The sequence below is a fragment of the Zea mays genome, chromosome 9, assembly GCF_902167145.1.
Source record: "Zea mays cultivar B73 chromosome 9, Zm-B73-REFERENCE-NAM-5.0, whole genome shotgun sequence".
NCBI classification, from domain to species: domain Eukaryota; kingdom Viridiplantae; phylum Streptophyta; class Magnoliopsida; order Poales; family Poaceae; genus Zea; species Zea mays.
This window is the reverse complement of record NC_050104.1, coordinates 105,303,784-105,375,872: the sequence shown is the minus strand read 5'-3', so window position 1 is coordinate 105,375,872 and position 72,089 is coordinate 105,303,784.

Genomic DNA, 72,089 nt, shown 5'->3' with positions numbered 1-72,089 from the left:
TGTTACCATCCAGAAGCAAAAGGAAATAGCCGAAGCTGCAGCACAACAGGCTCAGCCGAAGCAGGTCATGCACACTGCTTCGTATCATTCGCCTTACATCCCAGAATATGTAGGCAACCACCCTGCAGTTTCTGTTGCTTCGGCGAGTCAACCTCAAGCTTCTTGGCAGCAGCCTCCGCCTCCACCACCGCTGCAACAAGGCCAACAGCCAGAAGGGAGCCAATATGGCCCACACCAAAGGGACTTCAGAGAACAGTCCGAAGCTCGCACAGTCAACAGCACTGTGCCAGAGTCGAAGCACATCTATTGACAAATATCCTACCTTGATAGCAGTCTTTTTCATTCAGTTTTATTTTTCGTGTAATAAAGGACATTTTTCAAATTTCATGTAATAGTTTCGTTCTTTGCCACAAGGAAAATATATTTTCTTCACAAGCTTAAGTCGTTGAAGCTTAAAGATTTGCGATAACAAGGAGAACCTTCGAATTACCAAACAATCCTTCGAAGCAACAAAAAGTCGTTCTATGGAACGCAGAGTAAGTTTGCCGAAGTCACAAAAAGCCGTTCCAAAGGGAGCGCAGTGTAAGTTTTTTGCTCCAAAGTCGTTCCAAAGGGAATGCAGAGCTTACAGCGAAAAGTCAACGCTGATACCGCCTAAGTAAAAGGCGAAGCGCGAAAAGTCAACGCGAATACCGCTGAAAGTAAAAGGCGAAGAAGCTCCTAAGGGAGGCTTACAGCGAAAAATAAACGCTGATTCCGCTGAAGTAAAAGGCGAAGAAGCTCCTAAGGGAGGCTTATAAAAGATTATGTGTTTTATCGCAGGGATGTGTGTATCTTCGGAATAAACACCACCTTACATAACATAGCATCATCGCATCATTTCACATAGCATAAGCATCATACATCATGTTGCATATGGCACAAGAGGCGGACACAATATCGATCTTCAGAAGAATGTTTTGAAAAAACGGAAAAATCATGATGTCACAAGGAGATACACTATCGATCTTCGGAAGTGTAGCTTCGAAAAATATCTTCATGAAGCCTAGATATTATTCATCAGAACACTATGGATATTGTTGTGACAAATAAAAATTCTTCTTTACGAAGCATGAAAAGAAGGGAAGGTGTTTTTTCGTCAAAGACTAAAAAATGGTACGTGTGTAAAATTTCATGCATCGTAAAGAATTGAACAATAAAAACAGATATATTACATTCAGGGTTACAAAATGTTACAATATATTACATTTCAGAAGTTTTTACAATAATACTTAATCTTCTCTCAAAACAACTTCTGCAGCCTCGTTCAGGAGCCGATTAACAACTTCATCCATGATAGCTTCAGCCATCTTTTTAATTTCGTCGTCTCCTTTCGGGTGAGGGCCCGAAGACGCTTTAGTAGGATCTGAAGGAGGACAGGATACGGCTACATTGCTATTACAAATTGCGAACGAAGTTTAAAATCGAAAATTACAACACAATAAAAACCATTAGTTGATACCTATTTGCCCTTCGGGCTCTGCGCTTTTTCCAGCAGCCTCAGCTACTTCTCTAGCATCGTGAATGCCCTTTTCGCTTTTTTGAATAATCTCTCGGGCCATTTCTCGGCCACCATTATCCCAGACATCGGTGAAAAATTTTCCACCTACCATGCTAGCTTCGGCCGAAGGATCTCTTGCATCTTCGAAGGACAAGCCAGCTTCGGATTGCGCTAAAATCTTTACATGCTCGCAGCCTTTTTTCTCCAAAATGGTAGCAATTCCCCTGGCACCCGAGAAAGCACATATGTCTCCGCGGCTATTTAAAATTTCCTCGAAGGCCTCAGCTTCGTGATCGATCCATTCGATGGGACCTTCGGGGTTGCCTCTTGTAAAGTTTTCTTCGCTCGAGAATGCGCCGACGCTGGCGAAGCTAGCTTTCAACTTCTTGACACACTCCATAGATTTGTTGTAGCATCTTTTCTTGGACGAATGAAGCTCTTCAACAGTTCCCTCTAAATGATTTGCCCATTGGTCGCTAAGTTCTCGCTTTGTTTCTTCAAGAATGCGTTCCTCTTTGGCCCTGGTCAGTTGTCTTCGAAGATCTTCAATTTCACGCTTCTGAGCCTCAGCTTGACCTTTAAAAGTAGCCTCGTCTTCTTTTATTCTATTTATCAATGAATGTAATATTTTATCTTTTTCGAGACCTTCGTTCCTCAGTTCAATTACTTCAGAACGAAGGTTGCTCAGGGCAATAGCGCACCCTTCGTCTTCGGCATCTTTTTGGGCCCTGAGGGCATTGCTAAGTATAAGGCCCTGCAAGGAAGAATGTGTGTGCGTCAATAGGTTTAAACAAACGAAAAATTTTGGTCTCAAGAAAAGGTGCAAAGATCTTATTTTTTGTACCTTTAAGCTATTATATGCCAGGCTGTCGGCCAGATCATTTTTCGACAGCACCGAGAGCCCGTCTTCTAGTGTTGGGAATCCGAAGCTCTTGCTCATCTCCCGACAGACAGAAATCTCCTTGCTGTCAGGGAGACAATATAAAAAGTCCTCTTCTCCACTACCGTTGAATATTAACGCCCCCTTTGGATACTTCAGTTTTTGGGCGTAAAGCTGGGCCTCTTGCTTTTCTTTTTCTGATAATTTTTTCCCCGAAGCATGTCGAACGATATAATCAAGGACTTTGGGGGATGCTTCGGGGGCAACAACACTGATTTCTTCAGCAAAAATTGGCTATGTTATTCTTTCTTCCTCGGTTCCCAAGGATTTTACTTTCGTAGGCTCTGAGGGCCCAGCTTCAGTTTCTTGCTCTAGAGCCTTAGTATCAAAAATTTTAGATTTCGCTTCGGAAGTTGCAACAGTCTTCTTCGGAGTTGTGCTTGAAGACTTAATTGTTTCCAGGACATCTAACACATTGACCATTCTCTTCCTTTTTGGAGTCACCGCTGGCCCCTTTTGGATTTTTGTTGTCTCAACATTTGCTGAAGGACTTAAAATTTCTGATATTTTTGATCCTTCAGTTGATCCTTTTGCTTCTTTCATTTTTCTGACGATGGCGCTTCGGCCATCTCCTTGGTCTCTGATAACAAAATCTTTGGTTTTTCCAATTCTGTTTTTGTTGGCGCTTCGGCCATTTCTCCGACTTCTGGCAACAAGGTTGGCTTGATTGGTTTTTCAGCTTCGGTGGCCGAAGAGGTCTCTCCGGCGAACTCAGGCACCGAGGCTGTTTCAATGTAACGCGGCCGATGTGTGAGGACCTTTATCTTTTTCCTTTTCGGTGCTGGCTCACTAGGAGCAGTTGCAGCTTCTTCTTTCGCAGAGGTTGTGCTTTTTCTTTTCTGCCCTCGAATGGGATAACGATAATCAGGGTAGACAAACCCGACTGCGTCAAACACCCGGTTAAGTCTTTTCTTTTTCGGCCTCCGAAGGCTGCTGACAATGCAGTATCTTCGGCCTTCGAGTAAGCCCCAAGCAATTCATCACTTAAATTTTCAATGCTTTTTAGCCAGTCATCATCTGGCTCAACAAATTTATCTCCGAACTTGAAAGTATATTTCAGCCTGATAAGTCCACCTTCGTCAGCCTCCTTTATGGTTTCTTGCGGCATTTCCCATTTCTCCGCGAGCGGCCATACTCTGAAGGCAATATGCTCTTGTACCAAATCTCTCGTTCCAATAAAAGAACAAATAACACTGAAGGCTCTCTGGCACTCTTCGGCAGCTTCATTCATTTCAACCTTCGGCCTCCGCAGGCCGAAGCTTTGCCAAATAGGGCGCATAATTATACCTTTGATATCTTCCCGTACTGTCAGGTCATTCTTCACATAAAACCATTCTGACATCCAGTCACCGGGCCATCTCTTCCGAAAGGTTGGCACGAGACAGCTTGACCCAGACCGAGAAACGAAACTGTAGCAGCCAAAATTATTGTGATACTGTTCCTTACCCCAAGGTTTTGTCTCGTATGCCAATTCGTGTATATTGCAGAAACTTTTCGCATCAGGCTCCAGACCTTGGCTTCTCACGGCCCACACGAAGATATTCAACCTTATGATTGCTTCGGGGGTAAGTTGGTGAAGATATACTTCGAACATTTTTAGCACCTCTACGACAAAACTGCTCAGCGGAAATCGTAGCCCAGCTTTCAAAAAGCTTCGGAACACTACGACTTCGTTTTCCTCAGGGGTCGGGCAAGTTTTCTCTCCTTCGTCGACCCTCACAATGGATAAATCCCGGAAGTATCTTCCCCTCATGTTGACAAGATGATTTTCTTTGATACCTGATTTGCCAAAAACTGAATGGCTTGGTCGCCAGGGGCGATCTTCGGAGTCTTCACCACCACTATCCACATCATAACTATCGCTGTCATCAGTATCTTCAGACAAACCTTCTAAAATCTCTTTGGTGATTTTTTCTGTGTTGGTCTTCGACATTGCTATCAGAAACCCTAGGTTCTTTTCTTCATCAAGACTCAGCTTCATCTCGGCAGCAGCCTTCTTATCTTCAGACATCTTCGGAAGCACTAAAAAACTGTTTTCAATGCCGAAGCTTCAAAACTTAAAAGCTAAGCAAATCTTGGTGCGCAAGAGCTAAAAATTGAGTGAGCGGGAGCAGATGGCAAGAAAGCGTGCCAAATGAGCTTGCGGTATGATCTTATTTATACGCCCAGTGCGTTGAAAATTGAAAGACCCCGCCTGTCAGTGAATGTTGCTATTCTAGCAAAGGGAAGGTGTTTTTTCGGACCTTCGGCTTAAAGCCTTCGTCCACGTCGCAATCTAAATTTATTATTTTAAAACAAATTAATATTGCGAGGGGCTACTGTTGGGGGCCTTCGGCTTACGAAGGTCCTCAAAAACAGGATTTAACAGTATTTCTGGAGCATAATGTGTGAACAGGTACCTTCGGACCCGAGTCGGAATTACAGTAGGAGAAGCTTAATACGAAGGTTGATACAGCGCCGAAGATGTGAGCGGGAAAGCTTCGGCGTGCTAGCAGAAAATGAAACCGACTTAAAGATGAAAAGGCTATTCAGACCTCGATGGAATACTATAGAATTATTACCAAATGTAAAGGCATGAATGTAATTTTGTATGGGTTGTGTCCTGTGTCTATAAATAGGTGAACAGTACCCCCGTACTGTTCACGCGGATTTGACATTTGCTTTTGCGTCACACTTGTACTTTCATCTCCTTTCAAGCTGAAAGGTACATTTGCAATTCGATATTATTACTGTTTTTTCACAATAATAACTAGTTGATAATAATGTATAATTATCCATGTGATTTCATATTTCTTGTGTTTCGTTCTTCATCCTTGTATGCTGTGTCTATGAAGGTACGTCCTTCATAACCTTCGTCCGAAAATCATTATATCCTAAGGGAAATAATGCTTCGAAGGACGAAGGACTTTATTGATTAATATTTTCTGTGTTGCCTTGTTCTTAACTCGTAGCGTTTGAGAACAAGTCCCCAACATGATCCGGGGCACCTGCAGGGTTGTCTGAGGTCCTTGGGGCAAGGACAACTGTAGGTGGGCCTAATGACTTGGGAGGTTCTGTCACACCCCCCGCGTCCACCGCGCGTCGCGTGCATGGGTGGAACCGCCGCCGCCATCCCTGGTGGGGCCCGCCCGTCAGCCACGTCCCCCCCAAACTGCCTCCTTCTTTCTCTCTCCCCTCGTGCACGCCCCCCCCCCCAAACTGTCCCCTCTACCCCTCGCACACGTCTCCTTCTTCCCCATGCAGCTCGTTTCCCCCTCCCCCTCCACCTCGTCGTCGACCGGAACTGCCCCCTCGACGCCGGCCTCGCCCCCGCGGTAAGCCCCCTCCCTCCTCTTTCCCTCGCCCCTCCCTCCTTCCCTTCCCCGGCCGCGGTGCTGTTCGGCCCGGAGCAACCGTCCTGGCGCGGCCCGGCCTCGGCGGCCCCGGCGCGGCGCGCCCGCCTCGGCGACACCCTCCCCCGCGGCGGCCCGGCCTCGGCTCCCCAAGGCGCGCGACTCCCCCCGCCCCGGCGCGCGCCCCCGCCCCAGCCTCGTTCCCCGCCCCAGCGCGACCTCGTCGTGGCGCGGCCCCGCACTGCCCCCTGGCACACGGCCCCCTGCCCCTGCGCGCGTGGCTCGCGGCGGCCCCGCCCTAGCCCCCTGGCGCGACCATTGCGCCCCTGCACGGCGTGGCCCCTGCGCAGCGCGGCCCCGGCACGGTGTGGCTTTGGCTCGCGCGGCCGCGGTGCCCCTGCGTGGCATAGCCCCCTGCCCGCTGCTCGGCCCCGGCTTGTGCGCGGCGCTGACGCGTCAGCATGACCTTACGTGCGCGGCGTCTTGGCGCGGTTCGCCGTGCTCTCGGCGTGATGCGTAGCGCTCCGCCACGCTTGTGACGAGCCCGTCTACTCCCCGTGTATTCTATGCGTATGGAACGTGTCGTTTATTTTATGTAGTTGCCCTCTACTTAAAAACTGCTCACGTTAGTTATCTCATGTAGTTAATCATTGACTTTGTTTAATGTCGACCAATTGGAAATAGTTGTAACTCTATTAGTGCATGTGATTAATACCTGTTATTATGGCTAGGTAGAACTAGATGAAGTAATGATTAATTATACACCTACCCGTAATGCGCTTCGACTATAGCTTTAACCACTGCGAGACCTTCCTTCTTCTCTTTCTAGCAGTTGCGAATGCAAATCGTATGTCATATTTTATGCATATTTGACTTATCTGCTCTGTTGTATGGTGTACTGTTTATTTCCTAATTCAAAGAGATGGATGTATGTTTGCACTCGCATAGATAACGGTCTGGTTGAGGAGTCCGAAGAACTCACAGGAGAAGCCCTTGAGCAGCAGCTGGTTGGTGGAAGCAAGTGTCCCTTGACCCATCTATGTCCTATACAATTCTATAATTCACTTTCCGCATTTACATAGTTTATACTTAAGGATTGACTAGCTTTTGTTATCCATGTCCTTGCTTACCTATTTGGGTTGGATTATTTTGGTTTAGCTTTATGCTAGTGCTTCACCCTAATCAATGAACATGATGAGATTATTTATGATACACTGTTTTCCCTTTTGATTATGATGATGATACTGTGACATTTAAGGGGACTCGAGCGGTTTCTCGAGTGCCTCTCCGTAAGGACCTATTCGTTGGATGACCGCCTGGGAAAATAGTGCAACCATGAGGGTGGAATGGGACGCCCTTAGCTGAATAATTAGAGGAACCAGGGTGTAGTTCACTTCGCCGTTGTGCTGTTAATGGGGCTCGGTGTATGTGGCTTGCTCTGCCAAGGTTGGTTCACCCATTGGGGAGGAGTGCGGTGCATTTAGGAAACCTAACGGGCGGCTACAGCCCTGGAGAATCTTTGTAAAGGCTACATAGTGATACCCTGCTGGGTCACCTTGGTAGTGATTAATGGAGAGTCATGATCTCCGGGTAGAAAGGGAATCACGACTTGTGGGTAAAGTGCGCAACCTCTGCAGATTGTTTGAAAACTGATATATCAGCCGTACTCGCGGTTATGAGCGGCCAAGGGAGCTCCATTGATTAGTGATACTTGATCAGAGATGTTCGGATTACAGGTGGCGATGAGAATGGTGGTTTTGGTATTGACTATGGTAATGGTAAGTGGTATTCTTTCCATTTGGAAAGGGTACTTTTGGGTTAACAACTTGGGTTAATACTAAAATCTGGCTCTCTTTACTAGTAATAATAACTTGACCAACTAAAAGCAACTGCTTGACTTACCCCCACATAAAGCTACTCCACTACAGCCAAACAGGACATTTGCTGAGTATGTTGATGTGTACTCACCCTTGCTCTACACACCAACCCCCCCCCCCTTTACCCAGGTTGTCCGCGTTACAACCACTGCTCAGAAGAAGATGAAGCCGTGGAGGAAGACTTCCAGGAGTTCCAAGACTACGACGAGTTCTAGGCGTGGGTTAGCGGCAACCCCCAGTCGGCTGCCTGTGAAGGCCGCATGTATCTATGTTTCGTTTTCGTACTTTGATTATTGTTAAAGACTATGTGGATGTCTCAGACATATGATGTAATAAACTATTATTACCCTCTTTTATGTCATTATTTTAGCACTGTGTGATGATGTCCAGTTATGTAACTGCTGTGTACGTGAATTGCTGATCCTGGCACGTACATGGTTCGCATTCAGTTTGCCTTCTAAAACCGGGTGTGATAGCAGGCCTCCAGGACTCCGTCGAGGGCTGCTCATGGTGGGGCATTATCTGCAGCTAGGGAGTTGCTGCATAACCCACCAAGTTCCACGGCCTCGCTGGGGGCCATGAGGCAGTGGCGCGAAGATGTCGACCGTCTCCTCGGCATGGCCCACCCTGGCTCAGCTAGGTCCAGGCCTCGATCATTGCGGCGTCAACGCGAGGCGTCAGCATCTGTGCGCTCACCCTCAGTGAGGGGTGCATAGACTGACGACCTGCGGGCAGAACTCAACCGCAGGCATGCGGGCGAGGATGCTCGAGTCTCTCTAGAGAGGGCGCGTGAGCACCGGCAAAACTTCGAGGGTCGCTATCTCGACCAAGACTTCACTGCAAGGGATGCCCGAATCTAGGCGGGTGTCCCATTGGTCGGCGTGGGCTGCGCCGCACTAGCGGATCATCTCCGCGTAGCGACTTGGCCACCCAAGTTCCGGCCACACCTGTCAGAGAAGTACGACGGTACATCAAACCCATCGGAATTCTTGCAGGTCTACGTCACCGCCATTACGGCAGCTGGTGGAAACACTGCTGTAATGGCAAGCTACTTCCATGTAGCCTTGACCGGGCCAGCCCGGACCTGGCTCATGAACCTCACCCCGGGGTCGGTCTACTCCTGGGAAGAGCTCTGTGCGTGGTTTACAACAAACTTCGCCCGTGCTTATCAGCAACATGGCGTGGAGGCTCATCTCCATGCAGTGAGGCAGGAACACGGGGAGACTCTCTAGGCTTTCATCTCTCGTTTCACCAAGGTACGAGGGACTATACCTCGCATCTCCGATGCCTCCATTATCACTGCTTTTACGACAGGGGGTGCGTGATAAGAAGATGTTGGAGAAATTGGTGACGCATGACGTGGAAACCGTCATTACACTCATCACTCTGGCCGACAAATGTGCCAGAGCTGCTGAGGGCCGTGCATGGCACTCGGCGCCGCAGACCAGAGTTACCCAGACAGGCGGCTCAGGTGCCACCACCCAGGGCAGTGGCAAGAAGAAGAAGAATCACGGTCACGATAGGCCACAGTTTGGTGCTGCAGTCGCTGTAGCTGCGGCTGGGGGCCGGGACGAGTGCGGCAAGCGCCCACGACAATAGGGAAGTGAAAGTGGGTCATGCCCTATCCACCCCAACAGTCGCCATAGCGCCTCGGAATGCCAAGAGATCCTAAAGCTCGCGAAGCGCATCAGCGAGCGGCGCGAGCAGGCCTCCAAGGATGACTCGCCGCCTCGACGCCGGCCTGGCAAGGAGAAGGTCGACAAAGGTGACGTAGCCGCGGGAGAACGGGACCTCAGGTATCAGGCCCCCGAGCAAGTCCTCAAGGACATCCTCACTAGAGACTCCAACTCCAGTGACAACAACGACCACCGCAAGAAGTTGTACTTTATGTATGGTGGAAGCTGGGAGCTCAACTCCTGCAGGAACGTAAAGTCCCTGCGCCGCGAGGTCCTTTCGGCGACTTTAGGGGTCCCGAAGGTAGCCCCACATCAGCGGTGGCGGAGCACCACTATCTCCTTCGGGGCATCCGACTGCCCCGAAAACATGGCAGGGGCCGGCATACTACCGCTCATCACCGCCTCTGTCATCGCCAACATGAAGCTGCATCATGTCCTGATTGATGGTGGGCTGGGCTCAACGTCATCAGCCATGCTGCGTTCAAGCAGCTACAGATCCTAGGATCCCGACTGGGACCCTCTCGCCCATTCTCCGGAGTGGGCCCTCAACCGGTGTATCCCCTTGGGAGCATCGCACTCCCGGTTACATTCGGGACTGAGGAAAACTTCTGCACTGAGAACGTCTAGTTCGACGTTGCGGAGGTTAACCTCCCTTTCAATACCATCATTGGCAGGCCAGCCCTGTACCAGTTCATGGCCATTCCCCATTACGGGTACTTGGTCCTCAAGATGTCGTACCCTGTTGGGGTCCTCACCGTGCGGGGCGACCGCCCCGCTGCGCTTGCAGCTGTCGAGAAGTTGCACGCCCTGGCGGCAGAAGCTACTCGCCCAGATGATGGGGGGAGGGACCCCTCGACTTCCTGTACCAAGACGCCTGCCAAGGTGCCTAAGGTGCAACCATCTGGAGCAGACGACGTCCCCGTCAAGACCATCTGGCTCAGCGGGGATTCCTCCCAGACCACTCGCATCGTGGTCAATCTGGAGGAGAAATAGGAAATCGCGCTCATCGCCTTCCTCTAGGCAAATACCGACGTATTCGCATGGGAACTATCGCAGATGCCTAGGATCCCCAGGGAGGTGATCGAGTACCATCTGAAGATCCACCCTGGCGCCAAACCGGTGAGTCAGAAGCCTCAGAGATAGTCCATTGAGCGGTAGGATTTCATCCATGAGGAGGTCCGGAAGCTGCTACGCGCTGGCTTCGTCGAAGAGGTCCATCACCCAGTATGGCTGGCCAATCCAATCATCGTTCCCAAGGCTAACGGGAAGCTTCGGATGTGCATCGACTACACCAACCTCAATAAGGCCTATCCCAAGGACCCATATCCACTTCCACGAATAGATAAAATTGTGGATTCTACCTCTGGGTGCGACCTCCTGTCCTTCCTAGATGCTTACTCTGGTTTCCATCAGATCCAGATGTCTAGGCAAGATAGGAAGCATACCGCTTTTTAAACAGTGGATGGGCTTTACTGTTATGTTGTAATGCCTTACGGTCTGAAAAAACGCCTTGCCAACATTTGTACGGGCGATGAGTAAGACTTTTGGTGACCTGATAGGGACAGAGTAGATGTATACGTTGATGACATCATGGTCAAGACTAAGAGAGGGTCGACCCTAGTGGAAGACTTAACCCTGGTCTTTGACAAGCTACGGGAAACACGCACAAAGCTGAACCTGGAAAAGTGCGTCTTTGGTGTCTCCGCACGGAAGTTGCTGGGATTCCTGGTTTCGCACCGGGGCATTGAAGCAAACCCAGAGAAGATCAAAGCAATTGAGACAATGAGGCCTCCGGCCTGCATCAAGGACGTCTAGAAGCTTACGGGGTCACTAGCCGCCCTTAGCCGCTTCATCTCAAGACTGGCTGAGAGGGCACTACCCTTCTTCAAGCTATTGTGGAAGTCCGGCCCATTCTCTTGGACCGAAGAGGCAGAACGAGCCTTTCAAGAGTTGAAGCAGCACCTTCTGTCCCTACCAATACTGGTAGCTCCAGAGCCAGGGGAGCCGTTGTACTTATACATTGCAACAACTATAGAGGTGGTGAGCATGGTGCTAGTCGCCGAAAAGACGACACAACATCCCTAGGGGCTTGTTTGGGTAATCTTGGATTGGAGTGGATTGAGGTGGTATAAGGTGTATTGAAGTGTAATATAAACTAATTTCCCTTTCAATACCTAAAATACACTTCAATCCACTTCAATACCTCTTTATCCAAACAAGGCCTAGGGGGGTGAAAAAGTTCCCCTAGGAGAAGGTGGTGGTCCGACCACCACGATGTTGACAGAGGGCCATGAGTTTGAGGACTCGAGACTAACCGCAGGGGTCTGAACCATCCAGAAGCCAGTCTACTACGTCAGTGAAGTCCTCCATGAGGCAAAGGACATGTACCTTAAGACGCACACACTTATCTATGCTATACTTGTTGCGTCCAGGAAGTTGCGCCACTATTTTCAGGCACACATAGTTGTGGTGGTGACCTCCTTCCCGTTAAAGGCCATTCTCCACAACTCTAACGCCATGGGCAACATCGCCAAGTGGGCAACGGAGCTTGCCGAGTTCCAACTGGACTTCCAGCCTTGCCACGCTGTTAGGAGCCAGATCCTAGCTGACTTCATCGTGGAATGGACCCCTTCCCCAAGCGCTCCTAGGGGTCCAGATCTCGATTCGGACCCCACACCTGCGGCGCCTAGGGCTCCGGCCTTCACCGAGCCCCACTGGACGCTCTTCTTCGATGGATTTGCTCGCCAGCAGGGTGGCAGTGCTGGAGTGGTCCTCATCGACCCAAGCGGAGATCAAGTGAAGTACATGGTGCACCTTGAGTTCAAGGCCACCAACAACATGGCAGAGTATGAAGCACTGGTTTTCGGCTTGACCGCGGCCCTATCTCTAGGGATCCACCAGCTCCTTGTGAAGGGGGGACTCCCAGCTGATATCAAGCAGGTCCGCGGAGAATGTAGCTGTAATGAGCCCAGGCTCGCAGCTTACCTCCTCCACGTAAGGAAGCTGGAAAAGGATTTCATTGCCCTGGAACTGCAACATGTCCCTCGGGCTAACAACTCAGCATCAGATGAACTCTCCACGAGGGCATCAACTTAGGCACCCGTGCCCAAGGCATCTTCGAAAGACAGCTACTGAGACCTATCGCCCAGCCTGCTGAACCGGGCGAAGGGGGTGAGACTAGCACCTCGAAGCTAGCGGTCCCGGTGGTGTTCCACCTACAGAACCCACCAAGGATTGTGTGTGCTACAGAGGGCCCTGCCAACCTCTTAGCGCCACAACCAGTAGCTCAGAGTGGTCCCGATGCATGGATCTCTAAGATCTGGGACTACCTAAAAGAAAATATCCTTCCTGAAGATCATGTGTCCGCAGAGCGCATAGTGCGGTTGGCTAAACGATACACGGTGGTAGAAGGGGATCTATACCACCGTGGCACCAACGACATTCTCATGCGGTGCATCACCCAGGAGGAGGGCTGTGAGCTACTCACGAAGATCCATGGAGGAGAGTGTGGAAGTCATTCATCATCCCGCACACTGGTTGGTAAGGACTTCCGGCACGGCTTCTACTGACCAACTGCTCTCCAGGATGCAACTGAGTTGGTAAAGTCCTGCGAAGCATGTCAGTTCCATGCAAAGCAGATACACACGCCGGCTCAGGCTCTGCGAATGATTCCACCCTCCTGGCCATTCGCCGTATGGGGGGTGGATATCCTGGGGCCATTCACAAGGGCCGTCGGTGGGTACCGTTTCCTCTTCGTCGCTATCGACAAATTCACAAAGTGGCCAGAGGCTACCCCTGTGGTCAGTATCACCCAAGGTGCTGCTTTTGCCTTCCTCAAGTCGATTGTCTATAGATTTGGGGTCCCAAGCCGTATCATTATGGACAACGGGACCCAGTTCAAAAGTCGGCTCTTCCAAGAGTATTGCGAGGGCATTGGCACCTAGCTCTGCTTTGCGTCTGTGGCTCATCCCAAGAGCAACGATCAAGTTGAGAGGGCAAACGCAGAAATCCTCAGGGGACTCAAGACACGCACCTATGACTGCTTAAAAAAGCATGGTGCAAATTGGGTCAATGAGCTTTCATGTGTACTATGGGGGAACCGGACCACACCCAGCTGAGCTACCGGGGAGACCCCGTTCTTCCTGGTCTACGGGGCTGAAGCATGTCTTCCCCCAGAAATCATTGTGGGCTCGCCACGGGTCCAGTCTTTCGATAGATCTATGCAGGAACAACTACAGCGTGAGGACGTGGACTTCATCGACGAACATAGATGGTGAGCGGCGATCCAAAATACACGGTACAACCAAGCGCTCAGGCGCTACCACCAGCGGTTTGTGCATAGTAGGGAACTCAAGGTCGAGGACCTAGTCCTAAGGCGAGTACTGAACCGAGAAGGGCTCCACAAACTCTCCCCCAGTTGGGAAGGACCCTTCAAGGTGACGGAAATATGTCGACCCGGGTGTGTCCGCCTTGCCACAACAGAAGGAGTACCTCTTCCCAATCCCTGGAATATAGAGCATCTCCGTAAGTTCTATCCATAGAAGCAAAACTGGGTGGTTGAGTTTTCTTCCTTTGTAACTAGGTTGCGCATATGTGTATGTCAATCCGGTGAGGCCCACCCTCGTAAGCCCGGTCTGTTGGTCTACACCCATGTATATCAAGTTATAAGGAAAAAATTTACCCCCAGATGTGCTTTTGTGATGGTTTTATTCTACCTTAGTTTACAAGCATTATTTTTTATCTGACCCACCCATACAGTTTTCCACCCTCGCTGGTAGGATGACATCCGAATTGAGTAGCCAGGCTTGCAGTTCAGGACCCCTCTACTGCTGCAGGGGGTCCGGCAACCTGGGGCCAGTTCTAGAGAATGGGCGCTCGTCTCCTGGAGTGGTTCAGAGCTGTGTAGCTGCTTAGCATGGTTCCGTACCCTAAGCCTGCACGCTCCATCACTCTTCAACGGGTTCCCTAGTATTTGGAATTGTGATCCTCTAGGTCCGGGCACACGGCTTGGTTTCCCAGGCTAAATCCTGCATGTCCTGTTGCATAAATCAAAGGATGAAAGATACCAGATGGTGGGTCCTATGGGTGTGCCCCTAAAACTTCAAACCCAAAGCTGTGTGCAGGTCCATTCCAGAGGTAGGTAGTCTCAAACTGTAGAGACTACCTTCTAGGGGTCGGGCCGCCAATTTTTCTTTGGTATACTGGTATCCAGCCTCGACACGTCGAGCCTACCTCCCAGGGGGCCAAGTACCAGAGAGAAGATAAGAAGGGCAAATAACATACAGATAAGTTCCAGTTCTACTTGATTAAAGGTTCTTAAAGTATGTTACAAGACCAAAAGTTATTACATCCGCTGTAACGCCCCGAATTTTGCAGTTGAATTTTTTTCTTTCTTTACTCGCCAAAATTCGGGCGTTACCTTTTCTTTTTCTTTTTCCCCTCGCTAAACCTTGACCTTTTTCAAAGTTTAGCGGGATTCGGTTTGGAATTCCCGTATGTATAAAAACCCTAAATACTTTATGTTGTTTGATGCACCATGCCGCCCTTGCATTTTTGGTTGTTTGAAAGTGCAATCGCATTCATCTAAAAGATCGGATTTCGAGAACAAGCGGAAAATCTTTTATCTTTCTTTCTCTCTCTTTCTCTCTCCCCTTTCTCTCTCTCTCCCGCGCCCTGGGCCGACCCCGGCCGGCCCAGCCGCCCCCTGGCGCCCCCCCCTTGGGCCCAATTGGCCCAAGCCGCCCCCCCCACCTCCCCTTTTTCCCCAAACCCTCTCCCTCTCCCTCTCATTTTCTCTCATTCTCTCCCTAGCGCCGCCCCTACCCCTGCCCTAAGCCGCCGCCGCCCCTGCCCCCTACCCTAGGCCGCCGCGCCGCCCCCTGCCGCCGGCCGCCCCTCGCCGTCGATCCCCGCCGGTGAGCCCCCTCCCCCTCCTCCCTCTCCTCCCTCCCCTCTTCTTTCCCCACCCCCCGCGCGCCCCCTGGCCGCGCCGGCAGCCGCCCCAGCCCCGCCGTGGCCCCTGGCCGCCGCTGGCCGGCCCTCGGCCGCGCCCAGCCGGCCCCGGCCGCCGCTGGCCCGCCCCGGCCGCTCCCCTGGCCGCCCTGGCCCGGCCGCTGGCCGCCCCCAGCCGCGCCCCGCCCGGCCGTCAGCCGCCCCCGGCCCCAGCTCGGCCGCCCCCCGCGCTCGGCCGCCCCAGCTCGGCCGCCTGCCCCCGGGCCGGTTCAACCGCCCCTAGGGCCGGTTCAACCGCCCCCCCCTCTGTTTTTTTTTTATTTTTTTTATTTTATTTTATTTACTTTCTGTGATTATAATTACTGTATTTTAAGTAGGCTAATCACTGTTCATGCTATGGGAAAATAGGAAGTTTAATTTAAAATTCCGTTATGCTATTGATTCACGTAGTTAATTGTTTACCCTGTGCAATGTTGATCAACTAAAAGTGATTAGGTTTCCATTAGTATATATAAATATATATAACAGAATTATTTTGTTAAAAACCAATTGTGTCATTAGTGCATAAGATTTAACCCCCTGCGAGACCCTTTCCTGTTTCTTTCTAACCATAACAAATGCGATATCGAATGTCATACTTGATGCATATTCGCTTTATTTGTTATCTTGTATGGTGTACTGTTCTTTTGTATTAAATATGTGGATGGATGTATGTATGTTTGCGCTCGCATAGAGAACGATTCGGTCGAAGAGCCCGAGGAATTCGCAGGAGAAGCCCCTGAGCAGCAGTCGGTTGGTGGAGGCAAGTGTCCTTTGACCTATCTCTGTCCTATTCATTATTTAATTCACCTCCCGCTTACACATTTATGCCTAAGGATTGACTAGCTTTTGTTATCCATGTCCTTGTTTACCTATCTGGGTTGGATTATTACTGTTTAGCTTTATGCTATTGCTCAACTCTAATCAATGAACATGATGTGGTTATCTATGATACGCTGTTTTCCCGTTCTTCTTTATGATCATACTTGTGGTTTTCAAGGGGACTCGAGCGGTTTCTCGAGTGCCTCTCCGTAAGGACCTGTTCTATGGATGACCGCCCGGGAAAACAGTGCAACCATGAGGGTGGAATGGGGTGCCCTTAGCTGAATAATTAGAGGATCCGGGATGTAGTTCACTTAGCCGTCGTGCCGTCAATGGGGCTCGGTGTATGCGGCTTGCTCTGCCAAGTTTGGGTTCGCCCCTTGGGGAGGAGTGCGGTGCATTTAGGAAACCTAACGGGTGGCTACAGTCCCGGGGAATCTTTGTAAAGGCTACGTAGTGAAACCCTGCCTATTCACCTTGGTAGTGTTTAAGGGTTTGATCGGCCCGAGGCAAGAGGGAATCACGGCTTGTGGGTAAAGTGCACAACCTCTGCAGAGTGTTATGAAACTGATATATCAGCCGTGCTCACGGTTATGAGCGGCCAAGGGAGCTCCAGTGATTAGTGGTACTTGATCAGAGACATTGTGGTACAGGTGGTTATGAGATTGATGGTTCTGGTTATGATTATGGTATTGGTAAGTGGTATTCTTTCCGTTTGGAAAGGGTACATCGGGTTAATAACTTGGGTTAATGCTAAAACTTGGCTTTCTACTAGTAAATAATAATCTGACCAACTAAAAGCAACTGCTTGACTTATCCCCACATAAAGCTAGTCCACTACAGCCAAACAGGATACTTGCTGAGTATGTTGATGTGTACTCACCCTTGCTCTACACACCAAACCCCCCCCCAGGTTGTCAGCATTGCAACCACTGCTCAGGCGAAGATGAAGCTGTGGAAGGAGACTTCCAGGAGTTCCAAGACTACGACGAGTTCTAGGTGTGGGTTAGCGGCAACCCCCAGTCGGCTGCCTGTGAAGGCCGCGTTATCTACGTTTCTTTTCCGCACTTTGATTTATTGTAAGAACTATATGGACGTCTCAGACGTATGATGTAATCGACTATTTCCCTTATTAATACTATTTTGAGCACTGTGTGATGATGTCCATGTTATGTAACTGCTGTGTACGTGAATAACTGATCCTGGCACGTACATGGTTCGCATTCGGTTTGCCTTCTAAAACCGGGTGTGACATAAGTGGTATCAAAGCCGTGCTGACTGTAGGACCGCTAATCTAGAGTAGAATGGTCGTTCTAAGGACTATAGACCTCTGTCTCTTCCTTGACTTTGATATCCCTTCAAAAGTTGGTCCTACTGACCAAACCTATGTTCTACTACATATTATACCTTGCTGAAAATTATGTTTTATTCTGATCCTTCATTTATTTATGATTCATTACTTGCTGGTCATATTAATTCTATTCTCACCCCTTTTGCTTGCGATGTCTTTTGTAGATGGCTCGACTTAGACACACTGCACGAAAGTCAGTCATCCCCTTCTTACCCTCCCGCCTTGCTGAGCGTCCGCTTCGCCGTCCCGTGGCCGGACAGTCCAGCCACTTGGAGAGACTACACCACCGCCTGCGTGAGGAGCAGGAGCGTCGACGACAGGAGCAGCAGAGCTCTTCCTTCTCGCTCCACCAGGAGATAGAGTCTGTGAGGAGCTGCTCCCCTGTGCTTCCCCTGGAGGCGCCCCCTGCACCACCACTGGGCGCCCCAGCTTCTGGAGTAGCTGCTGGAGGAGACCCAGACGACGGAGATGGCGACGACAGCTCGAGCCACGACACCGACTTCTCTGCTAACCTTGAGCCGGAAGGATGGGTTGCTCGACCCATCACTCGCGACGCTGCTCGCGGGTGTCACTTCCACGATGCGCTCGACACCCTGCTACGTCGGGCATTTGACCGGCATACTTGGTCCGTCGAGTATCGCTGTGTGGTCTACCAGCATAGTCGCGGGGTCTACCCGGATCGCTGGGAGGCAACTTGCTTGGTGCGCTGCCCGGAGAACAGTCTCCAGGGAGCGGAGGCTTGCTCAGAGCACTATTCTATCTCTGAGCGGGACTCAGCTGAGGCAGCCATGCAAGATGCTGCACGGCGTGCGCTTTCGCACTACTGCTCGGTTTTCGGTGGGGCAGCTGACGGTCTTGACCTGAAGTATTACCCCCGCCGTTCATCTGGCAGCACAGGAGGCGTGATTGTCTCACCTGTCGGTGAGGGCAATCCTAGGTTGAGCAGCACAGTCAACCTAGCCGCCGTGCTAAACACGGAGCTGGACCATGCATTAGATGAGCTGAGTAGGGCTCGTGCTGAGATCGCCCAGCTGCGGGCTGAGCGCGCGGAACGTCGTTATCTGGATGGTGGTTCCCCCGCTCCCGTCGGGACTCAGCACCCGTACCGCTCACCTCAGCGTGGACACCAGTCTTATGGCAATCCCGCCTGCAAGACCAAGATAACTCTAGAGCCATAGATCGTTAGAGTTGGATCTTGTAATTAATACGAAATATATACGTAGAAGCTTCAGTCTTAGCGTTAGTCTCGGTCTTAGTTAGTCTTAGTTAGACAGGGTAGTTTGCTATATCCTGTGCATTTATGTTTGTCATGATGAACTATGATTGGTTTGGATCTTTGTAATGATTGTCACCAGAGTGTGGGTATCCCCTGCATTTTGGTTTACCTATTATGTTAATAAAGTTAGTTATATAGTTGGGAAAACCTTTATTCTACTTTCCTCTTTTTCTGAGAAGCTGTGTGGCCTGTGTTGGAGATCAGTGAAGATGCTCATCTGTTCAGTGCTGTTGAGGAATTCTATTCTCTTTTCTTATGCTGCAAGATTTGCCAGATCAGTTCTGATGTGTGGTTGCGTTCTGCAGATGTCAGAGAACAGGCGCAGAGGAGGAAGGCGTGCTCAGCAGGAGCAAGCCGGTCAGCAAGATGAGGCGCCCCAGCAGCAGCAGCTGCCGCCCCCGCCCCCGATGTCGATTGAGCAGATGTTTCTGATGCAGACTCAGGCAGTTCAAGCCATCGGTCAGACTCTGGCCGCCATTCAGCAGCAGCAGCAGCAGCAGGCTCCACCTCAGCCTCAGATGCCTCAGATGCCCAGAGACAAGCGTGCTGAATTCATGAGAGGTCATCCCCCAACGTTTGCTCATTCTTCTGACCCTATGGATGCTGAAGATTGGCTGCGCACTGTGGAGCGAGAGTTGCATACCGCTCAGTGCGATGACAGGGAGAAAGTTCTGTATGGTCCCCGTCTGTTGAGAGGAGCAGCCCAATCATGGTGGGAGTCTTACCTCGCCACCCATGCCAACCCCGACACCATCACCTGGGAAGAATTCAGAGGTAGCTTTCGTCAGTACCATGTTCCTGCAGGTCTGATGACAGTGAAGAAGGAGGAGTTCCTGGCTCTCAAGCAAGGACCGTTGTCTGTCAGTGAGTATCGAGACAGGTTTCTGCAATTGTCTCGCTATGCTCCTGAAGATGTTAACACCGACGCCAAGCGACAATACCGTTTTCTGAGAGGCTTGGTTGACCCTCTGCAGTATCAGCTGATGAATCACACCTTCCCAACATTCCAGCACCTGATTGACAGAGCAATCATGACAGAGAGAAAGCGCAAGGAGATGGAAGATCGTAAGCGCAAGATCAGTGGACCCCAGCCTGGAAGCAGCAGCCGTCCCCGTTTCTCAGGCAATCAACCTCAGCAGTTCAGGCAGAACCAGCGTCCACCTCAGCAGCATCAGCAGCGTCAGCAGTATCAGCAGTTCCAAAGGCAGTATCCTCAGCATCAGTACCAGAATCGTCAGAGCAATCAGTCAGGAGGAGGTCAGTTTCAGAGGCAGAATCAACAGACACCTCGTCTTCCTGCCCCAGCAAATCAGCAGAACAGTCAGGCAGCACCAGCTCAGGTTGGAAACAGGGCATGTTTCCACTGTGGAGAGCAAGGCCATTGGGTGATGCAATGTCCGAAGAAGGCAGCCCAGCAGCAGTCAGGCCCCAATGCCCCAGCAAAGCAGAATGTGTCTCAGCCTGGAGCAGGCAACCGCTCTCAGCAGCGCTATAATCATGGAAGACTGAACCACTTGGAGGCTGAAGCAGTTCAGGAGACCCCCGACATGACAGTAGGTATGTTCCCAGTCGATTCCCATATTGCAGAAGTGTTATTTGATACTGGAGCAACACATTCTTTCATTACTGCATCATGGGTAGAAGCACATAATCTTCCAATTACTACCATGTCAACCCCTATTCAAATTGACTCAGCTGGTGGTAGAATTCGAGCTGATAGCATTTGTTTAAATGTAAGTGTGGAAATAAGGGGGATAGCGTTTCCCGCCAACCTTATAGTAATGGGTACTCAGGGAATAGATGTCATCCTAGGGATGAATTGGTTAGATAAGTATCAGGCAGTTATCAGTTGTGATAAAAGGACAATCAAGTTGGTGTCCCCACTAGGAGAGGAAGTGGTGACCGAGTTAGTCCCGCCTGAGCCAAAGAAAGGAAGTTGTTATCAGATAGCTGTTGATAGCAGTGAAGCAGACCCAATTGAGAGTATCAAGGTTGTGTCTGAATTCCCAGATGTGTTTCCAAAGGATTTACCGGGTATGCCACCAGAGCGGAAAGTTGAATTTGCTATAGAGCTTCTTCCTGGAACCGCCCCTATCTCTAAGAGAGCTTACAGAATATCTGGACCAGAGTTGGTTGAGCTTAAGAAGCAGATTGATGAGCTGTCAGAGAAAGGTTACATCCGGCCAAGCACCTCGCCTTGGGCCGCCCCTGTCTTGTTTGTGGAGAAGAAAGATGGCACCAAGAGGATGTGTATCGATTATCGAGCTTTGAATGAAGTCACGATCAAGAACAAGTATCCTTTGCCCAGAATAGAAGATCTGTTCGACCAGTTGAGAGGAGCCAGTGTGTTCTCCAAGATCGATCTGAGGTCAGGTTATCATCAGCTCAGGATCCGACCTTCGGACATTCCGAAGACGGCATTCATTACCAAGTATGGTTTATATGAGTTCACAGTGATGTCTTTTGGTTTGACCAATGCACCAGCGTTCTTTATGAACTTGATGAACAGTGTATTCATGGATTATCTTGATAAGTTCGTGGTGGTATTCATTGATGACATTCTGGTTTATTCTCAAAGTGAAGAAGAGCATGCAGATCATTTGAGGATGGTATTGCAGAGATTGCGAGAGCACCAGTTGTATGCAAAGTTGAGCAAGTGTGAGTTCTGGATCAGTGAAGTCCTGTTCTTGGGTCACATAATCAACAAAGAAGGATTGGCTGTGGATCCGAAGAAAGTGGCAGACATTCTAAACTGGAAAGCGCCAACAGATGCTAGAGGAATCAAGAGCTTCATTGGAATGGCCGGATATTATCGGCGATTCATTGAAGGGTTTTCGAAGATTGCGAAACCAATGACAGCGTTGCTAGGCAACAAGGTTGAGTTCAAGTGGACCCAGAAATGCCAAGAGGCCTTTGAAGCGCTGAAAGAGAAGTTGACAACAGCGCCTGTCCTAGTCTTGCCTGATGTGCACAAGCCCTTCTCTGTGTATTGTGATGCTTGTTACACAGGTTTGGGATGCGTGTTGATGCAAGAGGGAAGAGTTGTGGCTTACTCGTCCCGACAGCTGAAGGTTCATGAGAAGAACTACCCAATCCATGATCTAGAGTTGGCAGCAGTGGTTCACGCACTGAAGACATGGAGGCACTATCTGTATGGACAGAAATGCGATGTTTACACAGACCACAAGAGTCTGAAGTACATATTCACTCAGTCGGAGTTGAACATGAGGCAACGAAGATGGTTAGAGTTGATCAAAGATTATGAGTTGGAGATCCATTACCATCCAGGAAAAGCGAACGTAGTGGCAGATGCTTTAAGCAGAAAGAGTCAAGTCAATCTGATGGTCGCTCGTCCGATGCCTTATGAGTTGGCCAAGGAGTTTGACAGGTTGAGTCTCGGATTTCTGAACAATTCGCGAGGAGTCACAGTTGAATTGGAACCTACCTTGGAGCGCGAAATCAAAGAAGCGCAGAAAAATGATGAGAAGATCAGTGAGATTCGGCGATTGATTCTAGATGGCAGAGGCAAAGACTTTTGAGAAGATGCAGAAGGTGTGGTATGGTTCAAAGACCGCTTGTGTGTTCCCAATGTCCAGTCTATTCGGGAGTTGATTCTCAAGGAAGCTCATGAGACAGCTTATTCGATTCACCCTGGCAGTGAGAAGATGTATCAGGATCTGAAGAAGAAATTCTGGTGGTACGGAATGAAAAGAGAAATCGCAGAGCATGTGGCTATGTGCGATAGTTGTCGAAGGATTAAGGCAGAACACCAGAGACCAGCTGGATTGTTGCAACCGTTGCAGATCCCTCAGTGGAAATGGGATGAAATTGGCATGGATTTCATAGTCGGATTGCCTCGCACTCGAGCCGGCTACGATTCCATTTGGGTAGTAGTGGACCGTTTGACCAAGTCAGCCCACTTCATACCTGTCAAGACCAACTACAACAGTGCAGTATTGGCAGAATTGTATATGTCTCGGATCGTTTGTCTTCATGGTGTGCCAAAGAAGATAGTGTCAGACAGAGGAACGCAGTTCACCTCTCATTTCTGGCAGCAGTTGCATGAAGCCTTGGGCACGCATCTGAATTTCAGTTCAGCTTATCACCCGCAGACAGATGGTCAGACTGAAAGAACCAATCAAATTCTTGAAGATATGTTGAGAGCCTGTGCGTTGCAAGATCAGTCCGGATGGGACAAGCGATTGCCTTATGCAGAGTTTTCCTATAACAACAGTTACCAGGCCAGTTTGAAGATGTCACCGTTTCAAGCGCTGTATGGAAGGAGTTGCAGAACTCCGTTGCAATGGGATCAGCCTGGAGAGAAGCAGGTGTTTGAGCCAGATATTTTGCTTGAAGCCGAAGAGAACATCAAGATGGTTCGAGAGAATCTGAAGATAGCGCAATCGAGGCAGCGAAGCTATGCAGACACAAGAAGAAGAGAGCTGAGTTTTGAAGTCGGAGACTTTGTCTATCTGAAAGTGTCACCGATCAGAGGAGTCAGAAGATTCGGAGTCAAAGGCAAGCTAGCACCCCGCTACATTGGTCCGTATCAAATTCTCTCAAAGCGTGGAGAAGTGGCTTATCAGCTCAGCCTGCCAGAGAATTTGTCTGCTATGCATGATGTCTTTCATGTGTCTCAGTTGAAGAAGTGTTTGCGTGTGCCAGAAGAGCAGTTGCCAGTGGAAGGTCTTGAAGTCCAGGAGGACTTGACCTATATTGAGAAGCCAGCTCAGATCCTTGAGGTTGCAGATAGAGTCACCCGAAGGAAGACCATTAGAATGTGCAAAGTCAGATGGAATCACCACCCTGAGGAAGAAGCAACCTGGGAGCGTGAAGATGATCTAGTGGCTAAGTACCCAGAGCTCTTTGCTAGCCAGCCCTGAATCTCGAGGGCGAGATTCTTTTAAGGGGGATAGGTTTGTAACGCCCCGAATTTTGCAGTTGAATTTTTTTCTTTCTTTACTCGCCAAAATTCGGGCGTTACCTTTTCTTTTTCTTTTTCCCCTCGCTAAACCTTGACCTTTTTCAAAGTTTAGCGGGATTCGGTTTGGAATTCCCGTATGTATAAAAACCCTAAATACTTTATGTTGTTTGATGCACCATGCCGCCCTTGCATTTTTGGTTGTTTGAAAGTGCAATCGCATTCATCTAAAAGATCGGATTTCGAGAACAAGCGGAAAATCTTTTATCTTTCTTTCTCTCTCTTTCTCTCTCCCCTTTCTCTCTCTCTCCCGCGCCCTGGGCCGACCCCGGCCGGCCCAGCCGCCCCCTGGCGCCCCCCCCTTGGGCCCAATTGGCCCAAGCCGCCCCCCCACCTCCCCTTTTTCCCCAAACCCTCTCCCTCTCCCTCTCATTTTCTCTCATTCTCTCCCTAGCGCCGCCCCTACCCCTGCCCTAAGCCGCCGCCGCCCCTGCCCCCTACCCTAGGCCGCCGCGCCGCCCCCTGCCGCCGGCCGCCCCTCGCCGTCGATCCCCGCCGGTGAGCCCCCTCCCCCTCCTCCCTCTCCTCCCTCCCCTCTTCTTTCCCCACCCCCCGCGCGCCCCCTGGCCGCGCCGGCAGCCGCCCCAGCCCCGCCGTGGCCCCTGGCCGCCGCTGGCCGGCCCTCGGCCGCGCCCAGCCGGCCCCGGCCGCCGCTGGCCCGCCCCGGCCGCTCCCCTGGCCGCCCTGGCCCGGCCGCTGGCCGCCCCCAGCCGCGCCCCGCCCGGCCGTCAGCCGCCCCCGGCCCCAGCTCGGCCGCCCCCCGCGCTCGGCCGCCCCAGCTCGGCCGCCTGCCCCCGGGCCGGTTCAACCGCCCCTAGGGCCGGTTCAACCGCCCCCCTCTGTTTTTTTTATTTATTTTTTTTATTTTATTTTATTTACTTTCTGTGATTATAATTACTGTATTTTAAGTAGGCTAATCACTATTCATGCTATGGGAAAATAGGAAGTTTAATTTAAAATTCCGTTATGCTATTGATTCACGTAGTTAATTGTTTACCCTGTGCAATGTTGATCAACTAAAAGTGATTAGGTTTCCATTAGTATATATAAATATATATAACAGAATTATTTTGTTAAAAACCAATTGTGTCATTAGTGCATAAGATTTAACCCCCTGCGAGACCCTTTCCTGTTTCTTTCTAACCATAACAAATGCGATATCGAATGTCATACTTGATGCATATTCGCTTTATTTGTTATCTTGTATGGTGTACTGTTCTTTTGTATTAAATATGTGGATGGATGTATGTATGTTTGCGCTCGCATAGAGAACGATTCGGTCGAAGAGCCCGAGGAATTCGCAGGAGAAGCCCCTGAGCAGCAGTCGGTTGGTGGAGGCAAGTGTCCTTTGACCTATCTCTGTCCTATTCATTATTTAATTCACCTCCCGCTTACACATTTATGCCTAAGGATTGACTAGCTTTTGTTATCCATGTCCTTGTTTACCTATCTGGGTTGGATTATTACTGTTTAGCTTTATGCTATTGCTCAACTCTAATCAATGAACATGATGTGGTTATCTATGATACGCTGTTTTCCCGTTCTTCTTTATGATCATACTTGTGGTTTTCAAGGGGACTCGAGCGGTTTCTCGAGTGCCTCTCCGTAAGGACCTGTTCTATGGATGACCGCCCGGGAAAACAGTGCAACCATGAGGGTGGAATGGGGTGCCCTTAGCTGAATAATTAGAGGATCCGGGATGTAGTTCACTTAGCCGTCGTGCCGTCAATGGGGCTCGGTGTATGCGGCTCGCTCTGCCAAGTTTGGGTTCGCCCCTTGGGGAGGAGTGCGGTGCATTTAGGAAACCTAACGGGTGGCTACAGTCCCGGGGAATCTTTGTAAAGGCTACGTAGTGAAACCCTGCCTATTCACCTTGGTAGTGTTTAAGGGTTTGATCGGCCCGAGGCAAGAGGGAATCACGGCTTGTGGGTAAAGTGCACAACCTCTTCAGAGTGTTATGAAACTGATATATCAGCCGTGCTCACGGTTATGAGCGGCCAAGGGAGCTCCAGTGATTAGTGGTACTTGATCAGAGACATTGTGGTACAGGTGGTTATGAGATTGATGGTTCTGGTTATGATTATGGTATTGGTAAGTGGTATTCTTTCCGTTTGGAAAGGGTACATCGGGTTAATAACTTGGGTTAATGCTAAAACTTGGCTTTCTACTAGTAAATAATAATCTGACCAACTAAAAGCAACTGCTTGACTTATCCCCACATAAAGCTAGTCCACTACAGCCAAACAGGATACTTGCTGAGTATGTTGATGTGTACTCACCCTTGCTCTACACACCAAACCCCCCCCAGGTTGTCAGCATTGCAACCACTGCTCAGGCGAAGATGAAGCTGTGGAAGGAGACTTCCAGGAGTTCCAAGACTACGACGAGTTCTAGGTGTGGGTTAGCGGCAACCCCCAGTCGGCTGCCTGTGAAGGCCGCGTTATCTACGTTTCTTTTCCGCACTTTGATTTATTGTAAGAACTATATGGACGTCTCAGACGTATGATGTAATCGACTATTTCCCTTATTAATACTATTTTGAGCACTGTGTGATGATGTCCATGTTATGTAACTGCTGTGTACGTGAATAACTGATCCTGGCACGTACATGGTTCGCATTCGGTTTGCCTTCTAAAACCGGGTGTGACATCCGCCTCCCAGCGGAACCCTCGCCTTGTCTCTGCAGATTCAGCTACTCAGCGTCGACAGGATCACGTTGCAAGCGCGCGGCCACCATCTCCACAACATCTTGTACGCCCTCCCGGGCGGCATCTTCTGTTGCGGCTACCGGACCATCGATCACCGGCACCAAGGATATGGTCGGGTCATGACTCCGGAAGCACGTCAGTACATATTCAACCACCACTCGGCAGAGCTTGCCGCCCTCTGCCTCCAGGCGGGCCCCGAGGATCTGATCCAGGCGCCAGAGGCGATCGGCGACATAGTCCAGCATCGGGAGGCATCGGAGATTGACGCTGCCAGCTCCGACACTGGGCTAGGGCTCATCCCTAGTGGCACCAGTGCCGTGCTTGCCTTGTCGGCCCACTCGTCAATGCGCTGGACCCCGACGCGGTGCTCTGCCTAGAGATCTTCAAGGGCCTTTCTGGTGGCCTCCATCGCCTAGGTACCCGACACCGCCTGCGCTGCATTGAACTGGCAAATCTGCTCCTCCAGCTTCCTCTCCTTCTCCTCGGCTTCGAGCTCATGCTCGGCCAGCAACTCGCCTCGCCGGGTGAGCATTTCTTCCCTAAAGGTGAGATCCGCCTCTCGCCTGGCAAGGTCCGTCTCCCGCCTATCCAAGGACTGCTCCTTCGCCTTAAGGTTCTCCTCGGCGAGGGCGGCGTCGCTGGCCTTGCCCTCGAGCTCTTGCTGCCACTTTTGCACCCTCTCCACGGCCTTGACCTGCTGGGCCTGCTAGGCTTCCAGAGTCTGGTCCAGAGCGCTCAGCTTAGCCTGGTACTCTGTTGTGAGGGCCTCCCTCTGGGTCACGGCCTCCTCCCTACGGGTCACCTTCTTTTCCCTCCGGACCACCTCTAGCTCCCTGGCGCACACCTTCTAGAGGTCTCTCTTGTACTCCTTGCGGTCCCGCTCGAGTTGGGACCGCTCGGAGGCGAACTGTCGAGACGCCATCTTGGTGCGCTCCTCCAGTTGGGTGGGCCAGTCGCTGAGGCGCTGGTGCTCAGCCTCAAGTGCCTCCCACTCCTGCAAGATTGCTGCCTCAGTGTCACTGAGGACCTGGTGGGCACAGGACAACATACGAGGGAGGGGGACTGGCGCCGCTTCTTGCTCGGCACCCGACCGGAGTCGCCGCCCAAACACCACCTCCATCTCCTCTGGAGCAGGTGGGGGTTGGAGTTGGACGCGCCTCCTACGTCACCCCCAGTGTTGGGAGTGGGCGCGGATCCCCCAGCTGGGACCACCTCTGCCACTGCAACGCCGCTTGATGCAGGCGTCGCTGCCGCTGGACCCCCGGCTGGGGCATGAGAAGCCGCTGGTGCTGTCTTAGCAGCAGCTGGGGGCGGACCACCGGCACCACCCTCAGCAGATTCCTGCTGCTGAGAGCCAGACCCGTCGATGGGCCTGGTATCTGGCGGAGGAGGCGTGGCCTTGGGAGCAGCGGAGGAAGAAGCCCTGGAAAACATATGATGGGTTAAGACTTGTCGGCATGACGATTAGGCTCAAAGAAAAAGGACTACACTTACTTGGGGCCCTGGACCTTCCAGTGACCCTGGAAGCGAGGCGATCGCCGCTCCTACTGCTGCTGCTGTTGTGGCTGCTACTGCTGTTGCTGTTGTTGCTGCTGGTGCCCCCAGGGGTGATCACCCCCAGATGGTGGTGGTGGCGGCGGGACCGGAGGACTGACGCGCCTCTGCGCGCCGTGGGCCTGGGAGCTGGTCTCCTCGGCCTTACCTGCAGTCCTCTAGCACTTCTAGGGGGCTCCGAAACGAGCGACCCGTCAACGCGATGCAGCCTACGTCGCCTCTCCTCCTCCGCCCCCCTGGAGCTACCTGGGGTGGAGGCACCGCTTGTAGCCCATTTGCCCTTGTCCAAGGGGCTAGGGGCCATGGAGAGATTGGCGCTGCGAGCCACACCGGCGGGCTGGGGACCTCCAGTCAGTGCATCGGAGATCCAGATCCCATGGAGGGGGTCCCGGCCGCTGGTCTGGCGAATCACCACGCCGCTGTCGTCGAGGGTCGGCAGCGTGGCCATGATCGCCGTCCTCAGGTCTGGGTCATCGCAGAGCGCAGGGATGTCCTGGGGGAGTATCAGGGACTCAGGGACAAAAGCCTCCCAAGTAATCCCTTACACCAGGAGTTCCAGCTCATCCCAGGACAGATCGATACCCGGCCCACGCTGGATCCTGCCGATGTCGTTCGGGTTGGTGAACCAACAGGACAGGTGCAGCCTCCTCTACAACGGCGCGATCAGCGCTTCAGGAGATCGCCGACCATGTGCATTGATGTCAGACCGCCCGTAGCCAAGACCTTGATCCTATCCAATACGGGCAGGAACTCTAGCGAGAGGGATGGCTTGGTCCTCCATTGCTTGCGGTCGAGCGCTGGCCCATCGCTCGGCAGGATGAGGCGGTCATTGGCCTCGGTGCTGGCAATCACCCAGTCGCTGCGCCAGTTTTCCCACCTCGCATCGCCAAAGGTGGGAATGTAGACTATGGCCGGATCTGGCCTCGTCTGGAAGTAGTAGGCACCGATGTGGTCCCTAGTTTTCCTAGACTTGACCAGCACGAAGAAGTACCGGAAGAGGGAAGTGCAGGCGGCCACACCTACGAACATCTTGCAGAGGTGAACGAAGATTGCTGCCTGGAGGATGGAGTGGGGCGTGAGGTGTTGAAGCTGAAGCCCGAACTCCTCTAGCAGCAGTAGGAAGAAGGGCGAAATCGGCAACGCCAACCCGCAAGAGATGTAGGAGGTGAACAGCATGAACTCCCCGGCGGCGAGATCGCCAAGGGGGGCATCGCCCGCACGGATTCTTCCAGCGAGCCCTGGCGTGCTCCACCCAAGCAGGCCACGCACCAGATTAAGCGTTTCCTCAGACTGAAAGCGGTCAGGATGACCAAGCGAAGCCATGGCGAGTGCGGCGGCACGGGCGTGGAGCAGAGGAGCATGAAGGCAAAGGGGCGCAACCGATTGGGAGAGAACGCAAAAAGGTAACTGCTATACGCGGGGTGAATCCTTTTTCAAGGAAACCTGAATCCTTGTTCAGGGAAACCCTTCTGCGTGCCCCTGAATCACCGCTGGAAATCCCGTTCGACGGTCACCTAGGACCCAGGCGGCCCAGTCTGTGACACGGGGGCCCGGGTCCACAAGTCATACGGTTTGTGTGCCGGATTTCGGGTGCGGAAAGAGCGAACCGCCGCACGCAATAGCGCGCCGCCTGGGGGACGCTGCAGAAGACAAAAGGTTATTTTTAAAACCAATACAGCGGCAACAAGGCGCCCCGCGCATGGCCCGACGAAACCACCCGGTGTGGGGCCGTAGGTTAGTTCGCCGTGGAGACAGATATGACAGTTGACGTGATCAAAGGTGGATTGACAGTGGGCGCGTCAGCAGACGTGCTAAAACAGCGCGCCAATCACCAATCAGGCCATGTTGAGGCAAGGTGCAAGCTTTGGCCCCACCTGCAGGCTCGCATCCTCCCCTGAGGTGGGCCTAGGGGCCACTGTCGGTACCTGGAAACTAGGGTACCCCTTACTGATGTATAAAAGCACAGTACCCATGCGGCTACTCTTAGTCGCGTGGTAAAAGAGCTGTATGTGGGACCAGGCCATGACTCGCCCTAGCCTCGGGCGACTACTTTGGGCCAGCAACAGCGCCTGACACCACCACATGGGCGAGTCCGGAGCTGCCATTTGTTTAGAAAAAGTGATATACTCCAAGGCATCAAGAGTGAGTCTGGACCCCCATGGGAAAGTGCCGGACCCCTGTATATACGGTCCAGGCCTCCAAGTTTGGTCCAGGACCTCCATGTGTGCGAACCGGACCCCTAGAATGGGATCTGGACCCCCCGTATGGGATCCGAGCCGCCCACAGTGGGGCCCCAGGGTTCCAGGACAGAACATACCCGGGCCTTAATCAGGACCCAGGCAGGGGTCCGGAGCTGACACGTGTCCAGACCTGATCTGGTGGGACATTTGACCTTATCACATACACTCCTGATCCCCGCCCAGGCGGAGACCCAATGCTGCCACGTGGCCTACTGCGCGCGGCGTAAGCCAACGGGCGGAGCTTGACATAAAGCCTCTGGGCTACGCGCGTCTTGGCATTTATTATGGATAAGACGTGTGTCTGTCCATTCTAGTGATAGGCGGCGCGCCCAGTCCACGCTGTGTGGGTCGCGCTGTTACTCACATGTTAACATAGCAAGGGCAATGACTCACCATTACTCGCGCGTTACCAAGAAAAGGGTAACTGCCTATCAATGCTGCATGGGCTGCAGTCATCATGACTCCCGCTGATTACTCATGCGTTACTTAGACAGGGGGAGCAACACAACGTCCAGTAAAGATCTTGGTGTGCTGTCAGCATTAATTATTCACATAATGTATTTCTTCCATTATGCTCCTGGGCCCGCATGTCGGGGCTCAGCATCCTTGTATGTGCCTCCCTTAAACTATAAAAGGGAAGGCACACAGCGTTACAGGGGACACGTTCAAACACACTTAATACAACATACACATAGTGGAGGTAGGGTATTACGCTCCGGCGGCCTAAACCACTATAATCCCTCGAGTCCTCTTGTGTTCATCCGAAATTCACCAAACAGGCAACCGCTTAGGCCCCCTCCTCATCTTAGGATTAGGGCGGGTGCATTCCGCCACTCGGCCGGAGGATTTTCCCACCAACACCAAGTTTTAGCAATAACCAACCCGTGAATCATTTCCTCATCGAGGAACATCATAACCATCACCGTAGCTGTTGGTTGCTTGTTCTCGAATGCTGTGAACCAAGAACAAGGCAACATAATTATTAAGAATTAGGGACCTTCGTCCTTTGAAACATTATCTCCTCTCGGATATGATGATCTTCAGACGAAGGTCACGAAGGACATGCTCTCATCATTTAATACGAGAATTTGAGAATACATAAAGATAATGAATGTAATTCATTAGCTCATTCACATTTGTATTTCATAAAGTACATATGAATATTAACAAGATTTATATTGCATTGATATCTTTGGCTTGTTTGAAGGTGCTAACGCGAGAGTGATTACAATCCAGCGTGAACAGTACGGGGATACTGTTCACCTATTTATAGGCATGGGACACAGCCCCGGTAAAAGTACATTTATAACCTTTAACATTTGTTCATAATCGTAACACAAATCACAAGGGACTAGCTAGTCTTTTCCTCCTCTGTTTGGTCTAAGCCGAAGCTAGTGACAACTTTGGCACTTGCCATCGTTGCTTCCAGATGAGATCTTCGTCTTGAGGACCTTCGACAGAGAAAAAGAAAGTCTTTAGAATCACTTTGTCGATGGTGTCTTTGTCTTGAGGACCTTCGGCGGAGAAGAAGCCCCCAACAGTAGCCAAAACCATAAATAGAACCATAACATCTCGAACCATCTGTATCTCTAATCAAAGAGGATCCCAAGGCTGCTCTTAACAGTGAGCACAGCTAATATACCAGTTTCTAACACTCTGCAGAGGTTGCACACTTTACCCACGAGGCGTGATCCCTTTCCAGCCTGGGTTGTACAGACACGATCTTTACTACCAATGTAAATGGCCAGGGATACACTACATAGCCTTTACAAAGACATCCCTGGTGCATAGCTGCTCGTTAGGTTTCGCCAGTCGTACAAACACAGTACTCCTCCCTAAGGTGGGTGACTAACAAAACCAAATCGAATGAACCTCGTCACCGACCCTTAGCAGAGCGAGCACTATGCCCCGACCCCATTGACGGCCCTCCAGCAAAGCTAACTACACCCTAGGTTCATCTAATTAGTCAGATAAGGGCGTCTCATTCCACCCTCATAGTTGTACTGTTATCCCGGTTGGTCACACAACGAAGAGGTCCTTATGGAGATGTACTCAGGAAACAACCTGAGTCCCCTAAAGTGCCACAAGAATGTCATCATAATCATAATGACATCATCATGTCATAAATATTCGCATCATATTCATTGATTAAAGTGGAGCAATAGCATGAAGCTAACTATAATAACTCAAAAGGTAAACAAGGGCAAGATAAATACAGACTAGTCAATTCTTAGGTTTTAATTAAGTAATGCGGGACAGTGAATTATAAAGTAAGTAGGACATAATGGGTTAGAGGACATTTGCCTTCACCAAACAAATGCTCACGGTCTTCAACTTTGTAGAACTCAAAGAACTTGATCACATGGTCGCTGAAGCTTGACCGTCGATTCCTCGAAGCTCGGAAACAGATCACGATCTAATCGCAACACAAAGCGAAGAGGAACAGGCACAAGGAAACAAATATATATATATATATATATACTAAGAACATTACACCATTCAAAGAAAAACATAATAAAACATGCAAAAATAGAGCTTGCTTCTTGTGACGGAACCTCCCAAGTAATTAGGCCCACCTACAGTTGTCCTTGTCCAACGGACCTCAGACAACCCTGTAGGTGCCCCTGAACTACTTGACAAGCTCGGTATCTTTCCTTACCTTTCCAGGAACGTCTCACCCGTCTTGCAGACATTACAGAACATCGGAGGTAAAGAAATGCGGAAGCGATTACATAACTTACATTTATTAAAAAGTAAGATCAAGTTGTTTATTACAGACCAGAAATATAAGCGAGTGCTGAGTAGTATTATTATTACACATACCAAGGGAGGCACAAACTCCTCCCGATAAGTTTTTCACAAAAGTTATCCTTATGAAGGACCACGTCCTCCCGCATCTTCACTCTTGTTTCTCCTCATGGGGAACCACCTTAGTACAGAAGCAACAGAAATCTGCTACTTCCTCACCTAAAAACAACGAAGGGATAAACCCTGAGTATGGGATTACTCAGCAAGTCTTACCCGACTAAGGAAAAGACTCTCAAGGGTATGCTGGATAAATAGGAGTCAAGGAGAGGCTTTAGCAAAAATCAACTTATACTTTTGCAGAAGTAGCTTACTAAAGTGAGTCCTTACTTTCAATCTTTTAACGCCATATTAAGTATTAATAGACTCTATTTGCATCTAGTCTAATTTCACCATCTCATCAAGACAACATCATTTTTATCCATAGTGTTCACATCCTGACTTAGGTTGCACGGAAGTGACCAAGTCTTCATAACCGCGAAGGTACGGTGATCCGAATCGATTATACTCAGCTGAGGATCTCCAATCACACGACATATGTAGCACTTAACCCTTGCATATGTCAACCCGCCACCGGGGTTCTTAAGACCAGATCAGGTTCACGCAAACCGAGAGCACAGATACACCACCGTCCAGCCTCTTGCCACGGAGGGTACACGCTACTCTCGCCACCGCTCCACGCCCATTTCGTGTTATCTTATTCTGGCCTTAGTCTGCCCGAGGCAAGGCTTACCCATGACGAGGCATGTGACCAGTTAAAGGGTCCTCGGTCAGCACGCCTACATACGCATCAATCCTTAATCAACCTGGGTAGAACATCACCTGTTCCTAACCCAAGTCTCGATTTAAGTACTTCCATCCTTAGGATTGTTTCTGTTCCTTAGGATGAAAAGAGCATCACAGGGAACTTTGCAGTAAGATCCCACCATTGCTCCAAATGAAAATACTCTTGCAGGTAGAAGTCATCCTTTCTCGAGCTAGGCTAAGGATAACCTCTATCCACAAGATCTAAGCAAGGCTAAGCATTTTTGTAAATCATATTTTGATACTTCACAGAAGTATCTATAAAGGTATGGATATCAAGGAAAGCAGTGCATCAAAGGGTTTCAAGCAACTCCTATGAACCTAATGCACATTTCACTAGACTTAAAGTGTGCGAAAATTATTTAAAAACACAAGGAAAGGGGTTGCAAGCACCGGGGCTTGCCTTCGTTAACAGGTGAGTCTGGCTCGGATCCACAAATATCAAAGTAGAAGCAGTTGCCTGCCTGAGAATCCGAGGGTGGTGGTGTCCTTTCTTCAGTGACTTCCACTTCTTCTTCACGTTCTAACATAACCATATATATACATATATAAGAATGAATGCCATGTAATGCTCATGAGAGTGCGAAGATAATAAAGATTTATTATCTAAGTCTTGAATATAACTTTCCTTCACAGAACTCCGAGAACTTAGGGTTTCCGGAGTCTGTAAAGGAGCTCAAAGGGCAGGGGGGTGGTTTTGGGTTCTAGTTACCAAACAAGGTCCAAATCAACCCAAGGCTTCTAAATAATATAAGGAACTCATATAAAAATTTTGAGCATTTTTGGACTTATTATCTATTTTCTAAAAATCCAGAACTAAGACTTTAAACTATTTAAAATGCTTTAAAATTCCTTAATTCCTCTAAAAATCACAAAACTATTTTTATTAAATTCTAGGGAAAATAATGAACCTAGGCAAATTGGTTTCATAATTTTAGGATTTTTCTACATTTTTCTACAATTGTTTTAGCTCTGGAGTAAAAAGAAAAAGAAAACTGGTGAATAGTACTGGGCTGATTTCAGCCCAGGCGGCCCAGTCCAAAGGGAAAGCGCTCGCGCGCGCCCGCGCCCTGGCGGTTTTGCAGAACGGCCCCCGCGTTTCTGTCAAACTGCGAATGGGTTCAGACACTATTCTCATGAGTCGCTGACAGATTGCAGAAACACCCCTAACGTTCTATTCCTTCACAGGTGAGGTCCTCGACGGCGTTCAAGCACGGCCGAAGTCCGGCGAGCCTCTGTACCAGCCGATTGGGGCAATGGCAAGGTTCTCCGAGCAGCAGACATGAAATCGGGGCTACCTTGATCATTTCCCCCAACCTAATTGCGCTTATGGTGAACTAATTTGGTCTGGCCACGGTGAGCGCGCGGATGAACCAAAGATCCACGTGTTCCCGACGGTTAGTGGACCCCTAGTCCAATTGGACGGGTCAGCAAGCATTGTAGACATGTGAGAATGCTTAAACAAGGGAGAGGGAGGGTTGGACTGACCGGAGTACGGCTGGCCGCAGTGAGGTTGAGTTTCGGGTGGCGGAGAATGAAATTGGGGCGAATGGGAAATTCCAGAGCTCAGATGAACAATTACGAGTGGGAGTGGGTGCGTTGGCTTCGCAATTACCTAGCGCAACTACCTGGGTGCTCAATTTATAGAAGGAGCGAGCGGTGGCCGGGAATTTGAATGAAGATACGCGACGGCCGGAGATAGGGAAGAACACGGTGGCTGTAACCGTGGCGTTCACCGGTGCAACGGTGCAAGGATAACACTCCTAAGGGTGCCACGGTTACCGCCGCATGGTAACAAGCTGGGGCGTGGCGCAACCGAGGTCACCGGCGCTTCCACGGCGACGTCGGTAGACCGTCCACGCTGCCACGGCTAAAAGCACAGTGGCCGCCGATTAACCGGAAAATGCCACCTCTCTGCTTTAACGCCACGTCGCGGGATTCTTTTACTGTGTCCCAAGCCGTGGTGGCGTTCTTATTGCCGGCGACGAGCGTCTGAGCTGGCATTCTGATCCACTCGAGCTACTGTACCATGGCGATCCCCCCATTCAGTTGCCTGACAGCCCATGTTTAGGTCACATTTTCTCTAAAATTTGCATGTGAACTTCATCAAACCTCTGTACCAAAGTTGCAGAGTTACAAACCAGCTACAATTCGACTATAGGTCTTGAACACATTTGAGTACTAAATCAAGGTTGAATTCATACTCAAAGTTGGCTCTATTACACTGAACCTCTGAATTTCAGACTGAATCAGCCTGACAACCAATCTTTAGGCTTGATTATCTCCAAATTTCTCACAAGAACATGGCTTGCCATCTTAAGCAAAGTTGTTCTTCTATAATTAGGCTATAATTTTGATGTGGTGACCTAGGGCAAAAACCCTAGAATTTGCAAGATACAATGCTCCAAAGTTGAGCCCTCAACACTGAATTTCAGACTTAGAATAGAACCTAATTGAGGTCCATTTTGCATTTAAGTCCAAAACTCAATATTTGGCTTTCAAGTCCACACATTTGTGAACCAAAGGACTTAAGAAACTTATTTGACTTGGTTTTTGCACTTTAGTCCAAAAGTGGACTAATTTTGCACATAGGCCCCTAGGGTTTGGTTTTAGGGTTTTCTAGGATTCCAATTAGGGTTTCTGGTATCCCAGGGGTATAAATGTGATTCAACTTTATTTTTGGGGATATTTTATAACTATTTCCATAAAGTCTTTAGGTTTTCTCAACTTGGGTTAGGTCTTACCCCTTTAATCCCTATTTAGGGTTAAGTTTCCTATCCAGGGTTCTATTTGCAAAACACTAAAACAATACAACTTGTTTGAAATTTTTGCCTAGTGAATGCACTCTAGGTGTGTCAAACATATGCAATGCCAATGCTTATGATGTCATGCTCAATTTTTAGTTACAGTAACACCAGGGGTGTTACATCCTTCCCCCCATAAAAGAATCTCGTCCCGAGATTAAAAGTCCTAGGGTAAGTAATGGAAAAGGAAGCGTAGCATACTTTTATTTCCTTATTTCTGGTACAAGGCAGGGGTGATGTGGGGGGTCACTTCTTTATTATACAGTTACACAGGCTTTACAATTTACAAGAGGCTAAAAAGCCTGGGAAATTCTTATCTAAAAAGTCTTGAGTTTCCCATGTAGCCTCATCTTCGGAATGCTGGTTCCACTGTATCTTATAAAACTTGAGAGTTTTTCTCCGGGTAACCCTGTCCTTTTGATCCAAGACTCGAATAGGGTGCTCAGAGTATGTCAAGTCCGGTTCAAGGACAACATCTGTCACTTCAACGGTTCGATCAGGAACCCGAAGACACTTCTTCAATTGTGACACGTGGAACACATTATGCACAACAGACAATGTTTCGGGTAGTTGGAGTCGGTATGCCACTGGTCCACATTGCTCAAGTATAGGGAAGGGACCAATGTACCTGGTGCAAGCTTCCCTTTAATCCCGAAACGCGATACACCCTTCATTGGTGAAACTTTCAAGTAGACATAATCTCCTACGAGAAAGCATAAGGGTTGTCGTCGTCGGTCTGCATAACTCTTTTGACGAGTTTGGGCTTTCTTCATATTATGGATTATTTTTTGAACTTTATCTTCAGTTTCTTTTACCAGGTCAGGCCTGAAGAAGTACCTTTCACCTGGTCCAGACCAATTTAGAGGAGTACGACATCGTCGTCCATACAAAGCTTCAAAGGGTGCCATCTTGATGCTTTCCTGATAGCTATTATTATATGAAAACTCCGCTAAGGGCAAACATTCATCCCATTTTTGTGAGAAGTCCAGAACACATGCCTGCAGCATATCTTCGAGTATTTGATTGACCCTCTCAGTCTGTCCACTTGTTTGGGGATGATAGGTCAAACTGTGGAGCAATTTAGTACCCAGGGATTTATGAAGTTCTTCCCAGAATTTGGATACGAACTGAGGTCCACGATCCGACACTATAGTCTTCGGAATACCATGCAAACTGAGAATACGGGCAATGTATAATGCTGCATAAGTGGCTACTGTATACTTTACCCTAACAGGCAAAAAGTGGGCAATCTTTGTAAGTCAATCAACAATCACCCAGATAGAGTCATACCCTTTTGCGGTCCTGGGCAATCCCACGATAAAGTCCATACTTATGTCTTCCCATTTCCATGTCGGTATTGGTAATGACTGTAATGGACCGGCAGCTTTTAAATGTATGGCCTTGACACGTCTGCAGGTGTCACATCTTGCCACATAGCATGCAATTTCGATCTTCATCTTTGTCCACCAGTAATGTTGCTTCAAGTCTTGGTACATCTTAGTGCTTCCGGGATGAATAGAGTAGCGGCTAAGATGTGCTTCATCAAGAATTTGCTGGCGGAGCTCTTCATTCCTTGGCACCACTATGCGGTTATTAAACCATACAATGCCTTGATTATCTTCTTTGAAACATTTGGCTTTTCCAGCCCTTAACTTCTCACGAATATGTTTCATACCCTCATTATCTTTTTGGGCATCAATTATCCTTTGCAAGAGGACTGACTCAAGCTTAAGCTGATTCAAAGTTCCTTGTTGGACCATTCCCAGGTTTAGCTTCTCCATCTCTTGACATAAAGTGTTGTCAGAGGTCTTCATCGTTAAACAATAGCAGGAAACCTTACGGCTTAATGCATCAGCCACAACATTGGCTTTGCCTGGGTGATAATGAATTTCCAATTCATAGTCCTTAATAAGCTTAAGCCATCGTCTCTGCCTCATATTCAATTCTGACTGGGTGAAGATGTACTTCAAGCTTTTATGATCTGTATAGATATGACAGATATTTCCCAGCAGATAGTGACGCCAAATTTTCAGGGTATGAACAACAGCAGCTAGCTCCAGATCATGAGTTGGGTAATGCTCCTCATGTCGGCGTAACTGCCGTGAAGCATACGCAATTACTCGGCCCTCTTGCATTAGCACGCAGCCGAGTCCACTGCCAGATGCATCACAATATACATCAAAAGGTTTGGTGATGTCCGGTTGAGCCAATACCGGAGCAGTGGTTAACAATGTCTTCAATTGTTCAAAGGCTTCATCACACTTCGAAGACCAATTGAATTTAACATCATTCTTCAGTAAACTTGTGATTGGCTTCACAAGCTTAGAAAAATATGGTATAATTTTGCGGTAATATCCAGCCAGTCCAAGGAAACTTTGGACCTGATGAACAGTGGTCGGGGGTTTCCACTCCAAAATGTCCTTGACTTTGCTGGGGGTCTACCGCAATCCCTCTGGCAGATAGAACATGTCCCAGAAATTGAATTTCCTCCAGCCAAAACGCGCACTTGCTAAACTTGGCTGTGGCAGAACCTCCCAAGTTATTGGGCCCACATGCACCTGTCCTTGTCTCAAAGACCTCAGACGACTATGCATGTGCACCAAATAACTTAACAGGATCCGTCCGATTGCCCTAAGGACATCGGATAAACCACTTACAACCAGAACCGCGGGATTAAGTAACACAAATCACACACACCAATATTGTTGCAGCGGAAATCTTACTACCAAATTTTATAGGTTACAAAAATTTTACATTAGTTTATCGGAGTGATTACAAAAGTATAAGTTTAAAATATATGCTAGCTCAAGGGATCATCCTCAATAAGAAGTATAGAAGGGTTACTTAGACTTATAAGAAGGCCGAGCCCACCGTCACTTAACACCATCAAAAGCAGCACAAAGTTAGAACCTGAAAAACAACAGGGAATAAAACCCTGAGTATGGAATTACTCAGCAAGTCTTACCCGACTAAGGAAAAGACTCTCAAGGGTATGCTGGATAAATAGGAGTCAAGGAGAGGCTTTAGCAAGAATCAACTTAGATACTTTTGCAGAAATAGCTTACTAAAGTGAGTCCTTACTTTCAATCTTTTAACGCCATATTAAGTATTAATAGACTCTATTTGCATTTAGTCTAATTTCAACATCTCATCAATACAACATCATTTTTATCCATAGTGTTCACATCCTGACTTTAGGTTGTAGAAAAGTGACCAAGTCTTCATAACCGCGAAGGTACGGCGATCCGAATCGATTATACTCAGCTGAGGATCTCCAATCACACGACATATGTAGCACTTAACCCTTGCATATGTCAACCCGCCACCGGGGTTCTTAAGACCGGATAAGGTTCACGCAAACCGAGAGCACAGATACACCACCGTCCAGCCTCTTGCCACGGAGGGTACACGCTACTCTCGCCACCGCTCCACGCCCATTTCGTGTTATCTTATTCCGGCCTTAGTCTGCCCGAGGCAAGGCTTACCCATGACGAGGCATGTGACCAGTTAAAGGGTCCTCGGTCAGCACGCCTACATACGCGTTAATCCTTAACCAACTTGGGTAGAACATCACCTGTTCCTAACCCAAGTCTCAATTTAAGTATTTCCATCCTTAGGATTGTGTCTGTTCCTTAGGATGAAAGAGCATCACAGGGAACTTTGCAGTAAGATCCCACCGTTGCTCCAAATGAAAATATTCTTGCAGGTAGAAGCCATCCTTTCTCGAGTTAAATTAAGGACAACCTCTATCCACAAGATCTAAGCAAGGCTAAGCATTTTTGTAAATCATATTTTGATACTTCACAGAAGTATCTATAAAGGTATGGATATCAAGGAAAGCAATGCATCAAAGGGTTTCAAGCAACTCCTATGAACCTAATGCACATTTCACTAGACTTAAGTGTGCGAAAAGTATTTAAAAACACAAGGAAAGGGGTTGCATGCACCGGGGCTTGCCTGAGTAACACTAGGTTAGTGTTGGTTAGGCGATGAGCACTTGACGACCATTCTTTGTCTTGGCACTTGTCAGGTCATCCATCCTTGCGTTCGTCCTTCAGCTTCACCATGCAGAGTAGCCCGCGCTTGGGGTCGACTTGGCTTGTCTTCCGCATCACGCGATTAATTAACGTACCTGAATGAAATGCATTATGCACATGAATGCATATAGACGAAAATATTACGAACCTAAATAGTGTTACGCTATAGCGGATTTAAACATCTAGCGACGAGGAGTTGTACCGTTTTATTCGGAAACACTAGTTATCAGCGTATGACTAAGCGTAATAATTACGCTTCTCGAACCTATCGCAAACATCACGAACAACAACTATACACATTTAATATAATTAGCCTAATTTTGGCTACACGATAGTGAATCGAATACCTAGTGACGAGGCACAAATAACATTATAAGCAATTACCAGATGCCGGGATATTACTAAGTACAACGTTTACGCTATTTTAACTTAACCGAATCTGACTTGAACAAGAAGCGCTAATACGAAACACAAGTCCTATATATATTCCTAAGCTAGAGAATTAACAAATCGGCTCACTAATGCTAAATTGACTCAGATGTCGTGGAAACGACAACGAGTCCCAGTTCAGGTGATTCATCGAACACCTAACAAGTCTACGTACCGGACGAGATTAAATATCGAAATACAATATCCTATCCCGTAGAGAAATATCCTAACATCAAACATATACAATAAAATATAGATAATTACTATAGCATATCACAAATATCTGATTCGAACGTCGCGGGTAATATTCATCCAATATATTCATCGAATTAATTAATTAGTAGGAGTAGCGAGCTAGAGTACTATTACCTATTCGATTAGAAATTCGTGGAAGCAGCAACAACACTTGGCTCAGGCCCTTCATCGAACACTTGTCGAGCAGAGATTGACGAGATCGCGGATGAGAAACGACGACGAATTCCAGGTTCCAGCCATTCGTCGAGCACCTAGCGGACGTTGTGGGACTTCGCTTGCTTCATCGACACACGCAAATCGCTCCTCACCGGAGGCAGTAGCAAGGTAATGACGAGACGAACAGAGCTATGCAGGTTCCAAGGCGTTGAGCGCTGCGGGGAGAAAAACAGAACACGACCATGGGCGACCACCACGGTCGAGAGTTAAGGGACGCGGCACTGGAAGGAGACTGGAGCGCGCGCGCAGGGAACCGGCTGGGGGATGAAGAGGAGCAGTGCACCATGGGATGGAGAGGGACTCGGCAGGGCGCGTCCCGTGCAGAGGGATGAGCACACAGGAGCACGACGAGTAGAAGTCGGCGGACTGGAGAAGAGAAGCGGCGCTGGAGAGAGATGCGTGCGGCAAACAGAAGGCCGAAAGTGCGCGCGGCCATGGCAAACGCAGGGCGCGACGAACTGGAGGAGCAGGGAGGGCGCAGCCCAAGCTCGGCCATGGAACCGGAAGGCGCGCGGCATGGGCGAGTGCAGGGAGCTCGCCATGGGCGCCGTGAGCAGAGGAGCAGGGAGCTCCGGCGATGGCGAGGGGGCCAGAGGAAAGAGAGCCGCGAGCGCTGAGAGAGAAGCAGGGGGCGCGGTTGCTGGTGCCATGGCAGGGGACAAGACCGAGCTTGGTGCTGGGGCGAGCGCCGGCCATGGAGGAGAGCAGAAATCCGACAGGGAGCGATGACTGAGGGAGAGAGAGGAAGGGTCGCAGGACTGGGCGCCGGCAGGGGCACCCCGGCGAGCAGAGGACGCCGGCCGGACCCAAGCAGGAAGAAGGAGCGCGCACACAGTTTTGGGGAGGCCGATCCGGAAGCGGCTACGGTGAGGCTGAGGGAAAAATCACCGTGAAGAAGATAAGGTCGAGAGAAAATGCGTGCGTGGGAGATATTCTGCTGATTGAGCGGCTGGGCGGCACGATTTTTTTTTTCTGAGCGGCGGCAGAGAAGATTTTCCCCCGCGCGGATGAGATCGGCTGGAGAAGAACGCCGGCCAGCGAAGCACCGCGAGGGAGAAGAGAGGAGAGAGCGCGCGTGGAGAAATGAGGTCGGCTGGGATATTTTTCATTTTTTTATTTTCCTTTAACAAAGAATTGCAGCTATTTGGATCACGATCTCTAGCGACGAGCAAACAATCGATGCGCGATATAATAAACGGCTATACACATGATTTCCTCGGATCATAAAACGGAAAGTCCGAGGTTTACGATCCTGACGACGTTTTGTTTGAATAGCTTTCGTGACTATTTCGGGCAACACGGAAACGGACTAGGTATCGGATACATTATTCGAGACAGCACTGGTTTAGTCGAACTCGGATAAAAATTTATTCGATGTCTAAGCATAAGCACAGTTGATTTGATTCGAAACTTAATAATTCATCCGTAGTCTGAATTATTGCGACACGAGCCGCGAAAATCTAATTTGAGATCGAGGCGAGAAACAACATACCAAATCAACTGGATTTCGGCTTTGGTATTTTAAGTTACGACTGATTTCGTCGAAGTTAAACTAATTAGAAATTATTCGAGTTCGGCTCTAAATACCTTTATCTGTTTTAATCGATTTATTACCAAATAGTCCTGATTATTAATCTCGCGCATGATTTCTCTCGGATACTGCGCGATCCAAATTGTGTTGCCCCCAACATTTAGTTGTCGAGCACAAATTAAGTTATCCGGGATAAAATCATCCGAGTGAGTTCGGACTTCCGAGTTCGTATTCGCGCGAGCGACGAATTTTAAATAATCATCGCACGCACCGATTTTTAGAACAAATATGTTCCGAACAGCACGGAAATTTAGGACGAGCCCGAATAGATGAAAATAAAAACGATGTCGCACTCGCGACAGGTGAAACAGATGCGGTATTACAATCGCGATAGGCGAAGATAATTGAAATTTTGCATCCGTTTTATCCACTGATTACGTGCTTATATCCGTACTCGCTGTCAAGCGGAATATAAACACCTGGGGTGTTACAGCCCTCCCCCCTTAAAAGAATCTCGTCCCGAGATTCGGAGCGAAAGACTTATAAGGGTAGAGAAGCATGTACCCCATATCCATATCAGCGATAATCATAAGATAATCCTGAGCGAAGGCGAATGCCTCAGGATGTCGTTTCTCTAGTGGACATAGCATGTATCCCCACAAGCTAATTTAAAGATGTCCATCAATAGAGATGATGTCTGCCAGAGGAACACATAAGATTCCATGTGTGCAGTTTGCTTTTTCTGATGACACTGTACTATCTGAGTCTGTTGGGCGAGCGGTAAATGCGCGACTTTACCCAAACAGAATCAGATGCACCATCTTGGGTAAAACACCCAGAAAGAGGTTTACCAACAAGTGGTTACAGGAAATTCATAGTACAGGGGACGGGTGTGGATGTCGAATACTGTCGCGGTTAACATGTGGTTAACCCGAGAATTCAAGTCCACTAAAGATGGTATAGATTCTAGAGAATCACCAGTGAAGAGATCTGTAGATACGGACTTTACGACCAGTCCATTTTATCAAGCACTAGGCATGGCTCGACTTGATCACATATGCTGGGAAAACATACGTGAGGCGATCGAGGCATAACTAGAGCGATAATTAGGGGGTTACTAGTCAACTTAATCTCGATTCTTATAACTGCTTTCTTCAGGGTGGGTTAAACCAGAGTGAGTTTAGACAACTCGATAAAACGATCTCTAAATTCAACCTTTGTTCATTGGGCAGTTACAAGTTAGTAAAACCAACTTGTTGAACTACTTTTGACATTGAGCCGGTCCTCTCAGTACCATCGGTAAGCCAACGGTTGAGAATTTACTTTGGCTAACCGGAGATCATGCACTTGGGTAGAAATCCATTTGATCAGAGAATACATGGATTAAATAAGAGAACGAATGAACACACTCCTGTATCTCAACAGCAGGGGAGATCCAATCTCCATTTTGAGAGCTACTCAGTTGTCTCTCGACACTAAAAAGCTCCAAGGCTTCACCTTTACACCAAAGATGCAAAGGGAAACTTATTTGAGTAGTCACTACCAAGATCAAAAGAAAAGAGCCCACACATGAAAGTGGTATTGCCCTTTTTATCCAAAAGAGATGATAGATGTTGCTTGATCACTTGACAAACAACATGGAAATTGTTTCAAGGGAGAAGTCCACGGAAGATCACATATCAGTGTAGTTCCACAATGGATCATGACTAGAGACATCGATACCAGCATGCGCCAAGCAGCATAACCTTGCGTGTACATTCACAAGGGCTCTCAGTTTCGCTGCGGCACCATAAGTCGTTAACCATGACACCATTACAAAACTGGCACCAATAATAAATCTCACGTAGCAAAAATAGATTGTGCCAAAATAATGCATTGACATAGTCTCATAATGGATTACAACTACTAACCATGATACCAGCGCGTGCCGAGCAGCACAACCGTGTGTGCGCACACACAGAAGGCCCTCGGTTTCGTCACGGCACCACAGGTTTTAGCCATAATGCCATTACCAGACGTAACCAATAAGAAATCTCGCGCGATACAAATGAATTGAACAAGGGTGACAATATACAAGGAGATACTCCACCTGTAAGAATGGTTACAAGTAGAGAGCCAAATAGATTATGTCCCGATGAAATGAACAAGGCGTGGCCATAACCTAAAATTAATGAAAGGAGTACGATGGGAGACTGTTAATTCAGCCCCAAGCATATTTCTATGCCCATCGTAGAGATTACAAGGTCAATGATTAGTATCTGATTAGATACAGAGGGGAAACAATCATAAGATTAAGTTGGTATGCCTTCGATAGGTATGGGGGAAATCAAAGGCATAAAATTCAAGAAAATGGTCGGACATACTTTTCCTAGGTTGGGTTGATAATTCAACATGGCGATCCTTAAGAACAGGCGAACTAGTTAAGGTACATCAGCTTCCACCAATAAACAAGGGAATGGTTTTAGAAGGAAACATGACTCGAGATTCTTGTTTAAGCCTAGGCACAATTTATGTCCAACAAAGAAATTATCTACGCATTTATTTGCATGGGTTTAGTCATGGAGTGATAATGGTAAATTCAAATTTGGGTCTCGGTTCACCAAATAAGAACATGGCCTAATTTTCGATTTAGGCAAACAAGTCACTAACCCTCTATTGGCACATCAAGTACAAGAGCAAACATATAAAGCACCCTAAGAGGTCACCTAAAGAATGAAGGACACCTATTTCATCGAAGTTCATAATTCAGCATTACACCACATTATCTACAATCAATGGTTACTGGATTAAGGATGAGAGAAGCATTTTGGGTGTATAGGTGACAAACATGATGCAACAATCAAGATGCATGCTCGTTCTACACGTCCTCACTGATTTTTGCCAACCAAATGTGGCAATAACGTTCTATATCGGTGGCATTCTTACGACTCTCACGGTATTTTTCTAGTCGTCAACTACACATACGTTTTCGAGGTTAGTGTACCTGCAAAAAATTTCCATCACAGCCCATTTCCCAATGATGCAATCCACACATGACAGTTTATCACAGTTTATACTCCATATATTGCTATATGGAGGCCAGCTCATCATTAAGCGCCGAGCCACGCATAGGCGCCGTTGCCACACTTTAACCATAGGGCAACTCATTATGGTAACTCACCTTCTTACCTGAGCGTATGTGCGTCGTTACAAGTACAATACACTTCTCAGTATTCCCATGTCTGTATACCCATACACATCCATGGGGTACTGAATCCCAGAAAATTAAATACTCCACAACGCAGCCTTCATATATACATATGTGGAACATGTATATAATCAAGCGCCACAATTAAGCACTCCCCTAGTCCGACGGTTGTTCGGTCATGCTCTCACAACTCACCTTACCTTGAGCGTCGATCCATTCAAAACTGAATGGCCTCAAAATAACATTACACATGTATGCAATACCCACCCGGTTGTGGGTTAGTGGTTTTGAACTAAGCCACCTGATAGTCCTTAACTTAGGGCTTAATAGAGGATGTCGCTAGCATTATAGTTTTGCAAAACTGTTTTTCAAAATCAAACAATGTGTTTAGTTGAAAATAGGTTTTCTAAAACCAAAACTTTTGTTTTAAAAATGAGTATGTGACCGTATATACTTAATCCTGCTCCGATACCAGCTGTGGCAGAACCTCCCAAGTTATTGGGCCCACATGCACCTGTCCTTGTCTCAAAGACCTCAGACGACTATGCATGTGCACCAAATAACTTAACAGGATCCGTCCGATTGCCCCAAGGACATCGGATAAACCACTTACAACCAGAACCGCGGGATTAAGTAACACAAATCACACACACCAATATTGTTGCAGCGGAAATCTTACTACCAAATTTTATAGGTTACAAAAATTTTACATTAGTTTATCGGAGTGATTACAAAAGTATAAGTTTAAAATATATGCTAGCTCAAGGGATCATCCTCAATAAGAAGTATAGAAGGGTTACTTAGACTTATAAGAAGGCCGAGCCCACCGTCACTTAACACCATCAAAAGCAGCACAAAGTTAGAACCTGAAAAACAACAGGGAATAAAACCCTGAGTATGGAATTACTCAGCAAGTCTTACCCGACTAAGGAAAAGACTCTCAAGGGTATGCTGGATAAATAGGAGTCAAGGAGAGGCTTTAGCAAGAATCAACTTAGATACTTTTGCAGAAATAGCTTACTAAAGTGAGTCCTTACTTTCAATCTTTTAACGCCATATTAAGTATTAATAGACTCTATTTGCATCTAGTCTAATTTCAACATCTCATCAATACAACATCATTTTTATCCATAGTGTTCACATCCTGACTTTAGGTTGTAGAAAAGTGACCAAGTCTTCATAACCGCGAAGGTACGGCGATCCGAATCGATTATACTCAGCTGAGGATCTCCAATCACACGACATATGTAGCACTTAACCCTTGCATATGTCAACCCGCCACCGGGGTTCTTAAGACCGGATCAGGTTCACGCAAACCGAGAGCACAGATACACCACCGTCCAGCCTCTTGTCACGGAGGGTACACGCTACTCTCGCCACCGCTCCACGCCCATTTCGTGTTATCTTATTCCGGCCTTAGTCTGCCCGAGGCAAGGCTTACCCATGACGAGGCATGTGACCAGTTAAAGGGTCCTCGGTCAGCACGCCTACATACGCGTTAATCCTTAACCAACTTGGGTAGAACATCACCTGTTCCTAACCCAAGTCTCAATTTAAGTATTTCCATCCTTAGGATTGTGTCTGTTCCTTAGGATGAAAGAGCATCACAGGGAACTTTGCAGTAAGATCCCACCGTTGCTCCAAATGAAAATATTCTTGCAGGTAGAAGCCATCCTTTCTCGAGTTAAATTAAGGACAACCTCTATCCACAAGATCTAAGCAAGGCTAAGCATTTTTGTAAATCATATTTTGATACTTCACAGAAGTATCTATAAAGGTATGGATATCAAGGAAAGCAATGCATCAAAGGGTTTCAAGCAACTCCTATGAACCTAATGCACATTTCACTAGACTTAAGTGTGCGAAAAGTATTTAAAAACACAAGGAAAGGGGTTGCATGCACCGGGGCTTGCCTGAGTAACACTAGGTTAGTGTTGGTTAGGCGATGAGCACTTGACGACCATTCTTTGTCTTGGCACTTGTCAGGTCATCCATCCTTGCGTTCGTCCTTCAGCTTCACCATGCAGAGTAGCCCGCGCTTGGGGTCGACTTGGCTTGTCTTCCGCATCACGCGATTAATTAACGTACCTGAATGAAATGCATTATGCACATGAATGCATATAGACGAAAATATTACGAACCTAAATAGTGTTACGCTATAGCGGATTTAAACATCTAGCGACGAGGAGTTGTACCGTTTTATTCGGAAACACTAGTTATCAGCGTATGACTAAGCGTAATAATTACGCTTCTCGAACCTATCGCAAACATCACGAACAACAACTATACACATTTAATATAATTAGCCTAATTTTGGCTACACGATAGTGAATCGAATACCTAGTGACGAGGCACAAATAACATTATAAGCAATTACCAGATGCCGGGATATTACTAAGTACAATGTTTACGCTATTTTAACTTAACCGAATCTGACTTGAACAAGAAGCGCTAATACGAAACACAAGTCCTATATATATTCCTAAGCTAGAGAATTAACAAATCGGCTCACTAATGCTAAATTGACTCAGATGTCGTGGAAACGACAACGAGTCCCAGTTCAGGTGATTCATCGAACACCTAACAAGTCTACGTACCGGACGAGATTAAATATCGAAATACAATATCCTATCCCGTAGAGAAATATCCTAACATCAAACATATACAATAAAATATAGATAATTACTATAGCATATCACAAATATCTGATTCGAACGTCGCGGGTAATATTCATCCAATATATTCATCGAATTAATTAATTAGTAGGAGTAGCGAGCTAGAGTACTATTACCTATTCGATTAGAAATTCGTGGAAGCAGCAACAACACTTGGCTCAGGCCCTTCATCGAACACTTGTCGAGCAGAGATTGACGAGATCGCGGATGAGAAACGACGACGAATTCCGGGTTCCAGCCATTCGTCGAGCACCTAGCGGACGTTGTGGGACTTCGCTTGCTTCATCGACACACGCAAATCGCTCCTCACCGGAGGCAGTAGCAAGGTAATGACGAGACGAACAGAGCTATGCAGGTTCCAAGGCGTTGAGCGCTGCGGGGAGAAAAACAGAACACGACCATGGGCGACCACCACGGTCGAGAGTTAAGGGACGCGGCACTGGAAGGAGACTGGAGCGCGCGCGCAGGGAACCGGCTGGGGGATGAAAAGGAGCAGTGCACCATGGGATGGAGAGGGACTTGGCAGGGCGCGTCCCGTGCAGAGGGATGAGCACACAGGAGCACGACGAGTAGAAGTCGGTGGACTGGAGAAGAGAAGCGGCGCTGGAGAGAGATGCGTGCGGCAAACAGAAGGCCGAAAGTGCGCGCGGCCATGGCAAACGCAGGGCGCGACGAACTGGAGGAGCAGGGAGGGCGCAGCCCAAGCTCGGCCATGGAACTGGAAGGCGCGCGGCATGGGCGAGTGCAGGGAGCTCGCCATGGGCGCCGTGAGCAGAGGAGCAGGGAGCTCCGGCGATGGCGAGGGGGCCAGAGGAAAGAGAGCCGCGAGCGCTGAGAGAGAAGCAGGGGGCGCGGTTGCTGGTGCCATGGCAGGGGACAAGACCGAGCTTGGTGCTGGGGCGAGCGCCGGCCATGGAGGAGAGCAGAAATCCGACAGGGAGCGATGACTGAGGGAGAGAGAGGAAGGGTCGCAGGACTGGGCGCCGGCAGGGGCACCCCGGCGAGCAGAGGACGCCGGCCGGACCCAAGCAGGAAGAAGGAGCGCGCACACAGTTTTGGGGAGGCCGATCCGGAAGCGGCTACGGTGAGGCTGAGGGAAAAATCACCGTGAAGAAGATAAGGTCGAGAGAAAATGCGTGCGTGGGAGATATTCTGCTGATTGAGCGGCTGGGCGGCACGATTTTTTTTTCTGAGCGGCGGCAGAGAAGATTTTCCCCCGCGCGGATGAGATCGGCTGGAGAAGAACGCCGGCCAGCGAAGCACCGCGAGGGAGAAGAGAGGAGAGAGCGCGCGTGGAGAAATGAGGTCGGCTGGGATATTTTTCATTTTTTTATTTTCCTTTAACAAAGAATTGCAGCTATTTGGATCACGATCTCTAGCGACGAGCAAACAATCGATGCGCGATATAATAAACGGCTATACACATGATTTCCTCGGATCATAAAACGGAAAGTCCGAGGTTTACGATCCTGACGACGTTTTGTTTGAATAGCTTTCGTGACTATTTCGGGCAACACGGAAACGGACTAGGTATCGGATACATTATTCGAGACAGCACTGGTTTAGTCGAACTCGGATAAAAATTTATTCGATGTCTAAGCATAAGCACAGTTGATTTGATTCGAAACTTAATAATTCATCCGTAGTCTGAATTATTGCGACACGAGCCGCGAAAATCTAATTTGAAATCGAGGCGAGAAACAACATACCAAATCAACTGGATTTCGGCTTTGGTATTTTAAGTTACGACTGATTTCGTCGAAGTTAAACCAATTAGAAATTATTCGAGTTCGGCTCTAAATACCTTTATCTGTTTTAATCGATTTATTACCAAATAGTCCTGATTATTAATCTCGCGCATGATTTCTCTCGGATACTGCGCGATCCAAATTGTGTTGCCCCCAACATTTAGTTGTCGAGCACAAATTAAGTTATCCGGGATAAAATCATCCGAGTGAGTTCGGACTTCCGAGTTCGTATTCGCGCGAGCGACAAATTTTAAATAATCATCGCACGCACCGATTTTTAGAACAAATATGTTCCGAACAGCACGGAAATTTAGGACGAGCCCGAATAGATGAAAATAAAAACGATGTCGCACTCGCGACAGGTGAAACAGATGCGGTATTACAATCGCGATAGGCGAAGATAATTGAAATTTTGCATCCGTTTTATCCACTGATTACGTGCTTATATCCGTACTCGCTGTCAAGCGGAATATAAACACCTGGGGTGTTACATTGGCATACAACTGATGTTCCCTCAGGCGCGTTAACACGATCCGTAAATGTTGGGCGTGCTCCTCTTCATTCTTGGAGTATATCAAAATGTCATCAATGAAGACCACCACAAACTTGTCTAGCTCGGGCATGAACACCGAGTTCATCAAATATGTGAAGTGGGCCGGAGCATTTGTTAACCCGAAAGACATTACCAGATATTCAAATAACCCATATCGCGCAGTGAACGCGGTCTTTGGTATATCTTCAGGCCGAATACGGATCTGGTGATAGCCCGATCGGAGATCAATCTTTGAAAATACCCTAGCTCCAGTCAGTTGATCAAATAGAATATCAATCCTTGGAAGAGGGTACTTGTTTTTGATGGTGACCTCATTCAAGGGTCGATAATCCACACACATTCGTAAGGTTTGATCCTTCTTTTTGACGAATATGGCTGGACAACCCCATGGCGATGAGCTTGGCCGGATAAATCCTTTCTCTAGGAGATCTTGCAATTGAATCTTCAACTCCACCTACTCATTAGGAGGCATACGGTACGATCTTCGAGAAATGGGAGCCGTACCGGGCTTCAACTCTATTACAAACTCTACATCCTGTTCAGGTGGCAATCCCGGCAAATCCTCGAGAAAGACATCAGGGAACTCACATACTACCGGGATATCCTTGATTTCCGGTACCATAGCTTCGTAAACTCTGCCAGTAGTTTTGTTTGGAATAGGGATGGGCAAAAGAATTTCTTCTTGATTATGACTCAACCTGATGGTTCTTTGATCAGTATTGAGTGTTGCTTTATGCTTGGCCAACCAATTCATACCCAAAATAACATCTATGTCTTGGCCTTTTAGGACGATCATATTGGTAGGAAAGTCCCGTCCGGCCAATGATACGGGCACTTGATAGGCCACTTCTCTAGTAAAGATTTGTCCCCCAGGTGAGTGTATTTTAAATCCCTCTTTTGATTCATGGCATGCAATGTGATGTTGCTCCACAAACTTCTTGCTAATAAACGTATGCGAAGCACCAGAATAAAAAAGAATAATTGCAGGGTGACTGGCCACAAGAAACGTACCCATCATCACCGGTTCTCCTTCCGGTGTAGTGGCCACTTGAGTATAATATATCCGCCCCGTCTTCTTTGTATTTTTCCCCACATTGTTTCCCTTGGGCTGAGCTGATTTCCCAGATCCTTGCTGAGCATTTGCTTGATTCTGCTTGGGATATGGGCAGTCCTTGATGAAATGTCCAGACTTGCCACAGTTGAAACATCCGGTTGAAGAGCTGGGTAAAGCAGGGAATCGAGTGCCTGGGACACTCGGCTGACTTGGGGCAGTGGGGGCTTTGTTGGGACGAATAATTATCGGCTGCTTGAAAGGAAAGGATGGTGCACGTGGAGGAGTCTGGTTAGAAGGCCGGAGAATAAACCGTTGCCTTTTTGCCTGGCCCTGATTAGTCTTCTCACCACCAAATCCCTTATTCTTTCCGGAACCTGCATATTTTGCTTCAACAGATAGGGCTGTGCTGACAGCCTTTCCATACGTGAGATCTATGCAGGTGGCCATTTTTCTCTGCAATCGATCGTTTAATCCTCTCATAAAGCAATTTCTCTTTTTCAGATCAGTGTTCACCTGATCGATTGCATATTGTGATAGGTGATTAAACTTGTTGAGATACTGATTGACAGTATCTCCTCCTTGTTTTAGCTTCATGAACTCTTCTTGCTTCATATGCAAAACACCTTCGGGTATATAATGCTCACGGAATGCCACTTTGAATTCCTCCTAGGTTACTTGATGATTGGCCGGCTGAACGGCCACAAAATTACCCCACCAAGTGCTGGCAGGGCCGCGTAGTTGTTGCGCTACGAACAAAGGCTTCTGTGTCTCTGAACAGCGCAGAAGACCAAATTTCTGCTCAATAACCCGTATCCATTCATCGGCTTCCAGTGGATCTTCAGCTTTAACAAATAGTGGTGGACGGGTTTCCGAGAAGTCCAAATAAGAAGTTTCGCGGGGGCCTTGTTGATAGCCCCGCCCACTAGGCTGCTGGAACTGTTGGCCCGCCATTTCTCTCAGAAAGCGGGTATTGTCAGCAGTTGTGTTCACTAAGGCAGCAATGGCCTCAGCCAATGTGGGAGGAACAGGAGGTGGATTGGGTGTGGATTCCCCTCCCCGAGAGGTACCAGCTCCGTCCTGAGCTCGAGTCTTGGAAGGCATCTGTGGCAACAACATTTGAAAACAATATGATATGCCAAAGAAAAAGCCATTCCAATTTACATTACCAAAAGTAATGTTACAGACTCAAGACTCTTACAACAGGGTACAATACCTAGTATACAATAGCATTACCTATTATACACCAGTACAACCTACAATACACTACACTACTTCTACTATACCACTAGTCCTGCTTCCCATCGCTCTTGGCGGCCTCGTCGTCGGGTGTGGGAGTCCATACGTCAACCAGCCTCATGGAAGGAGGGGGCTCAAAAAGGTCTAACTCCCCACCAAGCGCGTGTCCCGCAACGTGGGAGGGCCCGGCTTCTGCCTCAGCAGGGTACGCAGGTGCACTAGGGTGTAATTGCGAATACAATACATGGACTTCCTCATGTAACGTATTGCAATAGACCTGCAGGTCGTCGACAGTTGAGCTAAGTTCCTTGATTCGGGCTTGAGCCCTTGCTTTCTTAGCACATGCCAGCAAACGGGACTGTACTTCCTAGTCGAGTGCTAAGTCCCGATCAGCAAGCTGATCCCGCAGGTGATGGATGTCTCTTCTTAGTTCATTTATTCTATCTCCGTCCGCGACCCAAGCGTTGGTCCTGTGTTGCAACTCCGCTTGAAGTCGACTTACTCGGGCTTCAAGATCCCCTATTGGGTCATTGCTCCCGCTGCTACTGTTCTCATGTCGAGGGGCCAGTTGATGTCGGGGCACACCGATTGGTCCAGTTGACTTGCGCGCCGTTTGCCTTGTGCGCGGCGGCATCGTTCTAAGGAGTAAAACTTTATTAGTATAATTCTTAGGCATGATGCATGTGTAAGTACAGAATCAACCTTAGTTGATTCAACCTTCTATACATTGCACTCTTCCTATCTGGTCTTTAAGATAGACTCTTCAGAATACATAGGTAAGAAGAGAAAAGAGTTTTTAGGCAAGACTTTTAGAAAATCCTTTTGAAGATGCTTCATAATATCTGCAAAGAAGGGCTACGCTCCGATACCAGCTGTGACGGAACCTCCCAAGTAATTAGGCCCACCTACAGTTGTCCTTGTCCAACGGACCTCAGACAACCCTGTAGGTGCCCCTGAACTACTTGACAAGCTCGGTATCTTTCCTTACCTTTCCAGGAACGTCTCACCCGTCTTGCAGACATTACAGAACATCGGAGGTAAAGAAATGCGGAAGCGATTACATAACTTACATTTATTAAAAAGTAAGATCAAGTTGTTTATTACAGACCAGAAATATAAGCGAGTGCTGAGTAGTATTATTATTACACATACCAAGGGAGGCACAAACTCCTCCCGATAAGTTTTTCACAAAAGTTATCCTTATGAAGGACCACGTCCTCCCGCATCTTCACTCTTGTTTCTCCTCATGGGGAACCACCTTAGTACAGAAGCAACAGAAATCTGCTACTTCCTCACCTAAAAACAACGAAGGGATAAACCCTGAGTATGGGATTACTCAGCAAGTCTTACCCGACTAAGGAAAAGACTCTCAAGGGTATGCTGGATAAATAGGAGTCAAGGAGAGGCTTTAGCAAAAATCAACTTATACTTTTGCAGAAGTAGCTTACTAAAGTGAGTCCTTACTTTCAATCTTTTAACGCCATATTAAGTATTAATAGACTCTATTTGCATCTAGTCTAATTTCACCATCTCATCAAGACAACATCATTTTTATCCATAGTGTTCACATCCTGACTTAGGTTGCAGGGAAGTGACCAAGTCTTCATAACCGCGAAGGTACGGTGATCCGAATCGATTATACTCAGCTGAGGATCTCCAATCACACGACATATGTAGCACTTAACCCTTGCATATGTCAACCCGCCACCGAGGTTCTTAAGACCAGATCAGGTTCACGCAAACCGAGAGCACAGATACACCACCGTCCAGCCTCTTGCCACGGAGGGTACACGCTACTCTCGCCACCGCTCCACGCCCATTTCGTGTTATCTTATTCTGGCCTTAGTCTGCCCGAGGCAAGGCTTACCCATGACGAGGCATGTGACCAGTTAAAGGGTCCTCGGTCAGCACGCCTACATACGCATCAATCCTTAATCAACCTGGGTAGAACATCACCTGTTCCTAACCCAAGTCTCGATTTAAGTACTTCCATCCTTAGGATTGTTTCTGTTCCTTAGGATGAAAAGAGCATCACAGGGAACTTTGCAGTAAGATCCCACCATTGCTCCAAATGAAAATACTCTTGCAGGTAGAAGTCATCCTTTCTCGAGCTAGGCTAAGGATAACCTCTATCCACAAGATCTAAGCAAGGCTAAGCATTTTTGTAAATCATATTTTGATACTTCACAGAAGTATCTATAAAGGTATGGATATCAAGGAAAGCAATGCATCAAAGGGTTTCAAGCAACTCCTATGAACCTAATGCACATTTCACTAGACTTAAAGTGTGCGAAAATTATTTAAAAACACAAGGAAAGGGGTTGCATGCACCGGGGCTTGCCTTCGTTAACAGGTGAGTCTGGCTCGGATTCACAAATATCAAAGTAGAAGCAGTTGCCTGCCTGAGAATCCGAGGGTGGTGGTGTCCTTTCTTCAGTGACTTCCACTTCTTCTTCACGTTCTAACATAACCATATATATACATATATAAGAATGAATGCCATGTAATGCTCATGAGAGTGCGAAGATAATAAAGATTTATTATCTAAGTCTTGAATATAACTTTCCTTCACAGAACTCCGAGAACTTAGGGTTTCCGGAGTCTGTAAAGGAGCTCAAAGGGCAGGGGGGTGGTTTTGGGTTCTAGTTACCAAACAAGGTCCAAATCAACCCAATTTCTACCCAAGGCTTCTAAATAATATAAGGAACTCATATAAAAATTTTGAGCATTTTTGGACTTATTATCTATTTTCTAAAAATCCAGAACTAAGACTTTAAACTATTTAAAATGCTTTAAAATTCCTTAATTCCTCTAAAAATCACAAAACTATTTTTTATTAAATTCTAGGGAAAATAATGAACCTAGGAAAATTGGTTTCATAATTTTAGGATTTTTCTACATTTTTCTACAATTGTTTTAGCTCTGGAGTAAAAAGAAAAAGAAAACTGGTGAATAGTACTGGACTGATTTCAGCCCAGGCGGCCCAGTCCAGAGGGAAAGCGCTTGCGCGCGCCCGCGCCCTGGCGGTTTTGTAGAACGGCCCCCGCGTTTCTGTCAAACTGCGAATGGGTTCAGACACTATTCTCATGAGTCGCTGACAGATTGCAGAAACACCCCTAACGTTCTATTCCTTCACAGGTGAGGTCCTCGACGGCGTTCAAGCACCGCCGAAGTCCGGCGAGCCTCTGTACCGGCCGATTGGGGCAACAACAAGGTTCTCCGAGCAGCAGACATGAAATCGGGGCTACCTTGATCATTTCCCCCAACCTAATTGCGCTTATGGTGAACTAATTTGGTCTGGCCACGGTGAGCGCGCGGATGAACCAAAGATCCACGTGTTCCCGACGGTCAGTGGACCCCTAGTCCAATTGGACGGGTCAGCAAGCATTGTAGACATGTGAGAATGCTTAAACGAGGGAGAGGGAGGGTTGGACTGACCGGAGTACGGCTGGCCGCGGTGAGGTTGAGTTTCGGGTGGCGGAGAATGAATTTGGGGCGAATGGGAAATTCCAGAGCTCAGATGAACGATTACGAGTGGGAGTGGGTGCGTTGGCTTCGCAATTACCTAGCGCAACTACCTGGGTGCTCAATTTATAGAAGGAGCGAGCGGTGGCCGGGAATTTGAATGAAGATACGCGGCGGCCGGAGATAGGGAAGAACACGGTGGCTGTAACCGTGGCGTTCACCGGTGCAACGGTGCAAGGATAACACTCCTAAGGGTGCCACGGTTACCGCCGCATGGTAACAAGCTGGGGCGTGGCGCAACCGAGGTCACCGGCGCTTCCACGGCGACGTCGGTAGACCGTCCACGCTGCCACGGCTAAAAGCACAGTGGCCGCCGATTAACCGGAAAACGCCACCTCTCTGCTTTAACGCCACGTCGCGAGATTCTTTTACTGTGGCCGCCGATGACCCATCCCAAGCCGTGGTGGCGTTCTTATCGCCGGCGACGAGCGTCTGAGCTGGCATTCTGATCCACTCGAGCTACTGTACCATGGCGATCCCCCCATTCAGTTGCCTGACAGCCCATGTTTAGGTCACATTTTCTCTAAAATTTGCATGTGAACTTCATCAAACCTCTGTACCAAAGTTGTAGAGTTACAAACCAGCTACAATTCGACTATAGGTCTTTAACACATTTGAGTACTAAATCAAGGTTGAATTCATACTCAAAGTTGGCTCCATTACACTGAACCTCTGAATTTCAGACTGAATCAGCCTGACAACCAATCTTTAGGCTTGATTATCTCCAAATTTCTCACAAGAACATGGCTTGCCCTCTTAAGCAAAGTTGTTCTTCTATAATTAGGCTATAATTTTGATGTGGTGACCTAGGGCAAAAACCCTAGAATTTGCAAGATACAATGCTCCAAAGTTGAGCCCTCAACACTGAATTTCAGACTTAGAATAGAACCTAATTGAGGTCCATTTTGCATTTAAGTCCAAAACTCAATATTTGGCTTTCAAGTCCACACATTTGTGAACCAAAGGACTTAAGAAACTTATTTGACTTGGTTTTTGCACTTTAGTCCAAAAGTGGACTAATTTTGCACATAGGCTCCTAGGGTTTGGTTTTAGGGTTTTCTAGGATTCCAATTAGGGTTTCTGGTATCCCAGGGGTATAAATGTGATTCAACTTTATTTTTGGGGATATTTTATAACTATTTCCCTAAAGTCTTTAGGTTTTCTCAACTTGGGTTAGGTCTTACCCCTTTAATCCCTATTTAGGGTTAAGTTTCCTATCCAGGGTTCTATTTGCAAAACACTAAAACAATACAACTTGTTTGAAATTTTTGCCTAGTGAATGCACTCTAGGTGTGTCAAATATATGCAATGCCAATGCTTATGATGTCATGCTCAAGTTTTAGTTACAGTAACACCAGGGGTGTTACACTTCTATGGTCACATGACAAAAAGAAATGCGACATTCAGAGCTACAGTCGATAAGTTATCGCGTTTACCCTAAACAAGTAAGTTAAAACATTTGATCCGACGTAATTATATTAATTGACATCTATGAAATATAAATTAAAACTACTTAGTTTTTACTAACTTGCTATTTTACTAATAGACGATTAAACATGTAGTTAATTATATGACAAGGGTGATTATATGCGAACGATTAAATATTGTGCGGCAATGCGTGTGACACGCGAAAACGGCACGCGCGACACATGCGAAAAGGGCACATGTGACGACGCACGACACTACGTGAAACAGTACGAGCGATAACACGCGAATGACGCGTGACGCGCGCGATGCGCGAGAAAAGCTAAATAGACGTCACATTATATTAAACAAATATTAGTTGAAAACATCTGAGTTGGTACTAACCACATTAACTTGTGTCTATAAAATCGTAATTAAAAAATTATACATTAATTTTAATTAGAATGTTGTTTAAATAAACCTCAGATAAACGATTAACTAGATAATTAACGAAAACATGTGTTGCGACAAAAATAATATTACTAACACATAAACCTATATTCTAAATTGATTTTAATTTATATAAAACATATACGAAAGATATTTCAGAGTAATATCTATTTTAGATTTATTCCGAATTATAATTTGAGTAGAAGTCATATTTCAAAGCTTGGTAAGTTATATCCATGTTACATAGAATGAATTTATAACGTCTAAATTATTAATTTAGAACAGAAGTGGCATGCAAAAACCAATAACAAATATAGCATCTATATAAAATATTTGAGTTGACGTTAATAACATTAACACATGTTTATAAAGCGTAAATTATAAAATAGTTTTAATTAGATTTCTATTTTATAAGCGTCAAATAAATCAATAATTATTAACTAAATAAAAAACATGTGTTGCGATAGAATAATATTTTTAACATGCGCACGACATTATAACGGAGCTGAAGCGGAATAATTCGGACGTCTAATACAAAAGTTAACACATATTTAATAAACTGCGGGTTTAGTGTGACGTGGCATGATTCTATTGGCCGAAAACCAGGCCACACAGAGGGTCACAAAATTGAGGCCACAGAAGATCCCACAGACCAGAAAGTCCAATGGAAGTTTGACACATGGCCACGATTATGCATGGGGGAATAGATGTCCAAATGGTCGGGCTTGCCGGGCAGCCCGAAAACCGGCACGACTTTGGCTCGGCACGAACCCGGCACGACATGTAGTGAACCGGGCCCGTGCCAGCCCGACCCGGTCACCGGGCCGTGTCTGGGCCGAAGGCGTGGCACGACGGGCTAGGCCCGGCACGGCCCAATTTTATTTTTTTACTATTTTTTCATATAAATACATATATTATACTTGAATATAGAGTATAAAATACAAGAAACATGTGTTTTTGTTGGTTATGTGGGTGTAAATAAATGTTTAGAGCTAATAAATATGGTTTAAACCCTAAAAAATGTATACTTTTAGAATATATTTATTATTTAAATGTCATATATTGTTATGGGTCCGTTAGGCCCGTCAGGCCGTAGGCCGACCTGGCATGATTATTAACCTTGCGGGCCGTGCTTGAACCTCGCTTGGGGCCCGTGGGCCGGCACGACACGACCCGCTAGCTAATCCGGGTCGGGCCGGCACGGTTCTAATCCGTGCGGGGCCTAGCTGTAGACATCTATAATGGGGGGCTGGTTTTCCTCTCGCAGGGATTGCATGGCATGGAACAATGATGACGTGTAGGTGGGAAGTTGTGAAGCCGTGATGCATGCAAGTGGGGTCCATTGGACGGTTTCAAAATAGCAACGAATGGTTTGCTGGTTATTTGGGTCCTGATCCTTCTTCTAACTACACTCTTATGCATCAACGCTGTGCTTGTCATATCATTAATCTCATTGTTAAATCTGGAATGAAGAGACTGAAACCTTTTTTGGAAGATTTTAGAACTGCAATTAATTTCTTAAATGCTTCTAATTCTAGAATAGCAACATTTAAAGAGTACTGCAAAGCAAGGGGTGTTAGACCCAGAAAATTTGGCTTGGATATGGATGTTAGATGGAATTCTACTTATTTGATGCTTAAACACTTGGTCCCATACAAAACTATTTTTTCTGTCTTCATCAATTCACATTATGAGTCACAATTGTTGCCTCCTAATCATTGGTATGTTGCTGAGAAGATTTTAGAGTTTCTAGAACTGTACTATGACTCTACTGTTGTTCTGTCTGGTGTTTATTATCCAACTAGTCCACTAGTTCTTCACCATATGCTGAAAATTGCATCTCATTTGAAAGCATGTGAAAGAGATTTAAATCTTAGAACTATTGTGTTTCCAATGCAACTTAAATTCCTTAAATACTGGAGTGACATACCTTTGCTATATTCATATGCATTCATTCTGGACCCTAGAGCTAAGATGAGAGGTTTTTTTAATGTGTTGCATTTACTTGGAGAGTGCACTGGGTGTGAGTACAATACATATTATGCTGATGTCAAAAATGAATTGTATAAACTGTTTACTAAATATGAGACTAAGTTTGGTGCAGTTAGGGCTCAAAGGGCTGCTCAGCCTTCTATTCATACAGGTAAAAGAAAACAAGCTTGGGGAAGAATATTTGGAGATTCCAGTTCAGGTGTTGTTGGTCCTCCCCCTAGCTCTACCCCTTCTGCTTCATCTTCATCTGCTATTTGTGAGCTCTCAGCCTACTTAGACAGTGACAATGTCACTTCTTATGAGGATGATTTTGATATACTTCTCTGGTGGCGTGACCACAAGCTAACATATCCAGTTTTGTCCATAATGGCAAGGGATATTATGTCTGTTCATGTATCTACTGTCTCTTCGGAGTCTTGTTTCAGTTTGACAGGGAGGATAATTGAGGAGCGACGACGACGCTTATTGCCTGAGAATGTGGAGATGCTGACTTGCTTAAAAGATTGGGAATTAGGAGAAAAGAGAGAACAACATGCTGTTGACAATCCAGAGCTTGAGGACTCATTCTAGAACTTATTCCTTGATGAAGATGAACCTGTTGCTGCTTAGTGACTTTTGGTATTTACTACTTAGTTCTAGTCTTCTAGACTGTGATGTGGTCATCTGATCTGTGCTTTCACTGCTTTGTCATTGAGTGATTGTGAGATAGTCATTTTGTATTGTAATATACATTTGTAACAGATACAAACTTAGTGATTAAACTTTGAGCTGGCTGCACTCTTTTTTCCTTTCTAGGGTTTCTCACAAGGGTGAGTTTTACCTAGAAAGGTTTTTAATGAGGCAGCATTGCACAAAACAACTCATTTATTATATTTGTCTATATTTTCTGCTGTTTTTTTAACTTTGGTTAAATTTATCTATATTTTCTGCTGTTTGGGAACATTGGCGGGCTGGTGCTGGCACGACCCGTTTTTTTAGCGTGCCTAGCGGGCTGGCCCGACACGAAAAGTGACCCAGAGGGCCGTGCCTGGGCCAACAGCCAGGCACGTGGGCTCTCTAGGCATGGCCCGTTCAGCCCGTATACCCGAGCCGGTCCATTGGATGATGGGTCGTGCTTCCCCGGGCCCGTGCCGGGTCGTGCCGGGCCGGCCTATTGGCCATCTATAGATGGAGGCATGGACCAGACTCCAGAGCGGCACCAGCTGGGCGGACTCGCCGGCGGCCAAGGCTGGCGGTGACAGTTCGCCGGGATTGGGGAACGCGACAAGCGCTCTGGGGCTGGACAGGGAGCGAGGGGCGGCTCGGCCACCACGCTAGCTTGTCGAGGACTTAGGGGCTAGGGCTCTGCATGGGGTGGCCGGGGCTGGTGCCGCACCATGGGAGGTGCAGAGAGCAGCGCACAAGGACTGGGAAGAAGTAGGGGAAGGCGCTCGATCATGGCCACAGGGCAATGCCGTGCAGATGCTCGCAGCAGGGTGCACGGCTGGACGGAGCGACGAGGCAGGGCTGGGCGATGCCGGTGGAGAAGTTGGAGGTTGTCGGTTTTGATCTTAACTGATTTGGAGAAGTTGGAGGTTGTCAACTAGACATGTCTAAGCAGATGGAATATGAATAGGAAGGGTAAACATAGGCGGATTATGGAGAGTAGGGGAGAGAACCCAATTACCTAACTATATGGCACTCACCTAGTGAACTGATGTCATTGCGGACCAAGGGTCACAACGCATCAACACTTATTTCAAAGAAGCAATTTAGTCATAACACAAAGACAAACATCACAAGCACATAACAACAAACATCTCATTAATTTTTTTTCTGCTTCATATCCAAGATCACGGTGCTCAGAGGTATTTTGAGTCATACAGATAAATGGTTCGATCACTTGGTGGTGTGTACATTAAGTGGAAATTATTTAAAGCATTTGATAATTATAGGATAACACAACGTCATAGCATAAAGACTGGAAAATGAGCCTACCTCGTGTTATATGAGATTAGCATATTATATACATGCAAGCAAATTTTTATGTACTTTGCAATATACATGCAGTATATTTATGATTTTTTTACATTATGTAATCTTTTTAAGTTGCTCAGGCTTACAATAAATTCTAGCTCTGCCACTGACGTGCAGGATAGAAGCACGAACACAATAAAGGATGGAGTTGAAGCAAGTAGGACTGGAAATAGATGTCTGGAGATCCGAATTATCTATATTCGTATTCGCTAAAACTGCTAATATGGATATCTGTATCTGTATTCGATTTTAATATGGATGTCAATGAATGTATTCGAATTCGATTTATCGTACTTTTCTCTATCCGATTCCATATTCGTATTCGAAAAAACCATGAAACATCCCATACTATCCGTATCCGTGAAAAAATATGTTTCATGAAACCATTTAAAACTTAACTTTATCACTAATTACTAATTAAAAATGATTTTAAGTTTAATAATATACTAGAAAAATGGTATATATCATTTAAAATATTGAAAAATATTTACATGGTAAATAAATAAATATATCAACCTTATATTTCTAGTGATATTCAATAATAAAATTCGATAGGTTTCATAAACATTCAATTATAACTCTCTACTTTATCTATATAGTGAACACATCTCAACGAAGTTCCATAAACATTCAACTATAACTCTCCACTTTACAATATATAGATAAATTTCTTCATGTTTTCATTTAAGTTTTGGTACACACATTTATATAGAACATCCATTCATTTTAGAACGGAAAATTTGTTTTTCTTGGTACATTCACTATTTTATATCAATTCTAATTTACTTGTATTTGTACAAATGTCACTTATTAATATCATGTTGTTGTTTATCTTTTGTTACATGCTTCGATAGTTTAAAAATATTATTTATATAGTTTTGTTGACTTGGATACGGAGGATCACGAGAAATCTATTTTAATTTAAGTTTGTTTCGATTATCTATTGACTATCTGTAAACTTGTACTTAAATAAAAATTCACATATACATATGTTAAATTTTAGGTATGATGTTTGAGTTTAATTGAGTAAATATCTGAATAAGAATTCAGATTCGACTATCCGTTTTGTATTTATATTCGACGATATTCGAATTCGTATCTGTCGGGTACCGTAATTAGGGGTACCCCCAACACTCCTATACACGGCTGGTAAGCACCCTCAGCACAAACCGCAAAGACTGATGGGCACGGTTCAGGACAAGGCCTCGTCTACCAAGGGACACAACCTCACCTCGCCCGAGCCCGGCCTCGGGCGGGAACAGTAGTCCCGGACGAATTCACGCCTCGCCCGAGGGCCTCCTCAGGCAGTGGGTGCACCCTCAGCTCGCCCGAAGCCCAGCTCAGGCAGGCTTCGCCGTGAAGCAACCTTGGCCAAATCGCCTCACCAACCGACCGTATCGCAGGCGCATTCAATGTGAAGATCGCCTGGCACCTTATCCTGACATGCGCGTCTCAGTAGGCAAGGTCGAAGTGACCGCAGTCACTTCGCCCCTTTACTGTCCGATCTGACAGGAAAACAGCGCCGCTCGCCCCGCTCCGACTGTTGTGCCAACCACCCGGGCAAGGCTGACAACAACCAAGTTCAGCTTTGGGCGCAACAGGAAGCTCCGCCTCGCCCGACCTTAGGCCTCGGCCTCGAGAGGAGATCTCCGCCTCGCCCGACCCCAGGACTCGACCTCGGGAGGAATCACGTCCTCGCCCAACCCCGGCCTCGGCCTCAGGAGAAGTCTCCGCCTCGCCCGACCTTGGGCTCGGACCGACCGTGCCACAGGGGATACATCATTACCTTACCCCTAGCTAGCTCAGGCTACAAGGGAACAAGACCGGCGTCCCATCTGGCTCGCCCCGGTAAAAGGTAATGATGGTTCCCCGCGTGCGTCCATGACGTCGGTGGTTCTCAGCCCCCTACGGAAGCAAGGAGACGTCAGCAGGATCCCAGCCGCACCGCCAGCTGTGCTTCTACGGGGCTCAGGAACTTCTCCGACGGCCAAGTTATCGCGTACGCAGGGCTCAGGCACTTCTCCGACGGCCACGTTATCGCGTACGCAGGGCTCAAGCACTTCTCCGACAGCCACGTTGGCATGTACACAGGGCTTAGGCACTTCTCTGCCAGACACGTTAGCGCATAGCTACACCCCCTATTGTACATTTGGACCTTCTCCTTGCATCTATAAAAGGGAGGTCCAGGGCCTTCCTGTGGGAGGGTCGCGCGGGGGACGAGCAAACGAACAGGCTCTCCCTCTCTCTCTCTCGCGACGCTTGTAACCCCTACTACAATCACCCCCGGTGCGAGATAACACGAGCCACATTTCCCTCTTGTGTTCCCTCTTGTGTTCCATCTTGCGCCAACCCATCTGGGTAGGGGCACGCAGCGATAAATTCACTGGTCGGCCCGGTTGAGGGTCCCTCGGGGTCCGAAACGCCGACAGTTGGCGCGCCAGGTAGGGGACTGCTGCGTGTTAACGAACACCTTCCCGTTGAGTTCCAGATGGGTAGTCTTCAGCAACCTCTTCAGCCCAGGACGGTGCTCCGCTGCGGGAGTCTCGAGTTCATGTCCCTCGACGGCAGCTACGACATGGTACTCCTCCCCCCGCAGCGCGACAGCAACAACGACGGTCGTCAGCTCGCCCGGCGACGGCGAACTCGACGACGTCTTCCCCCCGTGGTGGAAGAGCAGCATCCGGGTTTGCCCCGCCACCCTCCTCGCCGCAGGAGGAGGAGACGGGCAACCGTGGCCAGGCAGGAGGCAGCACCTCGTCGACTGTCGGTCCAGAGCGAGTTGACGATGCCGGCACCCCAGCGGGGGACATGTCGGGCGTTGTCCTCGAACCTGAGACAACGACGGATGTTGTTTCCCCGCAACGTGCCAACCCCAAGCGGACTGATGACGCCAGCACACTCGCGAAGGACTTGCTGGGCGTTAGCCTTGTACTTGAGATAACGGTGCAGTCCGTCCCCGACGCGACTTCGCCACCATCCATCGACCAAGAGGTACCGTCTGTTTTCTACCCTGTGCCTTTTAGATTCAGCTTCGATCCACCAAGCGACCCCGCTTCGGTGAGCGCTTTCGTAAAGGCATATCCTAACCTTCCGGGGTACCATATGTGGTCATCTTGGGACCGACTGACGGCCCTCTCAACCTACGGACCCCCGGGTTCCAAGGAAGAAGACGACCCCGACTCCGGTTGGCATTTCTCCGGGCTCAGTGATCCCAGTGCCATGCGAGACTTCATGTCCGCCTGTGACTACTGCCTCTCCGGTTGCTCTGATGATGGCCACAGCCTTAACGACGAAGGTTGCGACCCAAGTCGTGAATGTTTCCACGTCGATCTGGGGGATCGCGACGAAGGCAACCACCTCGGTATGCCGGAGGATGACGATCCCCCTGTGCCTGCTTCTCGCATTGACATCCCGCGGGAGCTAGCTGTGGTCCCAGTCCCTGCGGGGGGTCAGGACACACAGCTCGAGCAAATCCGTGAGATGCAGGCCAAGCTCAACGAGGAAGCAGGGCGACTTGTGCAGCTCCAACAAAACGTCGAGCATGAGTGGGCAGGCCGAGCACTCGCCGGAGAAGCGCGTCATCAGGCCCGGGACGACCAACGTTGTATCGTTGACGATGCCAGGGCAAGGCTGCCCCCGGCCTCCAGCAGGGTCGGCCGGAATCTAGCTGCAGTAGCAATGCTACTCCGAGTAATGCCAGAGCCATCCACCACCGAGGGGCGGCGTATCCAGGGAGAACTCAAGAATCTCCTGAAGGATGCCGCGGTCCGACAGGCCGAAAGCTCTACCTCCCGAAGGCAAGGGTACCCCCGGAGCATCGCGCAACGACTTCCCGACTCATGCGGGAGGCCTCGGTCCGCACCGGGTGCACGCGGGACGGGACGCCTGCAGCCCCAGATTGCCTCGGCAACGAGCACCACCGCTGCGACCGTCGAGCCCACCTCGAAGAGAAGGTGCGTCGAGGCTACCATCCCAGGCGCGGAGGACACTATGACAGTGAGGAGGATCGGAGTCCCTCGCCCGAACCACCAGGTCCGCGAGCCTTCAGCCGGGCCATACGACGGGCGTCGTTCCCGGCTCGGTTCTGGGCCCTGACTACCATCACCAAGTACTCGGGGGAGACAAGACCGAAGTTGTGGCTTGCGGACTACCGGCTGGCATGCCAGATGGGAGGGACGGACGACGACAACCTCATCATCCGCAACCTCCCCCTGTTCCTCTCTAACGCTGCCCGGGCCTGGCTGGAGCATCTGCCTCCTGCGCAGATCTCCGACTGGGACGACCTGGTCAAGGCCTTCGCAGGAAACTTCCAAGGTACGTACGTGCGCCCTAGGAACTCCTGGGTTCTCTGAAGCTGCCGCTAGCAGCCAGGGGAATCCCTACGAGAGTACATCCGACGGTTTTCGAAGCAGCGCACCGAGCTGCCCAACATCACCGACTCGGATGTCATCGGGGCGTTCCTCGCTGGCACCACTTGCCGGGACCTGGTGAGCAAACTGGGGCGCAAGACTCCCACCAAGGCGAGCGAATTGATGGACATAGCCACCAAGTTCGCCTCTGGTCAGGAGGCGGTCGAAGCCATCTTCCGAAAGGACAAGCAGCCTCAGGGACAGCACCACGAAGACGTCCCCTAGGCGTCCGCCCAGCGTGGCACGAAGAAGGCCAAGAAGAAGGCGCAAGCAAAGCGCAACGCCGCTGACGTGGATCTTGTCGCTGCTGCCAAGCACAGGAACCCTCGTAAGCCTCTCGGAGGGGCCAACCTGTTCGACAAGATGCTCAAGGAGTCGTGCCCCTATCACCAGGGTCCCGTCAAGCACACCCTTGAGGAATGTGTCATGCTTTGGCGCTACTTCCATAAGGCCGGGCCCCCGGCGGGAGATGGCAAGGGCCAAGGCGACAACAAGAAGGAGGGCGACAAGGAAGAGGAGTTCCCGGAGCTCCACGGTTGCTTCATGATCTATGGTGGGCAAGTGGCGAACGCCTTGGCTCGGCACCGCAAGCAGGAGCGTCGGGAGGTCTGCTCGGTGAAGGTGGCGGCGCTAGTCTACCTAGACTGGTCCGACAAGCCCATCACCTTTGACCAAGGCGACCACCCCGATTGCGTGTCGAGCCTAGGAAGGTACCCGCTCGTTGTCGATCCTGTCATCGGCAACGCTAGGCTCACCAAAGTCCTCATGGACGGAGGCAGTAGCCTCAACATCATCTATGCCAAGACCCTCGGGATCTTGGGGATCGATCTGTCTACGATCCAGGCCGGTGCGGCGCCCTTTCACAGGATCGTCCCCGGAAAGCGCGTCCTACCCCTTGGGGAACTCGATTTGCCCATCTGCTTTGGGACTCCCTCCAACTTCCGCAGGGAAACCCTCACGTTCGAGGTGGTCGGGTTTCGAGGGACCTACCACGCGGTGCTGGGGAGACCGTGCTATGCCAAGTTCATGGCCGTCCCCAACTACACGTACCTCAAGCTCAAGATGTCAGGCCCCAACGGGGTCATCACCGTCGGATCCACGTACCGACACGCGTACGAATGCGACGTGGAGTGTGTGGAGTACGCTGAGGCCCTCGCCGAGTCTGAGGCCCTCATCGCCGACCTAGAGTGCCTCTCCAAGGAGGTGCCTGATGCGAAGCGCCACGCCGGCAACTTCGAATCGGCTGAGGCGGTTAAGTCCGTCGCCCTCGACCCCAGCAACGACGCCTGCAAGCAAGTCCGGATCGGCTCCGAGCTTGACCCCAAATAGGAAGCAGTGCTCGTCGACTTTCTCCGCGCAAACGCTGAAACTTTTGCGTGGAGTCCCTCGGACATGCCCGGCATACCGAGGGATGTCGCTGAGCACTCACTGGATATCCGAGTCAGCGCCCGGCCCGTGAAGCAGCACCTGCACCGCTTTGATGAATAGAAGCGCAGGGCCATAGGCAAGGAGGTCCACAAGCTGATGGCTGCAGGGTTCATCAAAGAGGTGCAACATACCAAAGGTGCATGAACCACGTGTTCGGGGAGCACATCGGCTGAACGGTCGAGGCTTACGTCGATGACATCGTTGTCAAGACGAGGAAAGCCTCCGACCTCCTCTCTGACCTTGAGACGACATTCAAGTGTCTGAGAGCGAAAGGCGTGAAACTCAATCCTGAGAAGTGTGTCTTCGGAGTCCCCCGAGGCATGCTCCTGGGGTTCATCATCTCCGAGCGGGGCATCGAGGCCAACCCAGAGAAAATCGCTGCCATCACCAACATGGGGCCTATCAAAGATTTGAAAGGAGTACAAAGGTTCATGGGATGCCTTGCGGCTCTGAGCCGCTTCATCTCGCACCTCGGCGAGAAAGGATTACCCTTATACCGCCTCTTAAGGAAGGCCGAGCACTTCACTTGGAGCCCCGAGGCCGAGGAAGCCCTCGGAAACTTAAAGGCGCTCCTTACTAATGCGCCCATCTTGGTGCCCCCCGCTGTGGGAGAAGCCCTCTTGATCTACATAGCCGCAACCACTCAGGTGGTCAGCGCCGCGATCATAGTCGAGAGACGAGAAGAAGGGCATGCACTGCTCGTCCAGAGGCCGGTCTACTTCATCAGCGAAGTGCTATCCGAGACCAAGATCTGCTACCCACAAATCTAGAAGCTGTTGTACGCAGTAATTCTAACGCGACGAAAGTTGCGACACTACTTCGATTCTCATCCGGTGACTGTGGTGTCATCCTTCCCCCTAGGGGAGATCATCCAGTGCCGAGAGGCCTCGAGTAGGATAGCAAAGTGGGCAGTGGAACTCATGGGCGAAACAATTTCATTCGCCCCTCGGAAGGCCATAAAATCTCAAGCCTTGGCGGACTTCCTGGCTGAATGGGTTGACACCCAATTGCTGACAGCTCCAATCCAAGCCGAGCTTTGGACCATGTACTTCGATGGGTCGCTGATGAAAGCAGGAGCAGGCGCTGGCTTGCTCTTCATCTCACCCCTCGGGAAACATGTGCGCTACGTGCTGCGCCTCCATTTTCCGGCATCAAACAACGTGGCTGAGTACGAGGCTTTGGTCAACGGGTTGCGCATCACCGTCGAGCTAGGGGTTTGGCGCCTCGATGCTCGGGGTGACTCGCAGCTTGTCATCGACCAAGTCATGAAGAACTCCCACTGTCGCGATCGAAAAATGGAGGCCTATTGCGACGAAGTTCGGCGCTTGGAGGATAAGTTCCACGGGCTGGAACTCAACCATGTTGCTCGACGGTACAACGAGACTGCGGATGAGCTGGTGAAAATAGCTTCGGGGCGAACGACGGTTCCCCCGCGTCTTCTCCAGGGACATATATCAACCATCCGTGAAACTCGACGACGCGCCCGAGCCCGACGAGACCTCGGCCCAGCCCGAGGTACCCTCGGCCGCCGAGGGTGAGGCCTTGCGCATCGAGGGGGAGCGGAATGGGGTCACGCCAAACCCGAACTGGTAGACCCCGTACCTAGAATATCTCCTCCGAGGAGAGCTACCCCTCGACAAGGTCGAAGCTAGGCGACTGGCTCGGCACGCCAAGTCGTTCGTTTTACTGGGTGATGAAAAGGAGCTCTACCACTGCAGCCCCTTAGGCATTCTCCAACGATGCATATCCGTCGCCGAAGGACAAGAGCTATTGCAAGAGATACACTCGGGGGCTTGCGGTCCCACGCAGCACCTCGAGCCCTCGTGCGAAGCGCCTTCCGACAAGGTTTCTACTGGCCAACCGCGGTGGCCGACGCCACTAGGATTGTACGCTCCTACCAAGGGTGTCAATTCTACGCGAGATAGACGCACCTGCCCGCTCAGGCCCTGCAGACAATACCCATCACTTGGTCGTTTGCCGTGTGGGGTCTAGACCTTATCGGTCCCTTGCAGAAGGCACCCTAGGGCTTCTCGCACCTACTGATCGCCATCGACAAATTCTCCAAGTGGATCGAGGTCCGACCCTTAACCAGCATCAAATCCGAGCAGGCAGTGGCGTTCTTCACAAACAGCATCCATCGCTTTGGGGTCCTGAACTCCATCATCACCGACAATGGCACACAGTTCACTAGGAATAAGTTCCTGGACTTCTGCGAGGACCACCACATCCGTGTGGACTGGGCCGCCGTAGCTCACCCCATGACGAATGGGCAGGTGGAGCGTGCCAACAGTATGATTTTGCAGGGACTAAAACCAAGGATCTACAACGACCTCAACAAGTTTGGCAAGCTATGGATGAAAGAGCTACCCTCGGTGGTCAGGAGTCTGAGGACGACGCCGAGCTGGTCCACAGGTTTTTTGCCGTTCTTTCTAGTCTATGGGGTCGAGACTATCCTACCCACGGACTTAAAATACGGTTCCCCGAGGACAAAGGCGTACGACGACCAAAGCAACCAGACCAGCCGAGAAGATTCATTGGACCAGCTGGAAGAGGCTCGAGACGTGGCCTTACTACACTCGGCGCGGTATCAGCAGTCTCTACGACGCTACCACGCCCGAAGGGTTCGACCCCGAGGCTTCTAGGTGGGAGACTTGGTACTTCGGCTGCGACAAGACGCCCAAGGGCGCCACAAGCTTACTCCTCCCTGGGAAGGGTCGTTCATCATCGCCAAGATTTTGAAGCCCGGAACATACAAGCTGGCCAACGATCAAGGCGAGGTCTACAGCAACGCTTGGAACATCCAACAGCTACGTCGCTTCTACCCTTAAGATGTTTCAAGTCGTTCATATACTTCATTTTCTTTATATGTGTAAATAAAGTCTAACCGTCAAGGAAGGATCAGCCTTGCCTCGGCAAAGCCCGACCCTCCCTCGGGGGCTAAAAGGGGGGAACCCCCTCTTCGTCAAAATTTTCGTCAGAAAAGTCTTTTGCCAGAACGTCTTTCGCGCTTTTCGACTGCTTCGATAGCAGGGTCCTAAAAACGACGAGAGTACACGTAAGCGGCAAGGCCGACCGAGCCGAGGGACTCCTACGCCTCCGGGATACGGATACCTCACTCATCACCTTCCGCGAAAAGTAACTCACGCTCGGACGAGGGATTCTGCTACCAAACAAGTCCTAACACACGAAACAAGAGGAAAGAAAACACAGCTTTATAATCCGGCGTTAAAATGTTTAGGCCTT